Genomic DNA, 72,089 nt, shown 5'->3' with positions numbered 1-72,089 from the left:
GCAGCCCTCTGCCAACATTAGCTGAGAATATCCAGGCCTTCTCTTTCAAAGCAAAATGTCAAAGTTTAATTTCAAATGAAGGAAAGCATTTCGCTATATGCATACCCCATGAATAAGGACCATTCTAGAACATTTTATTCCAAAAAGCTCATCTATAAACATGTGTTTATAAACATACACATCTATATTATTTATAATATAAATAATATTACTGAAATATATTGTAATATATAATATAATACATTATTATAATATAATATAAACAATATATTATTTATAAACTTCTATATTATATAACATGGGATGCAGGTGGCGCTGTAGGTTAAACCACAGAGCCTAGGAAATGCCAATCAGAAGGTCGGCGGTTCGAATCCCCACGACGGGGTGACCTCCCGTTGCTCAGTCCCTGCTCCTGCCCACCTAGCAGTTTGAAAGCACGTCAAAGTGCAAGTAGATAAATAGGTACCGCTCTGGCGGAAGGTAAACGGTGTTTCCGTGCGCAGCTCTGGTTCGCCAGAAGTGGCTTAGCCATGCTGGCCACATGACCCGGAAGCTGTATACTGGCTCCCTCGGCCAATAAAACGAGATGAGCGCTGTAACCCCAGAGTCGGTCACGACGGGACCTAATGGTCAGCGGTCCCTTTACCTTTATATTATATAACATGTGGTGGTTATAAATACATACACATCACATATGCATGTATATTCTCTCTCTCTCTTTCTCTCTAACACAAACACTTCTAAAATCTTGTGCCCTCCTTTCCCACTAGTCTTGCCCACTCCAAATGTTAGCTAGGAGGCAACAATCTATTGCACTGAGCCATATATCAATGCAGCCACCAAAAGAGCATGGTTTAGAGACAAATTCTCCCATTTGTTTGGGCAACATCTGCTCATGAAAGGGTCGCCATATGGAAACATCTGCGATAAGGAATAATTTAAAAGCAGCCTTCACTTCACAGCCATTTCATGTGTGCCAATAAGAGAAGCGCAGCTGGATTTCTCTTGTACGCCTTCAGCTTTCTTTTCTATCAACAGGACTGATAATTGTCTTGATTGATCTTTTCGAAACTGAAAGAAATTAGGAACCACATATTTCTAGCCAGGGCTCTCTTTCTGTTTGCTTGTACCTAGCTGCTTCATAGTGCACACAGGGAAGACAGGGCACTGCCTTCAAAGGACCTACTATCTAAGAATTTATGTTACGCTAAATTAAAGCCACATAGTGGCACACTTCTTTTGCTGGCAAAATGTTCTGCACCAGCAGAATGTTGCTGTGCAAGAGAATGCGTAGGCAGCTTGCTGGCAACTTTGTTGCACAATAGATTGCACAAAGTGTTGTGCAATGAGTTTTCACCAGTACAACTCCTGCCATTGTGCTAGTGGACAGAGAATGCTAGCTACAGCCTTCAATGTGTTACAGGGGACACAACAGAGGGAGGAGAAAGAAAGAAAGAAAGAAAGAAAGAAAGAAAGAAAGAAAGAAAGGAAGGAAGGAAGGAAGGAAGGAAGGAAGGAGTATCAGAGGGGAGGAAAGGAACAAAAGAACAGTGGTACCTCGGGTTAAGTACTTAATTCGTTCTGAAGGTCCGTTCTTAATCTGAAACTGTTCTTAACCTGAAGCACCACTTTAGCTAATGGGGCCTCCTGCTGCCGCCGCACCGCCGGAGCACGATTTCTGTTCTCATCCTGAAGCAAAGTTCCTAACCTGAGGTACTATTTCTGGGTTAACGGAGTCTGTAATCTGAAGCGCATGTAACCTGAACATATGTAACCCAAGGTACCACTGTAATAAGGGATTAGGTAAAGGTAAAGGTACCCCTGCCCGAGCGGGCCAGTCTTGACAGACTCTGGGGTTTGTGCGCCCATCTCACATCTATTGGCCGGGGGCCAGCGCTGTCCGGGGACACTTCCGGGTCACGTGGCCAGCGTGACAATGCTGCTCTGGCGAGCCAGAGCCGCACACGGAACGCCGTTTACCTTCCCGCTGGTAAGCGGTACCTATTTATCTACTTGCCCCCGGGGGTGCTTTCGAACTGCTAGGTGGGCAGGCGCTGGGACCGAGCAGCGGGAGCGCACCCCGCCGCGGGGATTCGAACCGCCGACCTTTCGATCGGCAAGCCCTAGGCGTTGAGGCTTTAGCCCACAGCGCCACCCGCGTCCCAATAAGGGATTACATGTGAGCAAATGAAAGTTACACATACTTAGATATCATACTTCATTCGCACTAGGTTAAATTTTGATGAATGCTACTTAAATCCTAGGTGGATAGCCGTATTAATCTTTTCGAGCAAATAAACAGCAGTGCCTCATGACACCTTAAAGCAGTGCTCGGAATCAACTACTTCAGTTGAACAAAGTTCACTGAACTAGTTCAAAATTCTCCAAACTACGCCTTAAAGTACAGTGGTACCTCGGTTAAAGAACAGCCCTGTTTACGAACAGTTCAGTTTAAGAACTCTGCAAAACCGGAAGTAGTGTCCCTGTTTGCAAAATTTACCTCGGTCTAAGAACATAAGCTGAACGGTAGAAGGGCACCGGCAACGGGAGACCTCATTAGGGAAAGCGCACCTTGGTTTAAGAACAGTTTCAGTTTAAGAACAGACTTCCGGAATGGATTAAGTTTGTAAACCAAGCTACCACTGTAGTTCCATTATTGCCAAATAACCTAAAGGTGAATTAATTTCATTTTGGAGTAAAACTAGTAAATCTTTCTGTTCATTCCCACCATTACCATTACACTTAGCTTTCATTAAACCGATTTTATGGTAAAAACAGCAACATACAGTCTGTCTAGGCATGCATGTTTAGAACTCAAACCTGAAGCCACAAACAATGTGAGCTTGGGAATCTGGGGCCATTGCTGCTCTTTGGATCCTCACAAGATTCCCTAAGATCAATAACCTAGGATACTGTAGCTGCTGTAGAGAAGGATGGTGAATAATAGCTACCTTCTCTCTTAAGTCTCCAAGCCCAGTGATGTACTGAGAGGCTGATGCACACTCTGTGCAGCAATCAGGCAAATGCCTCTCTGGTCAGCTGTAAAGCCTCGTTATTGGTGCCAAAAAACCTTCACCATGCAGAGCGCCACTATTCCGTGGCTCGCTATGGCAGAATCTGTGAGTGGGCGGTCCTTAAACCTTCCCCAGCAGAGTAGTTTCTTGACGCCCAGTCTGCACTTCCCCTCTCTGCGCGGAAGCCTATTGCGCAGGGAGGGCGTGGGTAATGGAGGACCTCTCTCCTCCCTGCTTTGCCCAGGCAAGGTGTCCTGGCACCGCCTTGCCCCCTCCAAGCCCCAAAGCTCCTCTCCGCTGGAGGCGTGGTTACTCTCCTCTGCTGAGGAGGTGCTGCTTCCCACGATCTTTGGGGGCTCTCTGTAATCCATCCGGCTTTTCCCCTCTCGCCCCTGAGCCGATGGCATTTCCCTGACAGAGGTTTTCCTGCTGTGCATCAGGATCAGAGGAGACGAATATGAACCTACCTCCAGAGCTTTTTTCCGCCCCTAAAATCATATGGCCTCTGCAGCATGGGAGCACTGATTCTATGTATGCTCCCACTAATGTATGAAGGTGGCAAGTCACCTGGGTAAGGTGGTTAATATGGTTATTTCCATAGCAGCAGGATCCTGTCTTCGATCAAGCATCTGTCACAGGATTTGTAGTTGAGAGATATTTTACCAGCAAGCACTTTCTGATACAATAAGCCATTTTCTTTCAGCATAAGAATATAAAGTATTGATTGTACTTCAAACTAGCATCATTGCTGCCAAGAATATACAAATAATGACCTCTGTGGTGTCCAGGGAAGGAAAAGAAAAGACAGGCCTAGAATTGGTTGTGGACCAACCTTAATTGTTTAGAACTAGCAACTTTTGAAATCATATTAGGCAATCCTCCAGCAATGATCATAAGAGCAACAACACCAAAATGAAATTATTTGCCTGAGGTTTTTTATTTCCTCCTCACAATGTTACTTGAAGTCATTAACGTTTTTCTCTGGACAAAATTAACCACATTTAGAGTTTAGTCAGCTGAACCCAACAGAGATGGTTTGTGTTTAAAGTCTTGTGTGAGGCAATCCTAAGAATGTTCAGTTGAAACAAGTCCCAGTGCATCCTGGAAATTGCACATAGGGTCACATTCAGAGTGATATAAGCACAATAACATAAGAACTTAAGAAGAGCTCTGGTGCTAAGGCTATCTGATCCAGCATCCCAATTTCATAGTAGCCAAGCCCCTTTGGTCACTTCGGAAACCAGGATCTTCTCAGATCTTTGGCTTCTTCAGGAGCTTCCAGCAATGTCCTTCTTCACAGGAGACCAAACTCCGACTGAGAGCAGTGCCCAGGTGCAGCTTATATCCCAGAGAGTGGACCAGAGGGAAGCCAGCCAGGCAAAGTCTTCTCTCCAGTCTGCTTCTCAGGTCGCAGCCCAAGCTTGCCCATGATTGGCTAGAATTGCAGGTGAGCCCCAGAAACCAGTGCAGCTGGCAGAGAAGTAAATGACGTCCTCCCCCAGCCACCCAGTGGGTGCCCACGACTGTGGCTTGTGTAGAGCCACAACCACCACCCACATCCATACATAAGCGGCCATTTTCACTGCCGCTGCACACTGAGCACACATCTTCACTGAGCTATCCACTATTGCCCCAAGGTCTCATTCCTCTTCAGTCACTGCCAGTGCAGACTCCAGCAGCATATATTGGAAGTTAGGGTTGTTATTATTTTGCTCCAATATGCACACCTTAACTCTTGCTTATACTTAATCGTTTGCACCTCTAAGTGACAGATCTATGTGGAAATCTGCCTTACCATTCAGGAAATGTCTGGGGCTGGAGGCTTCCTTTCAGACCAACAGGATTTCTGACTTCTCCTGAGAAGTGCACTTGGAATCTGTAAAGTTTAATTGCAGTAAGTCTGCTCCATTTTAGTGTTCCAAAATATGACACTGTTTCCCTGGGAAAAGATCATTAATGCCAAGGTAGCAAAACTTTATTTAAACATGCAGTAATAATAATAATAATAATAATAATAATAATAATAATCAGTAGAATCTGACTGCCTGAGCAACAGCCCATTACTTGGTGTCTGCAGGCGTCGGAGAATCTGAATAGCCTCTGCATTTCTGCACACCAGAACCCAAAAGATTTATTCATTTCAATATGACATTATGAAAGATAGTATCTCTCTTTGCAAATTCTAAGTGAATATAGATAGTTAGATACAGACATATATCCCTCCTGTTTTTACCAACAGGCTTCTTCTTAAGTCGTGAAGGCCCACCTGAGGCATCCATGTTTTTCAGATTACAAAAAAAATATGATGATGATTGGATAATTTATATCCTGTCCTTCCTCCCAAAGAAGCCCAAGGGGGCAAATACACTCACATATTTATTTATTTTTTTAAAGGCTTCTAAAACAGTTAAAACTTAATGGCAGATAAGGCATTGGGTTGGATCCTTATTCAAGGTGGATATGGGGCAGGGGTGGGAGCCCCACACCCCAGTCCATGGAATCAGATTAAAGGGATCCAGGGGGAGGAGCTTCTTTCTGGACACCGATATGGAGGCTGATGAGCCACAGTATTCCCAAAATCGTGGAAGCGTCACCCTGATTTGATGCATGTCATAGGGAGATTTTTAACCTTGGTAACCCTGACAAATCATCAACCAGCAGCAGGTTGGTTGATAGAGGGTATACTCCCAGTGTCTTCCCCAAAACCTGCTGGCATCTGTAATCAATAAATTTTGTGGCCTGTGTAATCCCAAAATATTAAGTTTATTGCAACATCACCATGTATTGCCCTGCCTCCCCCTACGGGTTCACTGTGCCTGGACCCACAAGCAGGGAAAGTCTTACAAGGCTCTATATTTTTTTATAAAACCTGCTGCTTCTGTGCTTTGAAAACAACAACAGCCTGGTGGTGACGCTGTTATATTTAACGCATGCTTTGCCCTTGGAACGTATTGGATTCTGAAGTCCAACCAACAACTGTGTCATTGGCCTGCATTAGCTGGCTGCGTGAGCTGAAATCCACCAAGTCAGTACTATTTTCATTCCATTTCCCCAGCATCAAGCATGCACGCCAAGAGCTGAACCCAAGAGCTGCATGAAATTCACCGTAATCCTTTTTTGCCTTACACATTTTGAGCACATGTCCCCACCAGCTACATATACAAGCCATGCTGATTTGATAGGTGCATTGAGCAGAAACATCTAAGCATGTAAAAGGAAATGAAGTATCCGGTAAATATCACATACATTTGTCAACGCCAGACAAATAAATGAGTAGCCAGTTTCCCTAGGCTATACACTCACCTGGCAATATCAACTTTGACTCAGGTTTACACTCCAATGAATGGACAGTCCGAATCATGCTATACACGTGGTGCATTATCAGAAGAATATGTTAGGCAAGGGGTCTAACTAAGTAGGGCACAGTTTAGAATTGTGTGTTTTGAGCAAATCCCAAAATCCTTCTCCGAGGAAATAAATACTGGTGAATGTAGGTTGTCAAGTTTATGGTGAATTTCAAAGCTCTTCTGGGACAACTCAAATAAAGCATTAGAAATATAATGACTTTGGTCTCTATTTCAGTCACCAGCCTCTGTTTATTCAGTGTCCTTAACATAGTTGGGACAGGGCAAATAAAGTGATCATTACTACATCCCCCCCCCCCCGAAAGAGAAGGAGCATACCCTCAACGTATAATGTCAAAGACATAAATGTGATCCACCTCATCTGAAAATGACTTCTCTCTTGGAGTTACGAAAGAAGAAACTGGCTATGCTCCACAGATAGCAATGTGAGGCAGTTTCAGAGTATACATTTTATGGTGGTGCATAAAAAGGGCAAAGAAGATACCGGAAACTACCATTGCAGTTCACTTGCCACCATCAACTTTACATGGGGCTGCAATTTGTTCATTTATTTCCTGTGTTAAGTCATGGCTTCCTTTACTTTACAGTAGACTAAAATAGTGGCAAAGTCATTGGGAGCAAGATTGTCCAATCAAATTTTGTTCTTCCCGTATATGTCCACTATCTTTCCCCACTCCATCTTATCACCTTTTCCCTAAACTAAATTTATAAATCCCCACATGTTCTTACTGTAGGGAAGGACAGAGAGCCTGTTTTGCAACCCAATCTGCCAGTTGCTGTTGACGACCCAGAGCTAAATGGACCATTGGTCTGACTCAGTATGGCAGCTTCGTGAGTTCCTAACTGGGTGTTATTTAAATGTCCTTTTCTGTGCTGTTTCCAGCTGTATTATAAACTTCTCAATATAAAATTGCTGAAATGATAGACAGTAGGGAGCGGGTGGCGCTGTGGTCTAAACCACTGAGCCTCTTGGGCTTGCTGATTGGAAGGTCAGCGGTTCGAATCACCTGTCTGTGCACAAACGCTGGCTCCCTCAGCCTGAAAGCAAGATGAACGCTGGAACCACATAGTCACCTTTGACTGGACTTAACCATGCAAGGGTCCTTTAACTTGTACCATACAGTTTCAAAATTGTCTTTCATCCTTTAAGAAGAGTAGCCCATAAGGCTTCAGAAGGTGGTTGTTACAGAAAACCAAGTGGGGGGAAATAAAATAAAATAAAATAAAATAAAATAAAATAAAATAAAATAAAATAAAATAAAATAAAATAAAATAAAATAAAATAAAATAAAATAAAATAAAATAAAATAAAATAAAATAAAATAAAATAAAATAAAATAAAATAAAATAAAATAAAATTTTATTATAAAATAAAAATAAAATAAAAACCAGTATAAAACACAGCAATATAGCCCTAACCCTTGACCTGAAGCAAGATGAGCGCCACACCTCATAGTCTCCTTTGACTGGACTTAACTGTCCAGGGGTCTTTTACCTTTACCTTTTTATTCTAAGGATGTTGCTCCTTAGAATTAGCTTAATATAATGACATTAAAGTATTTGCAGCAGTTTTATTTTCAATCTTTTCCATTTAACACACAACATTCAATTTGTCTTTTTCACTGCTACGACATACACAATTGATATGCTAAGGGAGCTTTACGACCTTAAGTCTGTGATCCCACAAATGCTGGCATGTGAGTAAGTCTCACTGAACTCGATGGGGCTTACTTTTAAGTAGACATGCAAAGGATTGCACAGTTAGATCATTATGTCTTGGGTAGTCCTAACCTGTTGGTGCATGTGTGAAGTTAATTTCTTGCTTTTAATGATTTTATCCTGTTAACTTGCACTTGTCATGTTGTGGTTCAGTGTGTAAGACCCCCAGTAACCCCCCTGCCCTTCAATTAGGGTTCCATATGCAAGCTTAAAACCATAAACATAAGGACCTGTCTTTTATTAAGTGAGACGACTGGCCCATCTGGCTGAATATTGCAACCCGGGAAGGAGCCCTTTGGCGTTTCATACAGGAGTATCCAGCCCTAACTAGAGATGCAGTGGGTTGAACCTGAGACTTTCTGCAGGATGGTTCAGTTGGTAGATCACAAGATTCTTAATTTCAGAGTTATAAGTAACTCTGGGCAAAGTGGGCAAAAATATTCCTGCATCAGGCAGGGGACTACACTTCCCATCGTCCCTGACCACTGGTCCTGTTAGCTAGGGATCATGGGAGTTGTAGTCCCAAAACATCTGGAGGGCCGAGTTTGCCTATGCCTGGACTAGATGATCCTTGTGGTCCCTTCCAACTCTACAATTCTATGATTTTATGCGTTCTACCACTAACAGAACTATCCCAGTCCCTGAGAGCAATTATGGGGATATAATTGCAGCAGCAAAAAAATATGGCAGGTGGAGAATTAAGCACATCCTCCTCTCTCCACTTAGAAGGGTCTGGCAGGGTACTAGGCTAGGGTGTTGGCACTAGTGGGAGCATAGTCTTAGTTCTGCCAGGGTGCCCAAGCTACTCCCACCTCCTCACCACCCTGTCCCATCCTGCAGTGTCCCATTAAGTGGCAGCAACATGCCAGCTCTGCTGTGCTGCCCTAACCTAGCAACCATTCCTGCCTCCACTACTTCTCCATTGTTTTCACTCAAAGAAGCAGCTATTTGGGTCTAAGGGCTGATTTTGCATGTAATGTGTAGTTTTGCCCTAGGAAGTCTATGTGGCTCAAGTGGTTCCTGGTAGAGAGAAAGCATAGCTGCTTTCCTGGTAGAGAAGCATAGCTGCAGAAGACTTGAGTTGGTTAGCTGATGGATAAGTGCATCAACTATCTATCTTTCTCTGGGTGTAGAAAGGGATATTGCTGTTCTGACCCATGAGCTCAATTATGCTTGGGCATTGCCAGTTCTTATTGGTGGGGAAACCCCTCTCCAGTCACTTGAATAGATTGAAATGGTCTACAAAACAGATTGATTATCCTTTCCTTAAATAGCCTGTCATATGGTGACAGCGACAAGGGAGACATTGCAGTGCTTGCAGATAAATATTTAGAGGTTGGTTTCAAAATGCTCTGCAAGGGCATCGTGCTGATATTCCAGAAGGGTTCTCCTTTCCTCAGCTAGCATTGCTCATTTGCTGCCTTTTGCAGACAGACATAATCAATAACACTTCCCAGTATGGTGCTATGGACTAAGGCAGTGAACTCTCCCTGCGTTGGAAATGGCTTGAAAAGATTGCACTGGCTTACATGCCATAATAATCAGGTTAGGAGCCAAATCCCATATTTCAGTGAAGTAATAGAGCCATAGGAAAGGGGGTGGGGAGACAGAAAGAAAGGGAGGGGCAGGAGAGAGCAAGAGAGACACTCTTCCGACAAAATAAAAATCAATTTTGCTGAAAAGTCATACTCTAAGGCCTCATCTGGCAATGCTTCGGCACACAGAAAGTGATTATTAATTCCACAGTGCAGAGAATAAGAAGCACTGGCTCCAGATCCTGCAAAGCTATCAAATGCATCTAAAAACCAGAATGCAAATCCATCAATCCGGCTTGTATTCTGTTAAAGAGCATCTAAACATTGTACCTGAGTATCAGTGAGACCCAGTCACTTGAGCATAACCCTTACATCATCATCATATTATTATTATTATTATTATTATTATTATTATTATTATTATTATTATTATTATTATTATTATTATTTTCAGCTCAAAGGCCCCCAAAATGGTAAATATCATATTAAAACAACATGTATGGTAACTCTGTGGCTGTGGCATGCAGTGAAACCTTTGTAGGGGAACAGTTAGGGTCAGAGGCGCCAGAGTAATTGGGAGGGATGGTCTCAAGTATATGATGTCACGATGTCACGCAAGTGGGCATCACGTCTCTCTCCCTAAGCTGAGCAGAAGTTTCCTGGGCTTTGGGAAGGAGGAGCCAAGGGAACATTTAGGGGACTAGCCTAGTCGCCTAGTCCACTTACCGCATGCCACTGCTCTGCGGTGATGGTCCATTGAATGCATTTGTGTTGCCTTGAAATGGAACTGGAAGAAGTAATGGATGCTCTCCCTGTGAAACTATAAAAGACGTCACTTATTTTTGTTACTAGGATCTGAACTGGAGTTTCAGTTCTACCGAAAGCTCTATGAAAGCTTATTACCTAAAGAAAGTCCTGCGGTTGGAGAGACTGATTTCCTGTGAACAAGAATTTTTATAGCATAGATAAATTATATCTAGCGGCTGTTATTCATACAGAATGTTTAGACTTTTAACAAAGAAGTTGCTTGGGCATCATAAGAGAAGACCCCGGAGGGAAGCATTTGTAGTTTAAAAAAGAGGGGAGGAAAACAGCTGAACAAATTGCTCTCTTGCTGGTATTCTCCAATGAAAGATTCTGCTGGGAATTTCCCTGGCCTCTAACCTCCATCTGTATAGGAAATCATTAAAAGGAGAAGCCCCATAATTGTCCCAACCTTTTTTTTTCTTTATGGAGTCTGTCAAGTGAATTTTGCAGCATTCTCAGAGGAACAAATAAAAACATCTATATGGAAGGAAGATCTCAAAGGCCTGGCACTTATCTGAATTGGACTCATGCCATTTGAACATTTTTCCTTTCTCGCTTTGACACTGTGATGTGGCAAAAGTAGTGCTCCAGGCAGCTAATTATTAGAATGTGTCCCATATTGCAGCTGCGTTTTTATGTTAGCAATTTCACGTTGCTAACATTAAACTTTTGAAAGTGATAAGGTGCTGACATGCCTTGGTGAAATTGTTCTCTCTTCTCTTGACTGTCAGCTAGAGAGTCAAATATGGCACTATTTTCTTTAACTTATTGCTCCTTCACTGATCTCTATAACAATCTGAACTAGCAGGACTTTTACAACAATAACAGCTATGTCCCCAGCAGTGTTCCCACTTAGTGCCAAGCAAAACCTACAACCCCAGCCAGATTGCTGGAGTTACTTTCTAAAAAAATAATGATGCACCAGTTTTTCCTAGCCAAGGCCACTTTATCAATTTCTCATATTTATGTTCAAAACCACTCACTGAAGGGTGTTTTAGATTCTCTGAAAGATTCTCTGAAGAATTCTCTTTACATGCAATATTTTTTTTCAAATATAAATTTATAATTTGTTGTGGGAACTCTAGAAGTTTCTTCTCAAAGCTCCCCCCCCCTTTTGAGAATATTACGTTTGGCCAGGGCATTTTGTTACAAAGAAAAATAGAAGTCAATTTGCCCATTTTGTGCTGGCGGTTTTGTGGGCAGGCTCTGGGCCTCCTCTGGAAAACAGCCTATTGCAGGCCAGATCGTCCTCCTGCCATCAAATTGGCCAATGACAGCAGGAATAGGAACACATGACCCACGGCAAGGTTAAATGACTGGCCTGCTGAACTTTTTGGCCTCTCACATACTGTGCTGATTTGACGTAGCTCATAGGGCACCTCCCGCCCCCATTGCTGGTTTTACTCTTATAAACACTTCCAGCAGACAGGTGGGAGTGACATATGTAGTTGCTTACTTCAATGCCTATGGCCAAACCTTCACATCTGTAACCAATAAAGCTGTGGCCTTATTTGATCCCAAACCAATATACCGTGTATTGTCTAGTTATTTGCTCCTTGGGGTACAGGGTGGTCATGGGGCCTCACCACACAAATCTCATCTCCCAGTATGAACATAGCATATGATGCAAAACCCGTGACAAAAAAGTAGCCACCCAGGCAGGCTATCATTTATCCTAATCATTTTTTTCCTCAAATTAATTTTGCCACTCAAGCGTCTTCATGCTTTCCTGTTTCCCTTTCAGAATGATCTATTTTTATTTTAGTCCAGCTATGGTCATTATGGTTATTTCCATAATATTCCATAAATCAACTCATTTCTATAGAGGTGTAAAGTTATTGGCTTGCTTGCACCTTGATCAACTCATTTCTATAGAGGTGTAAAGTTATTGGCTTGCTTGCACCTTGATATAGCTTTATTAACCAACTGTGGCTTGCACTTACTCTTACCAAATGAGTCTAAAGTTGGCCAGCCTAGAAGAGAAGAACTGAAGTGGAAATAGATGTGGACCATGAATGGGAATAGGGCATGAAAAAAGGCATGATGCCCCATGTTATCCTCACAACAAGCTTGTGAAGTAGCTTAGGCTGAGAATTGCTGTCTGACTTGAGGTCACACAGTGAGCTTTATAGGCCAACAGCCTAAGCACTATACTAAGGCCATATAACATCGGTCCTGAAAGACCTACACTGGCTCCCAGTACATTTCTGAGCACAATTCAAAGTGCTGGTGCTGACCTTAAAAGCCCTAAAGGGCCTCGGTCCTGTATACCTGAAGGAGCATCTCCTGGACACTGAGGTCCAGCCTGGACACTGAGGTCTAGCACCGAGGGCCTTCTGGCAGTTCCCTGTAACCTCGCTTCTTGCAGTGACTCCAGCTGCAGATAAGGGATGGGATGAACTGTGTTCTAAGCCACTGCAATAGAACTTTAATAGCATCTAAAACCTATGCATGCATTTTATTGTTTTTGCAAAATATGTTACTTCTTGGGTTGCGCTTAAGAGACTCTATTTGTCCTTGGGAAAATGGAGAGGGGAAAGTATTCAAGTCTCTCAATATGACTTTCAAGGCACATTAAGTCTGCTCATGTGCATCACTTGGGACAGTTTCAGTAAAAAAGAAAGAAAGAAAGCAAACCAGCACAACTTTCAAAATTATATCAATCTTTCTGTTGACACCCAGATATCTCTAGACAGCAGTAAATGACATGCTGATGGACATAGTATGACTGAAGGACATTCACCAGAATGAGAAATGGGAAATAAAACCTCTGAAAACTGACATAAAATGTATTTGTAAATATTTTAACTACTGGCATGCTTAGAGCATTAGCCATGGGTGTTTGGTACCCATGTGTAAACACAGCATGAAGGGGTTCCCATTAATGTCCTGCCTTGTCCCATTGCATAGATCATTGGGGAGACTTGATGAATGTCCAGGAGAGACCTGGAGGCCGTCCTTTCATTAACTTGCAATCCATATATTTCCCACATTCTCTCTCTGTGTGTGTGCTGGGCCCAGGGGTTAACCCGAGCAACACGGTCCAGGTCCAGTCCCGAATCCAAGGAGTCAGTCCAATAGGGCCAAGGCAGGACACAAGGCAAGAAACCAGGCTAGGTCAGGCACAGGGTCTCAGGCAGGTTTTAGCAAACAGCAATGCTGCTCCCGCAACCTGGGGCTGGGTCCAACAGCCTTTTATCTTTGTTGGGGTAACAACCGGTCCTGATTCCCCAGTGACTCACCTCCCTGTCTCGCCTGAAGGTGAGCACTCCTCCTGCAAATACTCAGGTCTCTCCTTCTCTCAGACCTTAGTCTCTGCAGCTCGGGAGATATTGGTGGGTTACTAGACCCAGAGACCGCCTCAGCCTCTCCTGACCCAACTGGCAGTAGAGCAACTGTAAGTGATGGCCCAGCTGGAGGCAATGAGGTAATCCCCACATCTGGAGCCAGGGCAGGCTCAGGCCCCTGACTGGTGCTTGTTGCAGGGGAACCTGTGCAGACTAGGGCTCTTCAGAATCAGGCCCTAGACTTGGTTCAGCTGCCGCCTGAGGCAAAGGATCTGGTGCGGACTGAGACTCCTCTGGTTCCAACTCCAAGCCCGAGTCCCAGGCCATCTCTCTCTCTCTATCTATCTATCTATCTATCTATCATCTATCTCTATCTCTCTCGAACATTCAGGGGAGCTGGTGGCTTTAACTTACAGCCCATTACCTCCCTGTATACCTTTCTCTCTCTCCTCCCGCCCCCCTGGCCATACTTCCTTGAGCCCACCCCAAAAAGAGGCAGGTTGGAATGGGATGGCAGCAGAACAGAGTGGGGACAGGAAGAAATGGGGGAATCCCCACTCATGCATGTCCTGTAATGGAACTCCAGTGTAAGCAGCTCCCACAGGGAGGTGCAGGATGTTAGGATATTTCCGTTCCACCTTAAAAAGGAGCAGGCTTTGTGAGTCACAGAGTCTGCGTATTTCCTGTTCACAGGATGTTTATGTTTTCTATTGCTTTCGTTTCTCTCTCTCGGTGCCTGAACGCTGAAGCAGGCGGTCATGTTTTTTCTCTGTTCTGACTAATGCAGAATAAACTTATAAATAATGCTCTCCTGCGTGCATCTTTCGCTGTGCATTATCTGCTAATAAGAGCGTGCATCAGCTCTGGAATGTGGCAAGCTATTTCTGGAGCTCGTGTCGCTAATTGCTGATACTGCGTGTCTACGGGAGATCGATGGACGTCCGGAGGCAACGTGGGGCCATGATGGACTTTGTCTCCCTGGCAGTATCCCAACACAGAAACCATGTGGTTGGTCAAGGTAGCCGTGGCTTCAAAAAGGTTGAGAAAACCACTGTCATAGATTGCATAGGCATGACTCCCAAGCAATGCACAATCAGCTTCAATTCCATCCCAGGGACAGGAATACCTGCACAAAATGTAAAGATCCCTTCAGACTGATGCTAATCACATATAGCTCAAGGACATGGCCTGTAGTGCTCATGTCCTCATGTCCTGCTTGTGAACTTCCCATAGAAGTCTGCATAGTAACTGTAGATTTGTACACTGGACTGGGTAGCACACGTTCTGCTTCGGAAGGGCTCTTCTTTTGTGCTTCTATTCACTTCATAGAGGAAGGATGGTGAACCTGTGACCCTCCAGATCTTCCTGGGCTGCAACTCCCATAATTTGTGGAGCCACTTGCAACCCTGGAAAGCCTCCCCAAAGGGTCAGGGGCCCCTCCTGAACAATGCGGAATGGGGCACAGAAGACCACTGGAGAAGGGCAAAATGGTCCTTGTTGTTGAGCAGAGTGCCCTTTACTTCAGAGTAAACATGATTAAGATGGTGCTTTTAGAGGATGATATTCAAATGACTCCAGAGATTGATTCTTTGAATAAACAAGGAAAACTAAATTAAGTCCATCATCAGTTTTTTTGTTTTGTTTGCTAATTGGCTCCTCTTTGAAGATCAATAAAAGGAGAGAACAGTCCCTTGATTACTATTAACTATCCTTGAAATGTAACTCCTTTACTATTTAATGAATATTGCACTGAAAATGCTGTTTAAGAATCCATAGATAAATGAGCAAGCTGAAAATTTGACTTTTTTGATAGAAATATATTTAAAAGAAACAATTATGTCGCCTTTTACCTTGATAAATAGAAACTGAACATCCATATTAAAAGCAAAAAATAATAATATGTATGTTATGAATACTTACAAAACACAATAGCTGAAGCAGTGTCTCCCCCCCCCCCGGTATGTTTGCTCCTTCAATTGTTATCCTGCAGCTAGAGCTGAGCAAATACTGGAACACACTTTTGTTAATATTACTTCTAATTCAAAATCAAATTTAAGCCCAACCTTCCTGATAACCCTTTGATGTTGCCTTCCAGCACAAACAAAAGAGATTCAGCTTCAAAAATGCCTTGTGAAAGCTGAAGCTTGAGCTTGAATGTTTGCCAAAAGGAGTTTTAAGTACATGCTAAAATTTATTACCTTACATAACATCAGTTAATTCATAAAACAACTCAAGGGGCGAAATGCAATACCCAAAGGTTAATATAGCCTGTTTACCATATATATATGCATATATATATATATATATACATATATATATATATATATATATATATATATATATATATATGCCTATGCAAGTATATGCAGATTTTTTTGCAGCAGTATATAATTGTAACAAAGGTCTCTTATAAACTATAAACTGGTGATGTCAAATGGTAACTATAAATTCCATGTAATCTGGCAGCCTTGCAATACAAACCTCTGCAGATTTACTCAGAAGTAAGTCCCAATGAGTTAAATGGTACTTGCTCATAGACAGATGTGTATATGATTTCTTTGGTGATCATTCATAGCTGAGTAAGACTGTCTTCCATAAACAGAGTTTTAACAATGAGTCCGTAAGTGACCGTGGAGGCCAATTCTGGACCCTAGCACATTTATCCCTTGCATCCTGAGTTCAAGCGTCTTTAAGGCCCATGACACCTTTGGTAAAGGCTGTTCTCCAATTGGAGCACTCGCAGGCCAGTGTTTCCCAGTTGTCAGTGTTTATACTACATTTTTTTAGATTTGCCTTTAGACAGTCCTCAAACCTCTTTTGTTGACTACCAGCATTATGCTTTCCATTTTTAAGTTTGGAATAGAGTAGTTGCTTTGAAAGACGATCATCAGGGCATCCGCACAACATGACCAGTCCAGCAAAGTTGATGTTGACGAATCATTGCTTCAACAGCCCCTGTGCTTGGTCTACTCAGAAGCCTCAGTGAGTTAAATGAGACTTATTCCCATGTTATGGTGCATTGTATTGGAGCCTTAACCTTCTGTTAATTAAGACTATGCTCTAAGTTTTGCTTTTGAAGATTGATAGCATTATGCTCCTGCCCCCTTAAAATAAATTAAAATGAGGTCTGGGAAACTGCAGAACCCAGGGCAGTAGTGTTAAGAGTTCTGAATTATCTTTAATAGATTATTAAATTTGGTTCTCACCCACCCTAAAAGGAGGTGGTGACAGATGATGGAAGGAGAAGGCTGATAGAGCTGGTCTTTCAGCAGCACTGGTAGAACGGCCCTTTCTCCCATACCCCATGCAGCCATGCCCTGGAGCAATTTGTCCTTTTGTTGCAGCTTAGTGGAATGGCTTCTGCCAGGTGACAAGGGAAAGAGGAGCCGAAGAGAGCTGGTTTTTCGGTGGTGGCAGCAACCTTGAAATGGACCTCCCTTCCCACGCTGCTGCAGTGGAACCACTGTCACTCTCTGGACTGGAGCCTCTTGGCTTTGCTACTCACGCTCCTTGCTCTCTGCCCACCTGCCTTCTCTCAGAATGTGTACAATGGCAAGAGTGAGTCAATGCACCAATTCCATCCATTAACCATCCCCCCTCAATTTGGGCTGTTGTGCTCGCAGGGCCTAGGAGGAGATGAGGATCGGGCCAGGTGGTTTTCCACTCAAAGTACCTTGCACAAGACAACGGACCCCACCCAAAACAAAACACTGAAACCTTCAGCTGGGATTGTACATATGCACATGGGTGTGAGTTCAAATTCTTTTCTGTAGAGAACTCAAAGAGAAGAGGCCCGGTCCCTAAATATAGCAACTGACCCAACCTGTATCCTTATCAGGTGTATAAAAGAGTTGCTTGTTGACATGTAGACTGTTCCAAATGTTACCTTGGTTGCTCTTTCCCCAGATACTTGATTAGTACTATAATTAGGCACTGGAGAATGTGACAAAGAAATTAATGTCAAGATGTCCCCCTTTCTGGAGATTAGGACTCTTATAAATGCCAGGAATACTGAAGAGTTTGCCCTCAGCACTGCTGACCTCAGCAATGCTAGGCATGCTTAACAGGAACATGGCAGTAAATTGGCTGGGAGGGTTAGGATAAATGACAAGAAATGAATGTATTTGAATGGCTTGATGAGATGATGCTTTAAGTGCCCCTCCCCATCATGGTTCACTTGCTGTTTTCAGGTGTGCTCTCGTTGTGGGCTGGGGGTTGAAGAATCCACAAGGAGGCATTAGCAAGTCCCAGCTGAGAGGAGCCAGAGAAATAACTGTAAAATAAAAATAACAGTGACCGAAATCTCACTGGAATGGGGTCAGAGACATACGTAATTGTATTTGTCTGCCACCTTTCCACAGTTCAAACCATGCTCAAAGCAGCTTACAACATGGAAAAAATGCATAACTACAGCATAGCAAAAGCAATCATAAACAAATAAATAAAACTTTAAAGAACACACAACCAAATCGAACAATTTCCACATAAATCACAACAAGACCTTAAATAAAGATTACAAAAAAACTTACAGCAGCAACAGCAACAACCTTGGTCCAACAAAACACCCAAAACAATACCTCAGCTCAAGAGTATGTTTGGCAACCTCAGCTTCTTGTAGCTGGAATCAGTCAGGTCCCCACCCTCCCAGGTGAAGTGCAAAAAGGCCAGCGAGGCAGGGAGCAGGTCTTCCAGGGCTCAAACAACCACAGTGGGCAAAGTTATAGAGAAATGAGAATTAAATGACAATCAACTTTGAAAACTAGGCTACCTTTGGTTGACTGTTCCCTTTCATGTCCCAGTGCTTGGGAATTGAATTGTATTTGGACTTTTCTTGCAGATGCTCTTATGTTCTTCTGTTCAAAGTCATCCTCTTCCTTGGGTATGAAGAAGCGTTGGCCCTCCATGTTTGTTACTGAACTACAACTCCCAGCACTCCTAGCCATTGGTCATGCTGGCCAATTGGAGCCCCAGCCAGCATAACCAATGGCCAGGGATGATGAATGTTGTAGTTTTATTGTGTTTTTAATATTCTGTTGGGAGCCACCCAGAGTGGCTGGGGCAACCCAGTCAGATGGGCGGCATACAAATAAATTGTTGTTGTTGTTGTTGTTTCAGCAACAGCTGAAGGGTGAAAGGTTTCCAACACCTGTTCTACCTGAAGGGTTTTCTGGTCAAAATCCAGTTTAAAGATCAAGTATACAAAGAAGGGAGAGCAGAGACCTTGAAGTAACGGCAGACTGAGCAATCACACAGTAAGAATCACGCAGGTCACCGAGTTAGAGTCTTCCCCATGGTGGTGAGATGCTTTCTATTTATATTATGGTAATTGTTTCTGAACTTGCGTCAATACTTATAAAACAGAATGCACACATTTTAAGCAAATGCATCTTCCTTTGTCCTGGGGGGAAGCAATCAACAAATGTCCACCAGAACCATGAATGTTTATAATATGGAATTGTGGATTTTGCTGGATGCTAGCAGAGAGAGAGAGAGAGAGAGAGAGAGAGAGAGAGAGAGAATGAACCAGACTTCTTCTCCCATTCCCACCTTTAGCATCTGAGAGATGTTCCTTAGAAGAGTAAGAATCCCCATTCACCATAATGCAACACCAACACATAGCTGTTTACAGTGCTATTTTTCTATAAAATGAGGAACTCAGTGTGAACACCTCCCTCGTTCTCTTAGAATGGAATGGCGCCCATGTGAGATATGCCGGAACTGAGTTCCAGTGAGTTCCGGCTGAAAAGAAAAAGCCCAGGCTGTTTATAGGCTTCATTGCCAGCTGCTATTGACTGAAGTCAGACATCTTTTTGATTCATCGAATGAGCCATCTTACATATGTCATTCCTTCCTACATTCTCGATCAAACCATCTGGCCCAGAAAACCAGGCCAAAACCATACTTAAGAGACTGGAAATTGTGGAGGAAACGAAAGGCTCTGAGAGCCACGAGAAATAAACACAACAAAAAGCACACCATGGCAATAGAAGAGGAGTGTGGGTGGTGGAAAACGACTGGAGTATACACAATACACTTGCCATCATTTCAATTGCAGCTTTCTTATGCTGCGTAAATGCTTGTGTAGGACAGTAGTTTCTAAAGAGAGTGTTATTGCTGGTTGGATAAAATCCCTTCCAAGCAAATAAGGCAGCTAAGTCCAACAGTTCCTGGCAGGTGCTGTTTTGAAACTTAGCAGTATCCCTGGAAGGATCATGGTAACATATTCCCAGAGGTGAATGCCAGGGAAGAAGGGTGATGTTTCTCGAGACTGGAAGCTATTGGGAAGGTCAGTTAGCATCTGCGCAGCATACTGCAAGGCTGGATGAGTGCTGAATGGTGCCCAGCCTTATCAACACTGGTGTAAACATTTAATTATGGTTTAGACATATTGAATGGGTCCAGTTTCACTGTCTCATTGGTAGCAGTAGCTCTAGTCTGAACTTCATAACATATGAAAGCATTTCTCCCTTGAAAGCAATAGTAAGAGAGCTAATCAATAAAAGCATGCTGTGCAACTCTGTAAGTAAAACCTTTTTTGTTTTCTATGGTTACATAATGGGAGTCATGTAAGGTGGGAGACAGGATATAAAGCATCTGCATGCAGCTTTGGCATCATGCAAGATCTTGTCCTTCCAACAATTGAAACTGGACATATTGGTGTTTTGTACAATTGATGCTGCCTTAACCCAGCTGTTACATTCTGAGCTCAGGCAACGCAATGCCTTGTGAGGGAGATTTTGTAACTTCTGAACCTTCTCACAAGGTTCTAGCCAAATCCTAGCCAAACTAATATAATTCATTATTCATGCTGTCTACTCAACGAAGGCCTTTTTCGCTATTATAACAAGTACTTCTTAGTATTTTTGTATCTTAATAAAGTAATCAGTTTTTTCCCTTCTATACAGAAAAAGATGTGTTGCCTTTAAAAATGAAGGGGAAATGTGTGAGTCTTTCAGGCTCTGCATGCCAAATTTCCTGTGCAGGTACCTGAGCAGAATGCAGCAAATGTCCTTGAAGGCCAGTCATTGTCACATTTTACAGTCAGCAGCCTGCATTTAGCAAAGAATTGTTTATTATTTCCTTAGGACACATTATGACACCAAAGAAGCCAGCATGAACTCTGAATAAAAATGACATTTTCCCCCCCAGTGCCTCATGCAGAAAGAGAGAACTATTTACCATAAGAAAGATACCAAATGCATCTTCATATTGTAATACTGAAAGGCCTCTGAATTTATTTTACCTCACGGTTTTCCCTACTGTTGTGGACTGATGCCATCAAAAATAAATTTCAGAGTAAACAAAATTATATGGCCATTCAACAAATTTTCATTGCAAGGGATACCCTCATTAGTGCAGAAGAAGCAAAACAAATTTCCCTGTCTCCATTACCGTGTGCTCTCTCTCCTGTATGACTGAAGCAATGTCGAGAAAGTTAGAGATGCAAGTTGGATGAGGAGGACATCATGTAGATAACACCAGAAAAACTGAGAGACAAGCAGCTTCAAATCCACGTTAAACTCTCCAGTGGATAAGCCCTCAGACAGGATAGGAAAGCAGCCTGGACACACAGGGGGGCATTCAGCTAAGTTTTACTCACAGGAAACCACTTAAATGAATGAACATGATTGTTAGATCCATTAATTTCAGCAGATGTTTTCTGAGGAAAATTTGAATTCCACCCCAATGACTAATCTGTCCGCTCTGAATTTGTGAGCGGGGTGGCCATGTTGGAAAATGATGTGGTTTGCTATCTAAGATAAGGTCCACAATTCACACTGTGAAGGACTGATATTATTTCAATCATTCTGAGTTCTGTTTCTAGTTATAAAATGGCTGCTTTTAGTTTTAAAGGGTGTTCTGTCCAAAAGGATCAGAAGCCTACAGCAGGGCCAAACATTCGGCCCAAGAAAAAGAAACTTAAGAGGAGGAAAGAAACTTAATGACTTCTGGAATGAAAAAGAAACTTAATACCGTATTTTTCGCTCTATTGGACACAGTTTTTCCCCTCCAAAAATTGAGGGGAGATGTGTGTGTGTCCTATGGAGCGAATGCAGGCTTGTGTCATAGCCGCGCGCAACCCCTCCGGCAGGGAGAGGCTGCACGGGGCTATGGCTTCTTTAGCCCTGCGCAGACTCTCCCGGCAGGGAGAGATTGTGCAGGGCTAAAGAGGAAGCCAAAGCAGTGAGCGGGATCCATCCCGCTGGCTGCCTTGGCTTGTACCATAGCTGCGCGCAACCCCTCCGGCAGGAAGAGGTTGTGCGCAGCCTGTACACTGCTCTTTGGGGCTGGGGGGGGGAGATTTTTTTTATTGATTTCCCCGTCTAAAAACTAGGTGCGCCCTATGGTCCAGTGCCCCCTATGGTGCAAAAAAATACGGTAATTTTGTGGAAATAAAAAGTTACCCAGAGCTCTACTCTCCTTCTGATTGGCTGAGAGGTTGGGGGAAAGAGTTTGAATAATGTATACACTAGGACCAGTTGAATGTACTGAGGATCCAAACCTATCACAAAATACAGTGAGCCAGCTGCCTTGGCTGAAAATTTTGAATACTTATTAATGTTGGTTGCTATTTTCTATAGACAGAACTAGGAGCCAGTGCAGGGATTCACACACCCAGAGCCAGCTAGAATCCAAATACTAAAGTGAAAAGCTGTTGCCACAAACAGCCCCTCAGTGATCGTACACCAGGATCTAGAAACCAGTGTTGCAGCATAAAGTAAGTTTTGGGAAAATCCATTTCATTCTCAGTAAAACCCCACTTCTCTTAAAGCTGGAAAAGAGAAGAAAGTCGGCTGCTCGTTTCAGAAGCAATTTACATTTGACATTTAATTCTCACCATTAGTCATTTAGCTTTCTCCAGACAGATTTGGCACTGTGGAGCTAAAACTGCAAATGAAATCAATTTCTCCCATTCTATAACAGGATATGTTTGTGTGTTTCAAAGCAAAATTCAGGGAGAGCGAATGGGAGGGTAGCAAGGACTTAAAATTGCCAACTGCCTCTTACATACAGAAGCATTTCATCCAGTTTCAATGCTGCTAGGTTAGCCACCTTATTAGCACTACTGTTATTAGGAGCATGGTCCACTACATTAAAAAAATAAACCCTAAAAAAATACGTATTCGGCATGCCATCAACATACACATTCAAAATTTCACACATGCAACAACCAAAGCCAAAACTGAATATTGCACAAATTGTGCAAAGCACATAAACTACCGTATTTTTCACCCCGTAGGACGCACTTTTTCCCCTCCAAAAATGAAGGGGAAATGTGTGTGCATCCTATGGGGCGAATGCAGGCTTTCGCTGAAGCCTGGAGAGCGAGACGGGTCGGTGCGCACCGACCCCTCTCACTCTCCAGGCTTCAGGAAGCTATCCACAAGCCTTGTGAGCCCATGCTTCAGGCGGGTGTCTGCAAGCCTTGCGCACCCGGCGGGAGGTCCTGCCGGGCGCGCAAGGCTTGGGGAAGCAGCCTGCAGCCCGAAGCACAGGCGCCCTCCGGAGGGCACCCCGTGCTTCGGGCAGGTGTGCGCAAGGCTTGGGGCGGCAGCCGCGGCTGGGGGGGGAATATTTTTTTTATTCATTCCCCCCCCCCAAAAAAAATGAGGTGCGTCCCATAGGCCAGTGCGCCCTATAGGACGAAAAATACAGTATGTGTTTCGGGGAAATTTTGCCACTACATCTGCTTGCAGAGTGGGGTGCGAACACTGAAGACCAAAGGATTAATTTCAGACCCAGTGTGAACTTTTGTACTACATAGAGGGCCTCTGGCACAATACTCACTTAAAGCCTAGTGTTATTTCATTTGGAAGCTGCAAGTGCGTAACTTGATGGTTTCTTCAAACGTCTTCCAAGGAGATGAAAAAACAATGCTGTGTTGTGCCTCTTTTGGCTCCTATTTATCGAATTGCTCATATCAGGGGAAAGAGGGGAATTTAGCACCACCTGTGAAGATGAAGGGTTATCCGGTTTCCTAATGTGCCAGTCAGAACAGGGAGGTGGCAGATTGGAAAGAACATAGGGTGGCTGTCATATGGCAGAATCACAGTTGCTCATCTGCCTGGAGAGAAAACACTATACTACAAAGAGCTGACAGTGGTGAAAAATAACAGTGGGCAAGAATCAAAGCAAGATGGGTACCTCCTACCCAGTCCTATAAAAAAGAAGATATGCTGGCTAAAGTCTCATTTAAAATCTCACTCTAAAGAGTGTGGTAGACACACAGAATGCATACAAATTCTAGATAAATAGGAATCCTATTTGTGTGAGACTGTACTGTCACTATATGGAAAACATACAGTGAATCTCAACAGAAGGGATTTTCTAAAAGTGTGAAGAATAAACTTTATTATAGAATGAATAGCACTCTGCCCATGTAGACAACAGAAACCTTGCTTCCACATGGGATCAGTGCTCCTCCTGCATGCAGGGATGTTGTTGTTGTTTGTACCAGCCACACAACATTGGCATCAAAATGCCAGCCTGTAAATTTCCCCATTTAACCCAGATTAACCCTTTCCATGGAAAATCATTCCTGTTTAGCCTACCCATATGCTTAGAAAGTTGAAGTAATCTTGTTGTTGTTTAGTTGTTTAGTCGTGTCCGACTCTTCGTGACCCCATGGACCAGAGCATGCCAGGCACTCCTGTCTTCCACTGCCTCCCGCAGTTTGGTCAGACCCCCTTCATGGATCACTGCCTTGCCATGGCGAAGGGGCTTGAATAACTCAGAGAAGCTATGAGCTATGCTGTGCAGGGCCACCCAAGATGGACAGGTCATAGTGGAGAGTTTTGAACAAACCTGGAGCAGGAACCGGCAAGCCACTCCAGTATCCCTGCCAAGAAAACTCCATGGAGGTAATCTTAATTTGCTTTAATAATTTAACTTTTGCATGCTTAAGAGTAGGGTTGTACTTTTTTTCTTGATTTTACTGTTGTTTTACAATCAAGAAGTATATAAATTTCATGAAATAAATGAATAATAAAAAAAGAAAAATCAAATGAGTTGTGTTGTTGTTTTTTTTTAAAAAAGATAAACCCTGTAATCAGTGACCTGTCTAAATGTCATGTCTAAATGTCCTATTTGCAATATTAAGCCCCTGTGTGGAAGAGAAAGGATGTGGTTGAGGCTCAGTGAGAAACATGGGCTCAGGTGGAGCATAATGTACCTTCTACCTCCTGTGGCAAGAATGGGGGACCTTTGGCCATTCAAATTTTGTTGCACTCCAATTCCCATCAACCCCAGGCAGCATAGCCCATGGTCAGGGACGATGGGAGGTGTAGTCCAACAACACCTGGAGGGCCATGGGTTCCCTATCCCTGCTCTCTGGCAGCGCTTGACCACTAAACTGAACCTACAGGAAGCAGTAATGCCTTCCTTACAAATATGTTGCATGTCCTTTTACCATCTGTATTTTTCCAATTCACCATATCTACTGTGCAGGCTAGCAGATCAATGCGAACAACATGTCTGTGCCAGTAGAAGACGGTCCACAGAGCAAACAGGGCCCTGCTCACCAGCCTCAGCCTGCCCTCACCTCTCCTTACTTAAAACCAGCCTAAGGAGTGGCACTGGCTGACAGCTTCCTCTTCCTTAGCCTCAGTGTTGCCTTTGTAGAACTCAGCAGGGAAGACGACGGAGACAAACCAGAGTTACCTGGCTCTATTTGCATTGGCTGTGGCTCCCTGCCTTCTGGCCTTCTAGTTCCAATGGGCACCAGTTCCCAATGCTTTGTATGATATTGTTGTGAGCATGGGTAAGCGTGAAGGTTGATGGAGCTAATGAAGGACTGCTTAGGTTGGCCAAACCTGCTAGCTGTCTGTTAGTACTTTCCTTTTTTAAGAGAAATTGCTGGGTTATGACTCTTAATAGCTGGGTCTTCCTGAATGCAGCAAATGCATCCCTCTTCCCCGACCCAAGGATATTGTAATGTAGGTGTGTGTCTATCTTTCCTTGAAAGAGTACATAGGATGCAGACTGCATTTTTGAGAAAGACACAGGTAAAGAAGCAGAGGTCTAGTTTTTAGGTTCTGAAAAGTGCCTTTTGGGAGACTGGTTGTCTGATGGAAGACAGTGGGGTTTTCTATTAGAATGTTTAGCCTGTGCACACTTACCTATGTTCAGCCTGTATACATGAATCCACATATTACCAAACACCATAATGCTCCAGTGACCGCCTACTAAAGGAAACAAGAGCTGCACCCCTGAAACTTCGCACAGCTCAGGAAAGTGTGGCAGGCATGACAGCAACAAGATTGTTTTGTCTTTCTAATAATTGATATTGATCCATTTAAAGACTTGTGCAGAATGTTTCAAAAACAGAACGTAAGTATGTGTTGCTAGGGTCAACTGGCAGATGTTGAGGCCTCACCTAATTTAGGGCATGGTTTTGAGGCAACCTTCGGTAATAATTCAAATGTCAGTTTTATACATAGAGAATTATAAAAGAACAAAAATAAAGAAAAAAGGGGGAGCGATAGGAAGAAAATATTCCGGGAGGCATTTCAAAAAAGCATTAGAATGAGGAGAACATATTTTCAACTGCCTTTGTGCTACTGAAATATAGTTAACATTCTGATATTATAGAGGTGGACATAATATTCATCCCTGGATAGAAAGTAGTGGATCAAAAACTCATTTTAGCCTATATTGTACAAAGCTGTCTGGTGTAGTGGAAGGAATTTATCATCTTATGGAAGTAAACCTAACAAAACAGGTTTCTATTTCTTGCCAATCTGTCATTTAGACCGCCTTCGCCTAAAAGGAAGCCTGCCGTTCGCTGTCTCAGAACTGTGGTGAGATATAATGCAAGCGAAAGAGGTGTATTTAAACAAGGCATACGAACCACCAAGTCTGCTAGCTGAAAGACCAGGTCATAAGGATAAAGATAGTGATGCTATTCCTATTGGATGGATGCAACAGCCATCCTCCCACACAATGGAGCATACATAAGAAGGGACCCCCATAAATTTGAAGTGAATAGTGGTGCTCCAGGTAAGGGGAGATTGATTGATTGGTCTTGGACCCCACCCTGTTCCCACAAGGGGAGATTCAATACATGGGCATGCAAAGGACCCCTGTTTTCACACATGTGGTTAGCATGTGGGAGGGCATGACTGCTAGACATATCACTACAGCACACCCAAACACACCCAACACAATATCATCTGAACGTCCCTTATGTGCTGTATATAGCACTTTCCCCATCCTGTGAGTGAGGCTCCACTCTGCATGTCCTTGTATTATAAGGCAAGACCTGGACTAGTTTGCAGTAGCATCCCAATTGCAGGTTGTCCTCCCCAAGGATACATTTTGAGGCAATCATGTTGGGTATTAGCAGTATCCATAACACTGGAGAATTTGGCATGCACAAATCCGGGGCAGCCCTGGGTACATAGCTGGATTATGGTACAAAATTCCCAACCAGTTTCCAAGGAATCCAAGTATAGGGAACAAAACACAGTCTGTGTTCGCTACAACATCACCCCTGCTTCTAATATGATAAGGTATGAAATAATGCCTGGTAGCTTGCTTCAGCTTTATTGAATGCAATTTCTTTCCTGCGGTTATGTTTCCAGAGCTTTTATCTTCAAATCATTTGGAAAACTTAAAAGGTATGCATTAAACCTGACTATTACTTAGTGCAACATGACAGGCTTGGGGAAAATAGCTGTTTAGTATTCAAATGTAAGAACGAAACCAAATTATTTTCTGTCCTAGGCACAAGCACATTTACACAGCAGCCATTCCACCTATACTCCTTTGGTTGGCTTGGAATGAATCAAAAGCTATTAAGCGAAGTAACAGAGCAATGTTTTCTTGATCCAAGCCAATTTCCATGACTCTCTAATGTTTCCACACCTGGATCACTCCTGTCACACATGCAGAAGGGTGCTGTGGGGAAGGATGACAAATCCACAGTAGTATGAAAGTTACCAACCCATTTCTGAGATCCTCAAAAAGACTGATATCTTTTCAGAAAGAATTTTCTTTCCTGTACAGACACAATGGGTTAGATCCAGACAAAGTGATGTGTGCAATGTAGCAGAAAGTTAAAGTCACTCAGTGATTTCTTTGCTCTGCTGGTGGAACAAAGCATGCAGAACACTGGATACAACCAGTTTCTTGGGTTTCTCATTTCTTTCCTGCAAAATTATGATAGGCTCCACTTTTGAATGTATAATACACACAAGAGGACTGTTGCCACCAGAGCTGGGGTGCTTTATTAAAATCAAAAGGGCCTTATTAAATGGATGCCCATGTAGCTTGCCAGTTTATAATTACAGCGGTACCTCGGGTTACAAACGCTTCAGATTACAGACGCTTCAGGTTACAGACTCCGCTAACCCAGGAATATTACCTCGGGTTAAGAACTTTGCTTCAGGATGAGAACAGAAATCGCAAAGTGGCGCAACGGCAGCAGGAGGCCCCATTAGCTAAAGTGGTGCTTCAGGTTAAGAACAGTTTCAGGTTAAGAACGGACCTCCAGAACGAATTAAGTTCTTAACCTGAGGTACCACTGTATTGTAGTCTCTCAACAGTGTTGACCAGAAAAGGAAGAAAGTCTCTTTGTAAAAAAAGAGAGAGAAAACAAATTTGCCAGCTGAAAATATCCCTGGTTCTGGCCCAAAACATCCTGCGGGTGCTTAGTATTCACAGATCTTTGCCATGCTATGCATTCTTCTTCATTATGAAGTGTCTGCTTTTTAGAAAGCAACCAGTATTGATTTTCTTTAGATCCTTGCTGTCACAAGAGCACCTAACTTAACACGTTTGCAATAATATTAATTAGAACGTAACGTGTGATGTGTGTTGCCTGATGAAGAAACGACGGTCACCTCGTATGGGTGATTTCCAAAGTTTTATAAAGAAGATCCGCCATTTCCCGCTGCCCCTCCCCCCAAAACAGCCCTGAATTCACACATACAGCCTACAAAAAGAAGGTTTGCTGTGGCAGGACTGAAGTCACCTGAATGAGACCTTTGAGCTGGATGCCCCCCTCCCCTGGCCAGATAAAACGGGGAGAGGGGGATATCAGCAGAACCTGGGGCTCTCCTGATGTTGTGGAACTCTAGCTCCCATCAGCCCTTGCCAGCTTGGTCTAGGGTCGGGGATTATGGGAGCTGTAATCCAGCAGGACGCGGGTGGCGTTGTGGGACGTGGGTGGCGCTGTGGGTTAAACCACAGAGCCTAGGGCTTGCCGATCAGAAGGTCAGCAGTTCGAATCCCTGTGATGGGGTGAGCTCCCGTTGCTCAGTCCCTGCTCCTGCCCACCTAGCAGTTTGAAAGCACGTCAAAGTGCAAGTAGATAAATAGGTACCGCTCCGGCAGGAAGGTAAACGGCGTTTCTGTGCACTGCTCTGGTTCGCCAGAAGCAGCTTAGTTATGCTGGCCACATGACCTGGAAGCTGTATGCCGGTTCCCTCGGCAATAAAGCGAGATGAGCCCCCCCCCCAGATGAGCCAGCCCCAGAGTCTGTCACGACTGGACCTAATGGTCAGGGGTCCCTTTACCTTTACCTAATCCAGCAATGCCTGGAAGGCCCCAGGTGACCCCCCTCCCCCACTCAAGACTTTGCCTCCAGTGTAAGGATGGGGGAGAAAATCAATTCAATTTGCATTTAAATATGAACCTAACAAACTCGCACTTTCCAAAACAACCATCCTTTAGCATCTGCACTTCTTTGAATTTTTCAATGCAGTTCTCTAGCCAAGCAATGTGTACAAACAGAGTCAGATTTAGGTTTGATGAGGCCCTAAGCTACTGAAGGTAATGGGTCCCTTTGTATGTCCAGCTGTCCTTTGTCAACAACAAATTGTCGCTGTTTTTTGTGTTGAATATATGTTATATGGTCATTTATGGACCTAACAGGTATCTAAAGCCATTTACTTACATAATAGGAGCCTACACAGCACAAAACACTGTTGCTGTATATAGATTTTATTTTATTTGTTTTTTATCTTATATTTTGGAAATGTACATCCAGGTTTTTCCCCTTTAATTTTTTTGGGGGCCCCCAAGAGCGTGGGGTCCTAAGCTGTAGCTTGTTTAGCTTATACATAAATCTGACACTGCGTACAAATATGCATATACTGGTGCATTTTTGAAAATGCATACATTAGTGAAAACAGCATACAGAAGTGCATTGTACTGGATAAAACTGCTTTGCAAAAAAAAAACAAAAAACCCTCAGGTTTATTGGATAAAATTGCATACAAAATGAGTATAAGGAGAAATTCACACTAAAATGCTGGTGCATTTTCAGAAGACTTTTTTAAAAAATCACAAACCCATCATTATTTCTATGCCATCTTTCCACAGTTAAAACCATGCTCAAGGTGGCTTTCAACATCTGGAACAGATGAGGAAATGTGGAGAACTCAACTTAATGTTGGAGGAAGGAGAAACTGAGACAAACCAAAATTGGCAGAGTCAGTTAAGGTTCCTGTACAAGCCCCCCTCATTGGAATCCAACAACAAAACAACAACAACAACAACAACAACAACAACAACAACAACAACAACAACAACAACAATAATAATAATAATAATAATAATAATAATAATAATAATAATAATAATAATAATAATTTATTATTTATACCCCGCCCATCTGGCTGAGTTTCCCCAGCCGCTCTGGGCAGCTTCCAATCAAGTGTTAAAAACAATACAGCATTAAATATTAAAAACTTCCCTGAACAGGGCTGCCTTCAGATGTCTTTTAAAGAGAAGATAGCTGCTTATTTCTTTCACATCTGAAGGGAGGGCGTCCCACAGGGCGGGCACCACTACCGAGAAGGCCCTCTGTCTAGTTCCCTGTAACCTCACTTCTCGCAATGAGGGAACCACCAGAAGGCCCTTGGCGCTGGACCTCAGTGTCCGGGCTGAACGATGGGGGTGGAGACGCTCCTTCAGGTATACAGGGCCGAGGCCGTTTAGGGCTTTAAAGGTCAGCACCAACACTTTGAATTGTGCTCGGAAACGTACTGGGAGCCAATGCAGATCTCTCAGGACCAGTGTTATACGGTCCTGGTGGCCACTCCCAGTCACCAGTCTAGCTGCTGCATTCTGGATTAATTGCAGTTTCCGGGTCACCTTCAAAGGTAGCCCCATGTAGAGCGCAGTGCAGTAGTCCAAGCGGGAGATAACCAGAGCATGCACCACTCTGGCGAGGCAGTCCGCGGGCAGGTAGGGTCTCAGCCTGCATACCAGGTGGAGCTGGTAGACAGCTGCCCTGGACACAGAATTGGCCTGCGCCTCCATGGACAGCTGTGAGTCCAAAATGACTCCCAGGCTGCGCACCTGGTCCTTCAGGGGCACAGTTACCCCATTCAGGACCAGGGAGTCCCCTACACCCGCCCACCCTGCCCTCAAAAACAGTACTGTCTTGTCAGGATTCATCCTCAATCTGTTAGCTGCCATCCATCCTCCAACCGCCTCCAGGCACTCACACAGGAACTTCACTGCCTTCACTGTTTCTGATTTCAAAGAGAGGTAGAGCTGGGTGTCATCTGCGTACTGATGAACACCCAGCCCAAACCCCCTGATGATCTCTCCCAGCAGCTTCATATAGATATTTAAAAGCATGGGGGAGAGGACGGAACCCTGAGGTTCTGAACACTCACCCCCCAACACTACTTTCTGGACACGGCCCAGGAGAAAGGAGCAGAACCACTGTATAACAGTGCCCCCAGCTCCCAGCCCTCTAGACGGTCCAGAAGGATGTCATGTACAGAACTGCAACGTTCTCCCCCACATTGCCTTATCTCCTGGCAACAAGCACCCTCACCTCCATCTATTGGATGCAGACTACAAAGTAGGCTTAGGTTTGTTTGGCACAAATGGTACATTTCAAGATATAATCCTCATTTTAAATAAACATTCTGTATTGCTGGATATAGCAGGTCTCATAACATTAAAGGTTTTTAAAGAAGGATGTTTTAAAGCATTGCTTTGGAAAGCCGCTTATGTATATCCCTGTTTTTACATTTCCCCAAATATAATTTCTGTAACAACAAAGAATATCAATCCAGGCAGAAATAGCTTAACCCCCATGAAGATACAAGGGCCCTGCCTTTTCTAAGCATCCTTATATTTTTAGTCTAATGGCTCCTATTTCTTCCCAGGTGCCGGTAGAAAAACTGAAGTGGCAACTCAGTAAACTCCCTGTACATCTTCATGGTTGCAGATTTGTTGGGAAATATTTAACTACACAGCTATGTTTGTGCTGCCACTCAGTGGTCAAACGGTGTAGGGGACGTTGGAGAATAAAAGCTAATGTAAGCATGTTCATATACGGCAAACAATACAAGTTTCAAATACATGGGAATGCTGCCTGAACGCAGACCATCCAAGCATCCCTATTTTCCAGTGACAGTCCCGGATTTACAGAAGCTGTCCCGGTTTCTGATTTGATCCCAGAATGTCCCACTTTTCCTTAGGATGTCCCTATTTTTATCGAAGAAATGTTGGAGGGTATGCTGAACTTTGTTTCATATATATGAAGACACTTGTAGGAAATCATTAAAAATCAAGGCAGAGTCAAAATGCATATTTCATGTGCATATTTCACAGAGAAATATCCACAAAAGTTTAAGATTTTGATGTCCTTCCAAAATTTGGCCCACTGTACTGGTGTCTGTTCAGTCTCTGCAAATCTGAAGGGGTCATATTTGACATTAGATATGGAAATGCTGATAATTTCCAAATCCCAAAGTGGCCAATTTCTGATCTCACGGCCACTAAACTTAATCAAAAGATGCTTAGAAGCACAAAGGTTATGAGGCTATGAAACTAGTGTTCACTGATAAATCTGACGGATTTTCATTTGGTTGGGCAAGTCTCGCATGTGGGCCTTCTTGGTAGTGGCACCCGCTGTGTGGAACGCCCTCAAAGAGAACAACAACTACCAGACTTTTAGAAGACATCTGAAGGCAGCCCTGTTTAGGGAAGCTTTTAATGTTTGACGGACTACTGTATTTTAATATTTTGTTGGAAGACGTCCAGAGTGGCTGGGGGAACCCAGCCGCGTATAAATATATTATTATTATTATTATTATTATTATTATTATTATTATTAGATACTAGACTGCAACCATTAGGTGTGTTTAGACTTAATCTATGAGTATGCTCTCTCCTAGCGATTGAATTATATTTCAGTTTAATCAACTGATTCATGTACAATACCTCTGCCTTCAAAATGTGTTTACCTTCACAGTGCCCTTCACGCCAGTTATGAAATACTCTTGCCTGTACAAGCTTGTGGCACAATAAATGTGGCAGTCATAGAAGCCGTTGCTTATTTTGCCCCTTGGACCCATTCAGAGTTGAGTGCAATCTTCCTGCATAATATAGGTGCAAAAGACTGCAAAAGATTTATAGATCTGACATGGACAGCTAGCTACCAGTACCTCTAGATTTCAGATTCACTTAATTGTGTCGGTCCCTCAGAGTCATTTCGGAATATGCTTCAGAAGCTCCTCCACCGTAACATTAGGTTCTGAAAGCAAAAGAGATGCAAACCACCATTGACTGAAAATCAAGATGCAGGCTGGAAGGCACAAATAATTACATTCCTGACTAGCTTTGTATATGTGTTTATAATTTTCCCTTGGTCAGCAGACATTGAAGAGTGCAGCCTCTCTACTGTGAATTTTCTTTCCACTCTTTCCATTTAAAACGCCGTTGCACATTTTGCAGGTCACTGCTCACTCAACCTCTGAGGATTTGCAAATGGAAATAAGGTGGACAGCTCATCAGGGTTGTAAATGGTGCACTTCCACAGACAGAGGCACACCCCTGCATGTTACAGGGACACTGCGTCTTTGCTTTGTTTTGTTTTTTTAAAAAACAAGCATCCAAATCTCCACTGTGTCAACACTTTCTTTGCATACTGCTTCCCCCCCCCGCCCCCTGTGCACGAAATAACAGGCAGGCAAGAATGAAACAAGCAGGTCAACTACAGCTTTCTGGATGAAAGCATGTCATTTTATCTCATTTTGATTCTCAAGTAAGATGTCCTCTGTGTCCTTCTGCTGTCGGATCTCCAGCATGCCCAGTAAAAGCTGCCCAGAGTTGCTGGCGCAATCCAGTCACATGAGCAGGACATTATTATTATTATTATCAGGCAGAAATGGGGATTGATACATCAAAAGTGAAACAAAGGTGTTGAAATGAAGTGAAATATATTTGTACAGACAAGGACCTGAGCTCAGGTGGTAGATGCAATCAGGTGAGAAAACCCAGAATCCACTTCTGAAAGCTGCAGGTCATGTCATGCACTGTTGGTTCTGATGCATTTTACCTCATAGCAGTGGCGTAGCATGGGGTGCAGGGGGGGGCCGGCCGCACCGGGCGCAACATCTGGGGGTTAGGGTTAGGGGGCACAAATCCACGGGTTAGGGGGCGCAAATTACTTGCCTTGCCCCGGGTGCTGACAACCCACGCTACGCCACTGCCTCATAGGTTTACCACTGAATGTCCACTCAGCTAAGAGCTGCAGCCAATCATGGCTTGCCAACAGGTTTCTAGCAAAAGCAGCTGGGGAAGTTTTGGGGCGCTGGCAGGTTACTCAGAACTTTGTTCTGGCTTGCTTCAGCTCCCGTGTAAAAACACAACAACAGCAACTCTGCTAAGTTGTGGATATGTAAACAAACCAAAATGTTATAAGTCACCATGCAGTTCACAACCAGAATTACTTTTGTATTTTCATTGCCTCAGGAGTGCCATTTAACTGCAGAAAAGCACTTTAAGCACATCCTCACCTCGGTAGCCCTTTCGATTCGTTCTCTCCACGTGCTCGGGTGAAATTTCATTACTCTGTGCATATCCAGTGATGCATTTTGGGTCCTTTTCATTTCAGACCACAAGGGCAATCGGAGCACCTAAGGCAAAACCGTCCTGATTACATGCGGCAGGCTCCAGAACCCAGCAGTTCCTTTGGCAAGGCAACTTGTGCCAGATGCACATTTTATTCAGCAGAACATGCCTCCCCATATTATTAATCATCCTATATAACTTCAATTAATCTCTCTCCAACTATACGAACTGCCACAGGAATATAAGCTCAAAGGAACCAATAATAAAGTGTGGGTCAATTGGGAGGAAACAAATCCAGCAAATGTAACTCATCCGTGTTAACCGTTTAATATCTCTAATATCCGCTGGGTAAAGAAAAGCACCTTAACTTGTATTACACAGTTCCACGGGGTTTCATTTTAGGCACAAAGGTCCCCCAAGTCTGGAACAAGATTCAACTAACAAACGTCCTGTGCTAGTTTCCTTAGACAGCTGCCCTGAGTACTGTGCTTATGAAAAATAAGTAAGTTTTAGTCAAGACAGCATAGAAGCTTTGGAAATGGTGAAACTTTGCTGATATTTCTAGTTTCCCAGTTGCAAATGCTTCAGTTATGTGCATGGTGCAATATTGGCCAGATGTGCCTAAGACTTGCTCCACAGGCTCCTAAGATGAATGACAGTTATGAATGAGCCTGCAGAATGCTTTTGTGGTTAATCACAACTCCGATAGGCCTCCACGGGCAGATTGTCAAAACTAGCAATTTTGCCATCGCAGCATCTTTTTAAAGCGGGATGTCAGCTTTCATATATCTGAGGCTCAAGGCTTATCATGCAAAGAAGAAATCGCACGCGCAGTTTCAAAAGGTACTTAGGAGAACTGACAGACCTCAGATGTTCAGAGCTGCTATACTGACCCTTTTACAGCGCACCCTCCATAATTCTTTAGCTGAAAAGGGTGACATTTCTCACTCCCCCTCAACTGATCCTCCTCGACCCCTGATTTTTTGCCCCCCCCATCAGAAGAAGGGTGTGTTAAGATTCTTCAGACAGCTCTTGTTTATTCACAGGCCAGAACAGAACTGAACTGAAGGGTTCAGCCAACCTGCTTATATAGAGCTCAACCACAAAGCAACAGTAACAACTTTCTGTAACTATCCAATCACTGAACGTCACTTTCAATTCCTTTTTTGCATATGCGGACCTGAGTGAAAACTATCTACAGTATCCCCCTGCTGGCCCAGGGTAAGAACTTCAGTACATAACAGGGCAAGTGCCACCAACATGAGACACAGCCCACATGCCCTCCACTGTCCTGAGAAAACGCCTCAATCCAGATTTTATTTTAGTCTTTGGTAGATTTACAAAAAGAAAACCGCACACCAACAAATAAATTTTAGAAAGGGGCCAACATTAGACACGGATGCACAAAGCATTTTTTTAAAAAAAGAAAAATCAAGATTCCTTGCACTCCGCCCAACTTTCACCCTGGCAAAGGGCAGCCCTGCCCTCTGCCTGCTCCTCAGAGCCAGAGCATCACCTGGGGCTGGGCCTCTGAGGCAGCAGCTTCTCCTTGTCGCTCACTCTCCAGCAGCCACTACCAGCTGCCCAAAGAAGGAGATTGGCAGCAGCAACCATGCAGATGCTCCCACCACTGCCACTTGGGATATGTGGCAGCTCATCTTGCTCCCTGAGCTCGGCAGCAGCGGCATTGGTGGGAGAAATAGGGACAGTCCGGGATCAAATCAGAAGCCAAGATGGCTTTTCTAATTCCAGGGCTGCCCCTGGAAAGTAAGGACACTTGGAGGGTACGTTACAGTGTTGCGACCACTAGGTAAAGGTAAAGGGACCCCTGACCATTAGGTCCAGTTGTGACCGATTCTGGGGTTGTGGTGCTCATCTCGCTTTATTGGCCATGGAAGCCGTCGTACAGCTTCCGGGTCATGTGGCCAGCATGACAAAGCCGCTTCTGGAGAACCAGAGCAGCACACGGAAACACCATTTGCCTTCCCGCCGGAGCGGTACCTATTCATCTACTTGCACTTTGACATGCTTTTGAACTACTAGGTTGGCAGGAACTGCTAGGTTGGCAGGACCACTACTGGTTACGACCACTACTGATAAGTAAATGCCTGGTACAATTATAGATGGGCTGGTTAACTCATGAAAGGCACAATGGCTGAGAAAGGGGCTTCTCACTCAGGACTGAACTCAGTCCTGCACTGGAAGTCCTAGGTTCTGTGATTCCTACGGTCACATTTAAATCCCCAAGGTGCATAAGTACTGATCAAATATCATCACCACTAACAGCAAGCTCAGATGACTGAGTGCCTGTCGCTCTGGAAGCACAACAGGGCAACCCAAAAAAAAGGTAGTGGCTTCTACATATGGTGAGGAAGCCCCAGGTACACAGTAGTCAAGATAACAGTAGGGAATAAGTTGGTGAATTCAAAGAAAGTTTAAAAATTATACACGATAGGAACCAGTAAATTTACGGCATAATATATTTGAGTGATCAAAGTGGCACTAAACCCTCTTTTTATGTCATTTGAGAAATTAAATACTTGACATCTGAAGTCAAGATGATAAATAAATGTGGGTACTTGCGTACATTAAATCCATACCGAAACTGACAAGATTCAACAGAAGAAATGCAGAGTCTTTAAAGTTCCATTGAAATCAATGGACCTAACTTGGTCATTTCCATTAACTTCAGTGAGACAACTATGAATATGACTAATATTGAATACAACCCTAGCCCAATGCTTTCATGGACCAGAGTCCATTTTGTCACACGTGTTGCGTATACTCCTATGTTGGCAGGTGGGGATGCAAAGGAGGAAATGCAGAGATTGGAGTTAAATGGCAATGAAATGCAAAAAGAAGACCCCTGTTGTGTTGCAGCAAAAGGCCTACTGGGCAGTGGCGTAGCATGGGGGTGCAGGGGGGGCCGGCCGCACCAGGCGCAACATCGGGGGGGCGCTCGCACTCGCAGCTCTCTGCCCCTGCTAAAATCTACGGGTTAGGGGGCGCAAATTACTTGCCTTGCCCTGGGTGCTGACAACCCACGCTACGCCACTGCTACTGGGTCACACAGTACAAGGCAGTTCTAAAGATTGCAGAGCCAGTGTGGTGTAGTGGTTAAGAGCAGTAGACTCGTTATCTGGTGAACCGGATTCGCTTCCCTGCTCCTCCACATGCAGCTGCTGGGCGACCTTGGGCCAGTCACACTTCTCTGAAGTCTCTCAGCCCCACTCACCTCACAGAGTGTTTGTTGTGGGGGAGGAAGGGAAAGGAGAATGTTAACCGCTTTGAGACTCCTTCGGGTAGTGATAAAGCAGGATATCAAATCCAACCTCTTCTTCTTCTTATGAGCTCCCCAGGACTGTCAAGACTTTGCTCCAAGCCTTGCAGCCACACAGCAAACGATTACATGTTATCTATAAAATATTACGCAGTTCATCATAAATGTATAAGAAGCAAAAAAAATAATTGAGTTTCATACTGAAACGAATAGCATAAGGAAAGCTATGCCAGTGACATTCATCATTTTGATGTTAATTAAGAACTAGGATAATGATTGAATTAAACACCACCACCACTTCCCCCTCCTCCCAAAAATGCTTTCTGTAGCGTTTAGCACCAAAATGCTACAGAATCTGGGGAGCTTCCTTGAGAATTTCAGCTTCAGTGTTCCTAATTGTGCCTCCCAGGTCTGGATCTAGGGTTGAAGGGACCTTTGGCGAAGGAGTGCATGGCCAATCCCCATTTGCAATGGTGGATTGCTCCCCTTCCCAGGGTTGGAGTGGAGGTCTGTGGGATTACTCCCAGCATGCTGGCAGGGCCCACTGCAGACATCTTTGCTTGGGGCTCACTTTAAAATAAATCTTACTGGCTCCTACTGTGTTTTACTCCACAACATTGTGGAAGTCAGCACAATTCATGGCCGCCACTGGAAGAGGGTATGTTTTTCATCATGGAAGCTTACTTTCGTCACTGTCTTGAGCCGATTCTTACTTCCAAATTGCTGAGCAGCTTTAAGAATGACCCTCAGCTTCCCACAGAAATTGCAAGTTACGGTGCCAGATGTGCCAAAGCCTATGAAATCCTCCGATAACATGCCCCGTTAATTTATTTGACATCTTAATTCTGACTCTTCATCATATCAAGTTTCAGGGCACATACGGATATATGTGAGGAGGACCATTAATGAGATGAATCCCATCTTTTACTACAGAGGAAGCGGCATTTTTACAACTTTGATCACGCTCTTTGAAGTGGCAAAAGGAACATTCATTTTATGGCTATGGGCTTAGCCATTTCCTTAGCTGTTGCTTTTGAACTTGGATATCTTTGTCTCTGTCAGTGCTTGTGTGCAGCCATTTCATTAATGATTTCTGCTGCTAAAATATTAATAGATGATTTGAGGACTTAAAAGCTATTGAAGAATCTGCAAAAGTGAGGTAGGAATTCATCCATGCCAAGTCACTTAGGATTTGGTCCAAAGCCCATCAAAATCACTTCTTTGGGAAGATGCCATTCGTATAAATCTGCATGAATCCCAAGTAGTGAAGAACAATTGCAGTGACTCATTTGGGTCCCTTTATTTGTATCCGCAGCACAGGCCATGTCTAGTGCGAAACAGCGCACAGCTAAGAAACCATTAAATATAGAGTGGGTGCTGGAACAATTAATTTTCCTCCCATTCTCCTCAATTGATCTCATGAAAAATGCTGATATGAGTTACTGCTGTCCACTGTATGAGATAGATTGTATAAATGGAGCCACGAGACAATTAAAATGTTAGCAATGATAAGTGGTATAGTCCTCATGAAATTGTGCCATCTCAGAATGTGCAGGGATATATCCTGTGTCCCACAATCTCCCTCTACATCAAATAGAAGGTTTTTAATACCTGAGAGTAAGAGGAGTCATAACATATCTCATAGAGAAGATATTTTTTCCTGTCAGGTTGTGGTGGGGCACCTGTTGGGAAATAAATATATATATAATTGAATCCCTCTGATTTGAATATCACTTGTTGGCAAATCAAACTGATTGGCTAGATCCTTTCGAGTCTGGATTTCACCCTCATTAGGAGACACAAACGCACCAAGAAATTGACAGAAGGAGTGCAACTTTATTGGTTCTCTCTCAGGAGCATTTGATACGCCAGTCCTATGGTGTACCTGCTGTCTGGGATTCTGTTTCAGATTCCCATCTACCATAAGAGACAAACAACAGCTAGAGTTTGTGCACCAGCTAGTTCAGATCCCATTTGATATCTCAGAAAAAGTTGCATGATTAGACTGAAGTGGTTTGTTTTATCTTTACTGGTTGCCATTTTGTTTCTCTGCTCAATTCAAGGTGATGAGTCAAACCTTTTTTTAAAAAAATCCTTAAACAGCTTGAGACCTAGAAATCTTAAGGACTGCCTGCTTCAACATGTTTTTTCTTGCATGTTCCATTCATCATCCAAGACCTTGTTCCAGATCCCTCAGCCATCTGGAATACAGTGAGCAGTAAAAAGTTGGGCCTTTTTAATGATAGCACCCACCTTGTGGAATGCCCTCCCAAGCTGGCGTCTACTGAGCTCTTTAGGTGCCTGCGTAAAACCTGGTGATTTAAAAAAGTGTTCATTTGAGTATTCTTTCTTAGATGGGCATATCAGTGCTATTTATCTCCTTGGTTTATGAACTGCCTCTTTTGCTGCTTGCTCAGATTTTTGCTTCCTATAATAATGGTTGTTTTATTCTGATGGTGGTTAACTGTATGTTTTACTTTTGTTTTTAGATTGATATTTTATAGTTATTGGTAATAAATGGTACACACACACGCATTTCTTCATGGATGAGGGAAATATGTTAATTAATACTTTTGTGATTCCTCACAAGTCTACTCATCTGAATTGTGCCTCTTTTCTCTAAAAATAAGAAGATGTGTTGTGCCTCCCTTAATATGCTACCTCAGCCTGCCACACGCAGAATGGCCTCTTATGTCCATTGCCACATTTCTGTGGAGATGAATTGCCAGACACACAGAATACCTGCTATGAGGGTGAGAAGCTAAACAGTGATTCAGGCATCTGATTTATTCCACCTTGTGTATCAACACATTTTTCCCCCATTACTAAATGATGTGTATGGAACCACAGCATTAAGGTGGGGGGAATTAAAAGGAAAAGGTAATATGTGTCCATCAGCTCATCAGAGTGGCATACCCTCCAACATTTCTCCAATGAAAATAGGGACATCCTAAGGAAAAGTGGAACATTCCAGAATCAAATCAGAAATCAGGACAGCTTCTCAAAATCAGGGACATCCCTGGAAAATAGGGACACTTGGAGGGTCTGGAGTGGCAAAGTGAAAGAGGACAGCTAAGCTGTTTCTTATTTCTGCTTTTAGACTGCCCTTAACATTTGCTATATACAGCCAAGACTGACACTGAACTGCAATAAATAGCAGGTAATATCAACAATGCTTGGAAGACCAAACAGGGGGGAATAAGGTTTTAAATATTACAGAGATTTAGTGAGAACCTTGATTGTTGCAAATGCAAAGAAACTGCATTCCTAACTATATTGGAAGCTAACTTGAACTGGACTCCCAATATGCCATTTTTTTCAAAATATCTCTGCAATCATTCTGTTGCTTGCATGAGAAATTTCCAGTCTCAAGGTAATAGCGCCATAACACTTTAAACAATATTCTCTAATGGAGTGTTTTAGAGCATATTACTATGAGTGGGAGTTACTTTGTTTCTTCATTCTTCATTCTTAACATGCATTTTACTGGATTTTTAATGTTTATTTAAGTTTGGCAATGAGATCATTCCTTCCCTTTCTTCCCTTCTCCTGCATTTCTTTAGAAAGCTATCGATCCCACAGGTTTATGTTAATTTTTGGTCTGCAAAGCATGACAAATCATTCATTTTTAATGCACCAAAATGGCATACCAAGTTTACTTCTGTGTTTAATTACCATGTAAAGTAGCTAATTAGAAATATATATATGAGAAAGCCAATTAAAACTGGAATTCTTAAAATAAACACTATTTACTTTGACCACAGCTTTATAGATAGCACTGGTTGAAAATTAATTAAACGCCACAGATTCAAAAGGGCAAGATGTAGAAACATATTGCTATTTAGAATCTAAATTATTCATTACCATAAAGAAAATGCTAAATCATTATCCCAGGTTACTATATAAGGGAGTGAGATTAAAGATAGCCAGTGTGCTTGCCAATACATAGACTGATAATCTCAACAGATTATCTTCCATCCTGTGCTGCAAATTGCTTTTGAAACTCTACAGCAAGAATTTGAATAATTTACACCAAGGTCCAAACTGCAAACTAACCTTTTAATTGCAGTTAGCCAGCCCCAAATCTCAGAAATTGGACAAGGCTTAGTTGAATGAAGCTGCAATAGAGAGAAATTTGCATCTGGCTCTGAATTTTTAAAATTGGACAGATACAGTTTTGATTCATATTGTCCTTTTACAAGGACAATAAATTGCATGTCCATCCCATTAGGTACTAGCGGGCTACGTTTCATTCTGAGATAAATGTGCAGCTAGGTTTTATAGGCCTAATCCCAATCTATTAAAATCAATTGAAGTGCTGCCCTCCATTTCAGTAGAATGGCTATTGACCCTCTATTCTACAGGACAGAGAAGTCAAGCCTGACATCAAGACTGCAGCCTCTTTTAATTGGATCTCACTATACTCGTTTGCAGTCTTACTATATTTATCCCGTGGTATGTACCTTCCTTTCCATTTTCTCAGGCAACAACAAAAATTCTGTCTGCAATGAGCAGGAACGTTTGTATTGGCAAAGCACAGAATAAACATGATTTGCCAGGGTACTTTTTCCCCCCTCCCAAATATTGGGTTGGTAGGCAAAATCTCAAAGAAAAATCAAAGAGATTGGCTGAGCTTAGAAAAGGTATTTGCTGTGCACAGCAGTTTGCAAGTGGTAGAAACGGTCTCCTTCGGAACGTGTCACAGCTGTCAATAAGAATCAGATCTGAGGGTTTGCTGAAACCTGAAAGGAATAATCAATCCTTTAGAAGGCAGAAGGGGAATCACCCTGCAATGTTACAGGCACTGCCTAACTTGTTACTGCGCTCTCAGGCTCCCCACCCCCCCATTCCTACCTATCATTCTCAAGGGGCTTATTTTTTGCATTTTACATGTCCAGCATTGAAATGCTGCTTCGATAGCCTCTTTCATAACATTTTCATCAAGATAACACCTTCGTGCTTATACCTTTCAGGCATATATGAAACCCCCTAGACTGACAACAGAATTGTTCACCTTCACAAAAGGACTGTTGTGGTGGTGATATTGATTGCACACAGGTAAAAGTTTTGCCACAAAACACCTCCAAGACTTCAGGAAATGGACTGTTTATCTCTCTGCTCAACACATTAAAATCTCTTACGCTTAGGATGTGTATCAAGTAATCATCTTTTCCATCTTAATTTGTTGATTAGGAGTTTTTAGGAAGCAGATAGGAGAGGATTGCCAGGTGTTTAAAAAATACTGATTGGGTCTTATTCATACTGGCATAAATGCCACTGAAAAATACTGTTCTTATGCTGCTCCCATTCATTTAAATGGTGTTTGTGTGGATGCAATTCTTAGAGGACTGTGCATTTGAGCCTCAGGCCATGGAGTGTGATCAGCGACACAAACACCATTCCCTTAAATGCAGCTTGGTTGGTGTGCAAGACCTGATAGCCCAGGAAAGCCCAGGATTAATAAAAGAGCATATAGTCTATTCATAAAGTGAATCCCTAAGTAGATTGTGCATTCTATGAATGTGGGGAACCTGACGCCATCAGAATTTAAAAGATGCCCTGAAGCACAGTCATTCTCCAAACAGAATATTCCCCACTCACACACCATTGCATAGGTGTAATACATACATACATACATACATACATACATACATACAGTGGTACCTCAAGTTAAGAACTTAATTCGTTCTGGAAGTCCATTCTTAACCTGAAACTGTTCTTGATCTGAGGTACCACTTTAGCTAACGGGGCCTCCCACTGCCGCCACACAATTTCTGTTTTCATCCTGAAGCAAAGTTCTTAACCCGAGGTACTATTTCTGGGTTAGCGGAGTCTGTAACCTGAAGTGTCTGTAACCTGAAGCATCTGTAACCCTGTACCACTGTACATACATACATTACTAACATTTGATCCAAGTTGGTTTGGTGCTTTGGAGTGGAAAACTGAGCATGTCACTTTATAAGGCCCCCCAAGTGTTTTAGTAGGAGCATCCCTGTCCCTGGAAAGTGGAACCATCTACATGCCAGGCATGTGCTTTACCACTGACCTTCCTTTAGTATCCACACTATCCAGGGTGTAATGTTGACTCCAAATTCTCCTCTACCTCATTGTTCCTTCTTTTAGGGTTCCAACCTGTTCCACTGGTTCAATAATCTACTCATGCATACACATCGTTCCCATGCCAATGAAGAACATAAGAAGAGCTGCTGGATCAGGCCAGTTGCGCATCTAGTCCAGCATCCTGCGGCCAACCAGACACCTATGGAAATCCCACAAGCAGGATCACAAGCAACAGCATCCTCTCTACCTGCAGTTTTTCCAGCACCTGGTTTTCAGAAGCAGACTGATGCTGGCAGTGGAGGTAGAGGCCTCAAGGTCTCTCTCCTTCACTCAAGTGGAGATCAGAACATTTGTACATAGAACTCCTGGACCACCGCCTTGCCGACGTGGGGATCCAGGGCACAGTCCTTCAATGGCTGCGCTCGTTTCTCTTTGGTCGGGCACAGAGGGTGGCGCTTGGGGAGGAATTGTCATCGCGCCACTCCTTGGTGTGTGGAGTGCCTCAGGGTGCAATTCTCTCCCCGATGCTTTTTAACATCTTTATGCGGCCCCTCGCCCAGCTTGTCCGGAGTTTTGGGCTGGGTTGCCATCAGTATGCCGATGACACCCAACTCTATCTGTTGATGGATGGCCATCCTGACTCGGCCCCAGACACACTGACCAGATGTCTGGAAGCTGTGGCTGGATGGTTACGTGGGAGCCGGTTGAAGTTAAATCCTTCGAAGACAGAGGTCCTCTGGCTGGGGCGGGACGATATGGGATCGAGGGGGCAACTCCCATCTCTTGCGGGGGTGCAATTAGTGCCAGCACCGGCCTTTAAGAGTTTGGGTGTAATCTTCGATACCTCCCTCTCTATGGAGGCGCAGATTACAGCTATAACAAAGGCGGCATTTTTTCATCTCCGCCAAGCTAAGCAGTTGGCTCCTTATCTCTCTCGTCCTGACCTAGCCACTGTGATCCATGCGACGGTCACCTCCAGACTGTATTATTGTAACTCGCTCTACGTGGGGCTGCCCTTGAGACTGACCCAGAAACTCCAGCAGGTGCAGAATGCCGCGGCGAGACTCCTTATGGGGTCTTCGCTGCGAGAGCACATTCATCCGGTACTATACCAGCTGCACTAGGTGGAGTACAGGATCAGGTTTAAGGTGCTGGTTTTAACCTTTAAAGCCCTATACGGCCTAGGACCCTCGTACCTACGGGACCGCCTCTCCTGGTATGCCCCACAGAGAAACCTACGGTCTGCAAATAATAACATCCTCAAGGTCCCAGGCCTCAGAGAGGTTAGGCTGGCCTCAACTAGAGCCAGGGCCTTCTCGGCTGCGGCTCCAAACTGGTGGAATGCTCTGTCACAAGAGACTAGGGCCCTGCGGGACCTCACATCTTTCTGCAGGGCCTGTAAGACAGAGTTGTTCCGCCAGGCCTTTGGTCAGGGCGCAGCCTGACTCCCTCCTCTGGCAACCTGCACAGAATTTTGCTTAATTGGTTGCCATCAATTTGATTTAATTAATTTTTATAATGAAATATTTTTAGATTGTGTGATTATTTGACTGATTATTTGATTGTTGTTAGCCGCCCTGAGCCCGGCTTTGGCTGGGGAGGGCGGGATATAAATAAATTTTATTATTATTATTATTATTAATAACACATCCCAGAGATGCTCTGCTCACGCAGAACACCACTCTGTATGTGGGATACATGTGCAGCTATGGATTGAGACAAAAGCCATGCTTCACCCTTTCTGTGTTATTTTGCACCATTTTCACTGTGCTCACCATTATGTGCAAAACACATCACTCTGGGAGCCAGGAGAAATCACTGTCAGCAGGGTAGAACCAGAGACAGTGAAAAATAATCTGCAGTCATTCCCCCTCACACCATTCCTTCATTAGAATGCAGAGGCTGTCGGAGGTTCCCTCCCGCAGTTGCTGAAGGGTTCTTCCTTCACAGAAGGGTTGTTCCTTTGCAGTTCTATTTATAGATCCACTTTCAGCTGCTGCAGGGAACTCACCATTTGCTGTTCAGCATTTTTATTTTTTCCTGTACTCAGCTGGTCTCCCGAGGTGTTAAACATTTTCATAAATCCTGCAAATGACGAAGAGGGGGAGGGGGGTTGCGGCAGCCATTAGGACTCGTAAAAACTATTTCTTGTAATGCTTGCTCTTTTTTGTTTTCAGTTCAAAAGTAGGAAGCTAACAGCATCATTTCACAGTGCATAAAAATGGGGTCTTCCCAGCTCTTCATTTTGGAAGGTTTCCCTCCACCCCTGCCCCGCAAATGCAATCTGTTTTAGAGCACTATCAGGAAGATGCTTCCCTCATTACCAGGGAAACTATCAGACAGTTGGAAAGGAACATATGCACAGGGTGAGAAATGGGATTTGAAATTCATTTCTCTCGAGAGACGACTGTCATTCAATATCGTTTATCAGCAGGGAGGCGCCGTGTAGTTAATGCAGTCCTTGTCTTTTAACAAACCTGACTTACTTCCAAAAAGAAGTCTCGGCTTTACGCTGCGCTGAGCATGCCGCAGCACTGAAAACAATGGGGGACAGATCCTGGGGTAGCTCATATGAATGGCTCAAGATAGTCTTAGGCCTTAGGGAGTAGAACCACCGTGCGTCGTCCTTCCTAGAAGATGGCCATATGTGTAAAGGGCCATCAAAGGGCAGTTGCCTGCTTGAAGGGCTGCTTGGTTCAAGTCTGGAGAGCAAGGAGGCCAGTATATGGTCTCTAAGGTCACCTTTGCCACAGCTACCACCCAATAGCTATAGGAGCTCAGCAGAATCATAAACTAACACAGCCTCTTCATCTTCTCTCTCTCTGACACTTCAAGAAGTGAAAGTGTTTACATCTAATAGGCAGGCACACAAGAGGTGAAGAAATATCCTTCTTGCCTGTCTGTCACCATCCCAGACAACAGAGATTTTTATCCATTGTGAGTGATACAGCCAGCACAATATTCTGATTCCTTATTTATTTGCTACCTTGATATAACACGTTTCTGCCAAAGCACTCAGGAGAGTTCATAGTTCAAAATAATGTAACAAAATGCTGCAGAAACAAAATGCATGGTACAAAAGGAAGAATGACTGGGGATGGAAGAGAAGAGTAAGCAAACTTTGGGTATCAGCACTTTCAAACTGTTATAGTAAAGTTGCATGATGACCAGGTGTGGTGGTCACTGCAGGAGACACTTCTAGGCATGAGGAACCAAATGACAGGTGGTCCCAGCCAAGATGACAGAGATGACCTCAGGGCCTCGCCTTTTCCTCCAAAGTAGTCAGGAAGGACAGTTACTGACTGAGGCAGCACTTCCCCCACTGTTGCAGAAATAGTGGTTCCCTTCTTGTGTAATTTCATATTCAACGCTGGTAATAGGAAATCAGATATGCTGTTCACAACTTGAAGACATAATTGATTTGGTTCAGGAATTGTGGGTTTTTCTAAATAGAGGCAAACATCTAAAGCTGCAGCAACTAAGTAGTCAAAAATGATTGATAGAGCACGCAGTGGCTCTTTGCAGCAGCATCTTGTTTCAGAGCTGGAAAAAAGCAAACAAACCAGGCTGTGTCAGCAAAAGATAATGCGGTCTGCTCTGTTCAGTGTTCACACTTTGGAACTAACAGGTTGCCACTGTGGCACAGTGCTTATCCCTATTTAGCGTGGAGCAATAGTGTCATTAAAAAAAAATCAGATATACTTACATCATCATTATTTACAAAAGTATATGCTGAAGCACCCCTTTTCAGAGGCACACTCCCTAATGAACTTCTCAGGGCAGCAGACCTATCTAATGATTCTTTGCAATGCAGACTTTGAGCACTTTAATACTCATTGACTTAGGTTGCCCTGTTTGGTTCAGAACCATTTTTAACAACCAGAGAATATGAAAAAGAGAAGCAGGACAGAGAAGAAGGGGGGGGGACCACTTCCAAACTTCTGGCAGCTTCAATTTACCAGTGTATGTGCACTTCTGGTATTAGATGGCAAAAGCATCTTGATCAACAGGTGTAGCTTCTAGGAAGGTTTGGGCCTTAAAATCTATCTGTTTAGAAAGAATGTGCCAGTTCATACTCCTAGCAACCCTCACTTGGTGATCCCTAGGACCATACTGACATTCCACATGGACTGTGCAATCATACTAGCCTGGAAAAGCAATCACACAAATTGCAGGTACTTTCTGTCCATTCATCATCATCGTCATTATCTTTGTTTGTTTCTTTGCTGTCTCTCCATAGTTAAACTGTGTTCAAGGAGGCTTTCAGAATTACATAATTACAAACATACTACAAAACTGAAGTAGTCATGCCATGATCTACAGAGATAAACCATGTCATAAGTTCAGATTCACACACACACCTCTTCACAATGGTTGAGTGGACTAAGAAACGGAAGAAATCCAGCAGGTGAAGAAGCTCTTGTGACCAGAAGGCCACAAAGAAGGGAGTCATCTCTCTTGGACTTGGTTGTCACCAACTGAGAACAACTGATCAATGAAGTGAAAGTACAGGGAACCTTGGAAGGAAGTGATAAGCTGAATGTAGTTGAACATGCAGTCTGGACTTTAATAATGCTGATTTTTTTAAAAAACAAACAAACAAAAAACAACCTTAAGGATCTACTGGAAGAAGTCCCATGGTCAGAAATATTCAAAGAGAAAGGAGTCAAAGATGGATGGGAGTTTCTTAAAGATGAAATATTGAAGACACAAACACAGACAATTCCAACAAGAAAGAAAAGTGGGAGACACCTAAGGAGCTTATAGATGAGCTGAGATGTAAGAAGGGAATGTATAAGAACAGGTGGAAAGGCGATATCACAAAGGAAGAGTATACATGTGTAGCCAACAGTTGCAGGGAGAAGGTCTGGTGGCCAAAGCTCAGAATGAGCTCAGGCTTGCAAGGGAGGTTAAAAATATTTTTCAAAGGGTTCTTTGGCTATGTTCAAAGCAAGAGGAAAGACAAGCAAGTAGCAGGTGCCTTGCATGAAGAAGATGGAGAAATGATATTGGGTAGACAGAGAGAAGACGGAACTGCTCAACACATTATTTGCTTCAGTCTTCATCCCAAACAAAAGCAGTGCCCAACCTGGTGAAAACACAAGAAACAATGCAAGGAGGGAGCTGTAGCCCAATATAGCAAAAAGGTAGTAAGGGAACACCTAGCTACTTTAAATGAATTCAGATCTCCAGGGCCTAAGAAGTGTTCAATCAAGAGAAGTCCCTCTGGATCCAACTCAATATTTATTGTGAATCCAAATCCCTTCACAATAAATGTACTGAGTACATTTCAATGGAAGATACCCTGTTAAAGAATCTGTTTCTGCAGTAGAGATATTCATTTATGATAAATAATTCTGCCACTCTTTCAAGATGACTGGATAGGAACTAAAAGCAAGTAACTAAAAATAGCCATGTTTAGGTCTGACTCAGTCAAATCCCATAAAAAAATGAATTTATCTACAACCTACCCACTGGTTAGGCTTTAAAAGTCTTACAGAGAAGTTTCACCTGCTGAAATAAGTACAATTCTATTTTATGCATGAACTAGCTTGTGTGGCTCTTTATAATCTATCATCTGCCCACGTGGAACAATTTCCAGAGAATGTAAAAGATAATGCAGCTAATATTTGATTTCTGAAAGTCTGGGAATGTAATATTATATCTAATGGTATCACATGTATCTAGCTTTTTAAATTATAGAATCTAGGGGAATTGCAACAGATGCCTTCAGGATTACTTCCATCTACTGCACTGGTTATTTACACAATGGGAAATTGCTTCTTTGGCACAGACATTCATCATGTGCAATGCAGAGATGAATTTAAAGATGGGGAAATATAAAGAAAGGGGGGGAAACTATGCTATTAGTGAGTGCATCTGCAGTATGAACAATTGCAGGTGTTCTGTTGTGCAAATGCAGCTGAAATTATGGTGTCAGGCAGCTTCCACTGTGCACTAAACGCAGGCTCAACCACAGAAGGGCTGCATAGAGAAGGTTGAAATCCCTTTGTGTGAGCACTGGGTTCCATTCAATAACATACTTATTTGAGAAAGAATAAAGCAGGAAAGAGTATTTTAAAGTTTTAACTCTCAGAATGTTGTTGCACTTCACGTTTCACTCAGGGGCACCCTCCATCTTGGGCATGATAACATTCGAATCCCATTTTGCAAGGACTGAAACTATTTTTCAGCATAGCAATTTAATGGTCTGGTAACTTCCTGCCTAGGATACAGTAATGTGTTGTGCATGGGGGCGCCATTGAAATATCATAGAATCATAGAATTGCAGAGCTGGAAGGGGCCATAAGGGTCATCTAGGCCAACCCCCTGCAACACAGGAATCTTTTGCCCAACCAATGTGACACTCAAACCCATGACCATGAGATTAAGAGTCTCATGCTCTACTGACTGAGCTATCCCAGAAGCTTCAGCTAGTGCAGAATTCTGCCACCAGAATTTTGACTGGCGCAAGACAGGCTTTCTTTGAAAGAATTACCGTATTTTTTGCTCTATAAGACTCACTTTTTCCCTCCTAAAAAGTAAGGGGAAATGTGTGTGCGTCTTATGGAGTGAGTGCAGGCTGTGCAGCTATCCCAGAAGCCAGAACAGCAAGAGGGATTGCTGCTTTCACTGCACAGCGATCCCTCTTGCTGTTCTGGCTTCTGAGATTCAGAATTTTTTTTTCTTCTTTTCCTCCTCCGAAAACTAGGTGCATCTTGTGGTCTGGTGCGTCTTATAGAGCGAAAAATACGGTACATGGGCTGCCTATTAGCTTTTGAGACCCATTTAAAGTGCTGGTAGTACCCACCTTTAAGGTCCCAGGCAGTTTTGTACCCTACCACTCTAGCCATGTCCTGAGATATCCTTTACCAAGGGCACATAATATATTTCAAAGGAGAAAGCCTTTGGAATAGCACACCCACTTTACAATTTTTTTGGCAATGACACATTTGGCACCAATAGCACATTATTCTCAATGCCAGGTTAAGATCTTCCTATCAGCCGGAGCATTTTGGCTGGGTGACATTTCAGTTGGAACTGCTCCTTAAATTTTGTATTTTTAGTCTGCCACTTCTTCTGTTTATGTGTTGTGTCTTTAATGCAATATTTATTTGATAGGTGAATACTTTTGTTCACGCTTTTGTACACCACCTTGAAATCTTTTGATAAAGAGACACTAAGAAATATTTCTCAATGAAACCATGATGATGATGATTATAATTTGTTGTACTGAGGTTTAACTTCAGGACCACAATTCTGCCAAAGACTGAAGTGGAAAATATACACAGCTTTAAGTGCATCTTTTAAATAATGCAAAAATAATTGCGAGGAGGCTGATAATTTTTGTGCTGAAAAGTTCATGTGTGTAAATTCTCTGTGTACGTGAAAGGGCATGCCCTTTGAGTTAGTTTGCTCGCTTGTCATTACTCTGACTTACAAGCAAAAAAGCCCCTGAAACTCTAACTACTTTTTGTTGGCTTCCCAGTATAACTTTGTGTCAAGTCAATCGTTTCCCTATTAGGTCAACTGTCTTTGCAACAAGGTAGAAAGTTGAAAATATGATCAATGCATGGAGATCTTTAAAAATTGATGACTTCCAGGTGATAATGACCTCTCTCTTCCCTGCTGGTTTTTGCCCTCATCATAATTTGTTGCATAACCAAGATCAATAAGTATTAACAAAAGCAATGGATGGTAAGGTCAAACGTATTGGAGACCTCTGGGAATATCTGTTCAAACCCTATTAAGCTAGTTGGACTAAATTCATCTCGCAGTTCTTTCTAAGTTTATGATACTATGATAAAGTCTCAGAGGTCTTATGAAAAGAAGTGAGTGGACTAATTGGGAAGTAGCAAATTGTATTATTTACTTGATAAGGAACAAGGCTTGAACTTATTGAAAAGAAGATACAGTCGTGATCTGAAGATCCTCTAGGCCCACACCATGTTGCATATGTCCCAAAAGACAGAGCCAGCTTTGATTTTCATTAAAATTAAATGCACCTTACAGCAGTAATTCTAGTTGCTGCTGCTATTTATTTCTCAAAACCACCAGGATGCCTATATTACGCAAATCCAGTTGTACATACTGGACTTGGTGATCAACTGAAAAGCTACTTTTTAATATATTATGTCACGAAGTTGATTTTGACATTATGAGAAGCTGTATCTAATTTTTGGGAAGTAGTTTCTAGTACTGTAAATAACTTTGCAATTGTTACTATACGGCCTATTACGTTTATGTGTTTTTTCAATTGGATTTGCGTAATATAGGCATTCTGGTGGTTTTGCTATTTATTGCTCACCAAACATTTCTCATGCAAGATGACTCAGGGATGCAAAATCATGAGCTGGTCACATTTTTGCTTATTGACACCTAATCTGCTCTTATAACTTTTAAAAAGTTGGATTCTTTGAAGGAAACAGGACCTTTGAGTAGAATATTGTAGCTTTCTTCTTAGAAAAGCTTTTAAAGAGTCCATTTAAAAACTTGACTGGTACTTTACAATTTGTGTCCTAAACCCAGTGAAATACATTAAGATAGTCCAGGACTAATTTTGAAATCACACAAATCCCAAGGAGAACAATAAGGCTGTAAGATGAGTGTTGCTAGCCTGCCACTACATAACATTTTATTTAGCCAGAGGGCTGTTTCTGAAACTAATCAATAGTTTAGTTTCTTTTCAGGCCTTTTTATTGTTATTTTTCAAGCAATTCCTTATTTTTTGTGTTTTTTAATATATTTTTATTACTTTTTATCCTTCGGCACAAATTGTCAAAGAGGCTGCATAAAAGAGACAGACTACTGGACAAAGCCAAACTCTATTCTCTACAGAAGGTGTCATCACGATCCCTTATTTTTCCAGTGTTCAGGATGAGTGCCACTACTTATGGCTCCAAGACAGAACCACACACACACACACACAGAGAGAGAGAGAGAGAGAGAGAGAGAGAGAGAGAGAGAGAGATGGGAAAAGGGATGGGGGGATTTGTTTCAGTTTGCATTTAAAGGCGAGCTTACATAATTCATATTTTCCAAAACAATACACAAACCAAAATAAAGTCATCTTTTGAAATTCACACTTCTCTGAATTTTGCAAGGCATGTCTCTAGCCACATCATGCGTACAGAAATGCACATATTAGGGGTATGGTTTGCATTAAAATGCATATATAAACAGCATGCCAAAAAAAAAAAAATCAGGGAAATTGCTTGGCCAAAATGTGTATATTGGGCAACCTTGCATACAAAAGTATGTCTATCGGGAGAAATTTGCACTAAAATGCTGCTGGATTTTCATAAGAACGTCTTTCCAAAAATCAGAAGCTGGTGTTGAAATGTGGAGAACTGAACTCAAGATTGGAAAAAGGAGAAACTGGGAGAAATTGAAATTGACAGGTTTGTCCACCCTGGCTCAGGAGAGCCCAAAATTTCAGAAGTCCCCACCCCCCAACAAAAAACATTAAAGGGGAAATCACAACACCAATGAGAACTCAGCATGTTCAGTGGCCATGAAATTGTGACTGACTGTTGTAGGTGAAGGTGGGGAAAATGGGAAGTGGGGGGAAAGCAACAGAGTGGCTGGAGCTGTGAACTCCATGCTGCAGCATTTTGTGAAATAAAGGGTAAAGGGACCCCTGACAGTTAAGTCCAGTCACGAACGACTCTGGGGTTGTGGCGCTCATTTCACTTTTTTGGCCGAGGGAGCCGGCGTTTGTCTGCAGATAGCTTTTCCGGGTCATGTGGCCAGCATGACTAAGCCGCTTCTGGCAAAACCAGAGCAGCGCATGGAAACGCCGTTTACCTTCCCGCTGGAGCGGTACCTATTTATCTACTTGCACTGGCATGCTTTCGAACTGCTAGGTTGGCAGGAGCAGGGACCGAGCAACGGGAGCTCACCCCGTTGCAGGGATTCGAACCGCCGACCTTTTGAGCGGCAAGCCCAAGGCTCAGTGGTTTAGACCACAGCGCCACCCGCATCCCGATTTTGTGAAATAGAATTATCCAAATGCTGTGCACATACTGTGAACATTTTGAACTGGTCTAAAGGGCAGGGCTGTCAGCTGTCTCCTGGATTTGACTCAGTTTCACTGAGCTTTCCCCTTCCAAAGCCAGCTATCATTTTATGCAACCAGTTACTCCCACAGCTTTCTGCAATCTTCCCCGGGGAGGAACTTGGCTCATATTCATATTTTTCTGCAGCAAGGAGTAGAGCACTCAGGTGATGTCAGTGCGCTCCATGGTGCATGTCTTGGTCACCCTGGCAACCAGTCATCAGCATCACTTACAAGGGCAGGGCCTCCCCACACATCCATCACCCTGGACCGCTGGGGGTCCTGCTAGTCTGTCACCATGCTAATATATGCAATGCTCCCCTAAAGAAAACTAAATCTCATTACTAAGAGAGTGCCACTTCACAGCTGCAAGTGAAAATTAAAATATCAAATAAAGATTATGTGTCATGCACTCAGAGACTGGACTTGTTAGATGCATAGGAAGAGATGAAAGTCATGTATAAACAAAAACCTTTTGCGCAGTTATTGAGTGTCCTGCCACCTGGAGTAGTCAGTGAGTGATTATCCCTCAATAAAGGTCTGGAGTTGTTATATGAAATATCAATCAAAGACAATATGATAAATAATAGACAACTACAGTCGGATTAATTGGCATAAATAAAGCCTTAAAAAACGCAATGGCAATCCATTTCACAGAACAATGGGAATCAACTTAAACAAGAAAGCACCAGAAAGCACCATACAGTTTTACTCCAGAAAATATTTTTTTTAAATAAATAAATAAAGGGACACTGCTTTGTAAAATGGCTTTTCACATTCATCTGATAGTTACAACAAAGAGAATAAATTGCTCTGTCAGTAGGAAATATTGATTTCCCCTGCATCCTTTGTGACAAGATCATCCCACCAAGCCTCTGAATTCAAGCATATGACTGCAGCAGAGGAGTTTGACTTGATTCATTTCATCCCTCCCAGTTGTCTTTTCCATTCTTCTTTTGTGCAATGTAGTCAACTAGAAAGACCCTTAGTAATAATAATAATAATAATAATAATTTATTATTTATACCCCGCCCATCTGGCTGGGCCTCCCCAGCCACTCTGGGCGGCTTCCATAAAAACCAAAAATACAATAAAATATCACACGTTAAAAACTTCCCTGAACAGGGCTGCCTTAAGATGTCTTCTGAATGTCAGGTAGTTGTTTATCGCTTTGACATCTGCGGGAAGGGTGTTCCACAGGGTGGGCGCCACTACCGAGAAGGCCCTCTGCCTGGTTCCCTGTAGCTTTGCTTCTCGCAGTGAGGGAACCGCCAGAAGGCCCTCGGCGCTGGACCTCAGCGTCCGGGCAGAATGATGGGGGTGGAGACGCTCCTTCAGGTATACTGGACCGAGGCCGTTTAGGGCTTTAAAGGTCAGCACCAACACTTTGAATTGTGCTCGGAAACGTACTGGGAGCCAATGCAGGTCTTTCAAGACCGGTGTTATATGGTCTCGGCGGCCGCTCCCAGTCACCAGTCTAGCTGCCGCATTCTGGATTAGTTGTAGTTTCCGAGTCACCTTCAAAGGTAGCCCCACGTAGAGCGCATTGCAGTAGTCCAAGCGGGAGATAACCAGAGCATGCACCACTCTGGCGAGACAGTCCGCAGGCAGATAGGGTCTCAGCCTACGTACCAGATGGAGCTGGTAAACAGCTGCCCTGGACACAGATTTGACCTGTGCCTCCATGGACAGCTGTGAGTCCAAAATGACTCCCAGGCTGCGCACCTGGTCCTTCAGGGGCACAGTTACCCCATTCAGGACCAGGGAATCCTCCACACCTGCCCGCCTCCTGTCCCCCAAAAACAGTACTTCTGTCTTGTCAGGATTCAACCTCAATCTGTTAGCCGCCATCCATCCTCCAACCGCCTCCAGACACTCACACAGGACCTTCACCGCCTTCACTGGTTCTGATTTAAACGAGAGGTAGAGCTGGGTATCATCCGCATACTGATGAACACCCAGCCCAAACCTCCTGATGATCTCTCCCAGCGGCCGCATGTAGATGTTGAAAAGCATGGGGGAGAGGACAGAACCCTGAGGCACCCCACAAGTGAGAGCCCAGGGGTCTGAACACTCATCCCCCACCACCACTTTCTGAACACGGCCCAGGAGGAAGGAGCGGAACCACTGTATAACAGTGCCCCCAGCTCCCAGCCCCTCAAGACGGTCCAGAAGGATGCTATGGTCGATGGTATCGAACGCCGCTGAGAGATCCAGCAGAACTAGGAAACAGCTCTCACCTTTGTCCCTAGCCCGCCGGAGATCATCAACCAGTGCGACCAAGGCAGTTTCAGTCCCATGATGAGGCCTGAATCCCGACTGGAAGGGATCCAAATGGTCCGCTTCTTCCAGGCGTGCCTGGAGTTGTTCGGCAACCGCTCGCTCAATCACCTTGCCCAGGAATGGAAGATTTGAGACTGGGCGATAGTTGGCCATCGTGGCCGCATCTAAAGATGGTTTTTTAAGAAGCGGTTTAATAACCGCCTCTTTCAGCGGGTCTGGGAAGGCTCCCTCACGGAGGGAAGCGTTCACCACCCCACGAAGCCCATCGCCCAGCCCTTCCCGGCTTGCTTTTATTAGCCAGGATGGGCAAGGATCCAGGAGACAGGTGGTTGGTTTCACTCGTCCAAGCAGCCTGTCCACATCCTCGGAGGTAACAGATTGGAATTGATCCCACTCAACTTGACCAGACAGAACTCTTGCACTCTCCCGCCCCGGCCCTGCTCCCACGGTGGAGTCTACTTCTTCCCGAATCTGAGCGATTTTATCTGCAAAAAACTTTGCAAAATCATTGCAGGAGAACATGTGGCCCGTACTGGGCCCCGATGTTGCAGGTGGTTCCGCTAAATTGTGAACCACCTGAAAAAGTCTCCTGCTGCTGTTTTCTGCAGATGCAATAGAGGCGGTGAAGAAATTCTTCTTCGCCGTCGCTATCGCCACTTGGTAGGCTCGACGTTGAGCTCTAACCTGTGTCCGGTCAGATTCGGAATGAGTTATCCGCCACCGGCGCTCTAGCCGTCTCAACGATTGTTTCATTGCCCTCAGATCCGTGGAAAACCACGGGGCTGTCCGGGCTCCATGCAATCGGAGAGGGCGCTTCGGAGCCAAACAGTCAATAGCCCTGGTTAACTCCACATTCCAGCGGGCCACCAGGGAATCAGCTGAAAGGCCATCAACATGGGATAAAGCATCCCCTACCACTCTCTGGAAACCATTTGGATCCATTAAGTGGCGGGGGCGGACCATCCGAATTGGTCCCACCTCCCTGCAGAGGGGATGGGTCGCAGAGAAGTCCAGTTGCACCAGGAAGTGATCTGACCATGGCACTTCTTTCGTTTCGCTTTTACTTAGTGTCAGATCACCAACATCCATAGAGGTAAACACCAGGTCCAAGGCATGTCCACAGCTATGGGTTGGGCCAGACTTATTCAGGGACAGCCCCATGGAGGCCATGCTTTCCACGAAGTCTCGAGCGGCCCCTTGTAAGGTCGTGTCGGCATGGATGTTAAAATCCCCTAGGACGACCAAGCTAGGTGTCTCCAGGAGAACATCCGCCACGACCTGAAGCAGCTCGGGCAGGGAATCCTTGGCGCAGCGGGGAGGTCGGTACACCAAAAGGAATCCTGTACTGCCCCTATTGCCCAACTTCCAGAACATGCACTCAGAAAACTGGGTCTTCCCAAAAGGACGCCTGGTGCAAACTAATGACTTCCTAAAAATCACTGCAACCCCCCCTCCCCGCCCACATGACCTGGGTTGCTGTGCGTAAGAGAAACCTGGTGGACAAGCAGCGGCAAGAACAGGCCCATCTGCTTCACCCAACCAAGTCTCTGTTACACAAGCCAGGTCAAATCCTCCATCCATGATCAAGTCATGGATGGCAGTGGTCTTATGAATCATTGACCTGGCATTGCACAGCAGCACCTTCAGGCTATGTGGGTATCCCTTGCTGATTCTAGTATCCGTCTGGACAGGACCAGACCCGGAGGCAGGGATAGTCCTCAGACAACGACTAAACCTGCCTCCTCTGTAATGACATGATCTGGTCTTAGCGTAACTCCTCCTCCTACCTTAGGAGGATCATGGTTTGGGTGAAAGCAATGGTGCAGCATTTATAAGGACCATCACTGCACACCAGCCTTGAGATGGGAAGCAGAGCTCTATTACAAAAGATCTCAGGCGCTGGAGTCTTTCTGTCCTATCCTTGCAAGCCACCCTATTTCTTCAACAACTTGTAAAAGCAGGTTTCAGGCAACAAAGCTTAGTGATTTTTTTCCTATTTCCCACTCTTCTTTCACAAAGATTAGGGTTAGCCCCTCATTCCACATGTCACCCTCACAACAGCCCAGAGATAGGTCCTGGCTTTAGGTCAAACAAAACGTGAATGGGGATTCGAACCAGGATCTCTGTGGCCTCGGTCAGACATCTTAACCCCACCACCACACAGGCTCAGAATACTCCTGGCTGGAACACATGTGGGTATTCCTTAGGAACACCTATATCACTATTTATTGGAAGAAGACATACATACCCCGCTCTTGATGCAAGGCCGAGCTCTGTGAAGTTCCAAATTAGACCCACAGAGAAGAATAAGCACTGGCCTCATAGCTGTCACTGTTCTGCAATCACAAACAGCAATCAGGTGTGCCAAAGGCTGGGTGAAGAAGGGGCTGGGACTTTCTAGTCAGCAAGATAAAATTTCCCTACTCTTTGCAAAGCGTAAGGCAGGGGTCGGTGGGTGGGCCTTCTTTTAAACCCAACTGGGAAAGGCAGGTGCTATACCTGCCAATTTCTTGCCACAGACGGAACCCCACAGGGAACATAAAGCAGCCATATTCTACCAGACGGGGCTGCAGCCTCCTGGAGAATGACAGAATTATAGAGTTGAAAGGGACCGCAAGGATTATCTGTCATGCAGTTGAATCTTCCGTCATGCAGGAATCTTTTGCCTAACATGGGGCTTGAACCCACGAACCTGAGATTAAGAGTATCATGTTCTACTGACAGCTATCTGTATTCCGTAGCAACCAAGAATAAATGTTCTTGAGGGGGAATATTCTGACAGGGGCAGCCTCTTTTCTGCTTTTGCTTGTTATCTTTTCCTGGAAACTCTGACCCCTAGGGACTACTAGCAAATGTGAAGTGTCCAGAGGAGGGCAACCAAAATGGTCAAAGGCCTGGAAACGATGCCTTATGAGGAACGGTTAGGGGAGCTGGGCATGTTTAGCCTGGAGAAGAGGAGGTTAAGGGGTGATATGATAGCCATGTTCAAATATATAAAAAGATGTCACATCGAGGAGGGAGAAAGGTTGTTTTCTGCTGCTCCAGAGAAGCGGACACGGAGCAATGGATCCAAACTACAAGAAAGAAGATTCCACCTAAACATTAGGAAGAACTTCCTGACAGCAAGAGCTGTTCGACAGTGGAATTTGCTGCCAAGGAGTGTGGTGGAGTCTCCTTCTTTGGAGGTCTTTAAGCAGAAGCTTGACAACCATATGTCAGGAGTGCTCTGATGGTGTTTCCTGCTTGGCAGGGGGTTGGACTCGATGGCCCTTGTGGTCTCTTCCAACTCTATGATTCTATGATTCTAAGTGATCCCAGTGTTTTGGGGTTTTTTTTTACTGCTTCCTGCAGAGACCGGCCTCTGTCCAAAGACTGAGCAAAAGCCTAACAACATGTCTTCAAGGTGGGGCTCTGTAGACTTCCCGAAAAATTCCCAGCCTCTCTGTGGCATTCCTTTCCTCCTGGGGTGTGTCTAGTACTTGACTACTGGAAGGTATCACGAAGAAACCACAAGGAGTGCTTTAAAGATACACTTAGTTTGGCACAATTGTAAAAGCAGGCCTTACATTTTGCTGTGGAACTTGGCACCCTGCCACCCCTCTCCCTCACAAACACACCACTACGACTGAAACCTAAAATGTTCCCCCCACCCAAGGCTATACACAGATTTGGATCAGCCCCATTGGCTCCTATGGAATTAATTTAAATTGCTTGTGGGCTTCAGCCTATGTTAACTGTGGACATTTCATATTTTTGATAATGCACAACTTAGAGCTGTGAGAATAAACTAAAGTCCCCCTCATTACACATAGCAAGGTTGTGATTAATGAGCATTCCGCGGCCATCATTACAGAAGCATGGTCTAATTATTTCAAAATTCGTTCAATAAATCATACTCCTTCCAAGTTAATTTTTTACTTGTTTTTATTTTTTGCCTTGCTTGCAGTGACTGCAGTATTTCAGTTAATTACAAGAGGGGCACAGGGCAGAGTTAAAATAGTTATAGGTTGTCAAAGAGGAAAGTGCTGCCGAGTTCTAAAACTAATATACTCTTGCCACTTTATAGTGAAAGAAAGAGAGACCGTGATACGGGCTTCTCTGTCGGCAGGGAGTTGGGCTGAAGGGGCTGAGCCACATTTGCTTTTAGTAGTTCTTGCATTTCATTCTTTATCTGCAGGGCTGACCCAAGACATTTTTCTGCCCGAAGCAGAAGAGTAAACCCTCTCTGCCTATCATAAGTCAAGTTGCATAAAATCCAAGACTGGCATAGTTATTTTGCATAGGCGACAAGTCCCAGGGACCCTGAGTGCCATGACTCCCATAGCATTTTCAATGAGGGGGCGGGCACCCACAAAGTGGGGCACAGTCACGCCAGCATGACCTTCCCGTTGTGCATGTGCTATGTCACCACTCCCCGCTACAGGTGTGCGTGACGTCGGTTTGCCGGGGCTATGATGACATAGTGCACACATGCCAGGGGTGTGATGACGTTTCTGTCAGGAGTTCAGCCTACACATGACACGGAGCACTGCAACATGGCTCCCTCTCTCTCTAGCATTAGACAGCAAAGAGAAAAAGAACAAAGGGTAATAGTCCCACTTCACGGAACACAGTTACATAAACATCCTGTCTCCATCACTTCCCACTCTGTGGAGTCAAAACATATACCGCCATGTGAAAGACAACAATCTTATGACTGCAATCATGGAACAGGAATTCTAACAGTGTTATGGCTCATGCCCTGGTGGTGGCGTGTGGCCCCGGGCACCTGCAGTCACTCTGGGCAGCTTCCAACTTTTTTGAAAACATTATAAAATACCAAACATTAAAAACTTCCTGATCCAAAAAAAAACACAAAACCACAACCCCTCTACTGAGTTGCTCCTAAGTAACAGCCCTTGTTGGAGCAGATGGGACCATAATGCCTGGTGGGTGGCCCCCACTATAATGACCACTTTTATATATATAAGCTGAAAAGCCGAACTATCTATAAAGTTCTCTCTGCCTTGTTTGGGAGCTTTGCTCCCCCTTTCTCAAGCTCCCTAATGGGAATATCAGCTCCCTGAATCTTTTCTTGAAGTAGTCCTGCCAATTTCAAAGGGCCTACTTCAATTTGTACAGAGAATAGGGGCTCTAGTCATTCATTGCATGGAAAATACAGATTCAGGTCATCCTCTGAGTTTTTTCTTCCTTTAGTCAATTTCCACTCAACATTTGTCCTGTAATGGGAACTTCAGCTCTCCTTGGGCACCTCACTTTTAAATACTCCAGATGATTTCAACTGGACTACTGTGAAATGTGCAGAATCATGGCTGTAGTCGTCATTGTCTGGGTAATACAGAGTCAGCTAGATCATCAACCAAATATTCTCTCTCTTGCTTTGGAGTTATTACTTTTCACTCACTTTTGTCCTTGCCCTGCAATGGGAACTCTCAGCTCTCTGAATGAAGTCCTTGAAGCGTGTTACCTTGAAATAGCTCTCATTATTTCAACGCAACAACTTCAAAATATGTAGATTGCACTGGTTATGCAGCCAGATCCTATACATATTTAACTAGAGGCATATCCCATTCTGCTTAGTGGTGTTTGTTTTCCAAGTAAAAGCAGTATAGGATTACCCTTTCATCTTATGGGAAATAGAAAATAAAGGAAGCATATAATGGAAAGCAGAGATGCATAGTGAAGAAGAAGAGAAGGGTAAAAAATAAAGTAAGGCATTCAGGAGAAAGGAAACACAAGGCAGCAATTGGCTGAATGAAAGGATGACAAGAAGCCATGGTTAAGCAAATATTGGAATGAAAAAGAATCGCATGGGTGTATATATTGTCCCAGTATACGCACTGGGTAACTGCTGCATATAATGGCTTCTCCACCTGTGAATTAGGGCCAAAATATATGCCAGTGTGGCCATTCTTATTTATTCTTATTTATGTTACTTTGCAAACTGCAGATAGAAGGAACACCATGGTGCACCTGTAGCAGCAAAACTGGGTGCTTTCATTTGCCCCAGCTGCAATAAAACATGTCTCTCCCATATCAGTTTCTACACAGCCACAGCAACTCTCCAACAGTTTGGCTTTACCCTCGAAGGCACACTCTTCCATTGTCTCCCAAGACAGATGGATGCCAACAAAAGCAAATGGTTGCTTGCACACAAGTTTGAATGTTTATATGCATTGATGGGAACCTTTTTCAGCATGGGGGCCACATTCCCTACTAAGAAACCATCCAGAGGCCACATGCCAGTAGTGGGTGGGGTAAGAGGCAAAAGTCGGCAGATTAATTGGTGTATATTATATATTTGTACAATTGTATAGTTTCTACACACACCTGAACACCCCTCTCTATTCTCCATCCAGGCAAAGATAAATCACCTTCTAAGAAACATACTAGCCGGGCAAAAGCACTCCAGGAGGGTGTGTGAAGCAAAGCCAGTGAGGTGTGTAACTGGGGTAGCTGTGTGGCCTCGGTGGGAGTCCCAGTGGCCAGACAGAAGGCCCAGAGGACCACATTTGGCTCTCCACCCTTGACATGCATACTGTGAACAGGCCTACTTACCATATTCTATACAGTGGTCCCTTGGTTCTCAAACTTAATCCATTCCGGAAGTCTGTCCCAAAACCAAAGCGTTCCAAAACCAAGGTGTGCTTTCTCATAGAAAGTAATGCAAAATGGATTAATCCGTTCCAGAGTTTTAAAAACAACCCTTAAAACAGCAATTTAATATGAGTTTTACTATCTAACGAGACCATTGATCCATAAAATGGAAGCAATAAACAATGTACTGCAGACACACAATCACTCAATCAGGAGCTGAACTGGGTTCCACACAGTCACAAAAACAAAACAAAAAGAGCTGCAAAAACAAAAACGAAAATTAAATAGCGAAAACAGACAGACCTCAGCGTAACACTCAAAACGGGAGTGTGGCACTCAAATCGGAGCACGTTCGGCCTCCAAAAAAGTTCGCAAACCAGAACACTTACTTCCAGGTTTGCAGTTGTCAGGAAACTGACATCAGAGCAACAGGAGAAGGAGAGGCTCTCCGATTCTGCAGGAGAAGGTACCAGCACCAGGGGGGAGACGCAGCTTGATAGAAGGGGAAGGAAATCAGCATAACACCAAGGATCCAGGAGAGCAAATGGGGGAAGAGGGGGAAGGGCTCCGGGATACTTCCTTGGATGTCAGTGAGGAGAGCACTGGTCCTCCACTACCCACGCCCTCCCTGCGCAGAAGACTCCCGCGCAATGAGAGGCGGAGACGATTGGGTGTCAAACAGCTTTTATGCTGGAAAAGGTTTAAGAAACGCCCACAGACAGATTCTGCTAGCGACTGAGGCAGCCACGCGGAGATGGGCTGTGCAGTCAAGACGGTTTAACCCAGGCAGTTAAGCTCCCAAACGGGGACAGTTTATGCACGAGTAACTCCAAACCACTACAGCAGTGCTTGGGTTCCAAATTGTTTGAGTACCAAGGTGTTTGAGAACCAAAGTACCACTGTAGTTGTATCTTGCAGCTACTCTTACCTTTTCGGGGCGAGGAGGGGAGAAGTAATCATGCTGCTTCTCGGGTCTCCATTGGAGTATTTCCAAGGTGCTTTTTCAGACTGCTAGGTGAAGTCCTGGCAGTGACAAAGTGATAATTACCTGGGTGAGTGCCGCCTGAACAAAAGCCAGGCCATTAGCTCTGCAAAATTCACAGGTGCATTGAAATACCAGGAATGAAATTGAATTTGCAATGAAGTGCAGCTTTTGCCTAAAGGCAACAAATATGCTGCTTTTAATTTTCATTAAATCGGATGTATTGATATATCATTAATGTTCTCTAGGATCCAGCTTTCACGTGGACTCTTCATCAATCTTCATGTGCTGATAGAGCTACAGTTCTATTACCAAAATACGACAGCAAAAGTTCAGGGCCACAGAGTCTTAAAGGGATTAAGAAATCTGATTGTGAGCCTTTTCCTACTAGATCAGCAAGCCTTAGCCAGCTTTGGTCAGCACTAGCACGGCATTATCAGCTGATGACTGCTTGGAAATCCACTCCATACAGCAGGGGTCACCAATCTCTTTCTGCCTGTGGGCACATTTGCAAACAAGAAAAACTGCCGTGGGCATTGCTTACTCGAGATGGAGCTGCCAATTTCAGTTTTCTTGGCTTCTCATTTTTCTAATCTTAAATTCTGTTCTCCACATTTCTGCAGCAATTTGTGGAGAGAGAGATATAAATCCTCATAAAAATTCTTCATCATTTCAATCAATTTTTTCCCTAACGAACTCATTCTTGTGTACAGTTTGGACTAACACACACATTTTTGTATGCAATTACCCCTATTATAATGCATGTTGTATTTTATGTTCATGAATGCTTTCATTATTATGCACACTTTTCCTTAATATATGCACATTTGCAAACATTTTTTGTTTGGGAAACTACATTGAAAAACTCGGATAAGCACGAACTTTGCAGGATGGTTGTGTTTCAGTTGTCACATTGCGTTGGGAAGTGTGAATCCGATAAATTTTGCTTTAAATGCAAATAATCAAATTTCTGCTCCATTCCTTTCACTTACACAATGCATAACCTGTACTACTGGCTACAATAGAATGCTTCTTTCAAACCTAATTTCAGGTTGGGGGATCCTGTAGGCACTGGGGAAGGTCTTGGAGGGTACATGTGATAACCCCAAATAATAATAGAGGCCTTCATTCTCACTGATGTAGGAAATTAGAATTTAGTTTGTACCACTTCAAGATACAGGTATAGGCTCACATGATTAAATATTCCTTCATATAAAGAACTATATTATACAGAAAGGCTACAACATAGCCTTTCTCCCTGCCATGCTAGCTTTCCATGTACAGGGGGAAATTATGGAGGAGTATTCGGTAACACATGGGACATGGGTGGTGCTGTGGGTTAAACCACAGAGCCTAGGACTTGCCAATCAGAAGGTCAGCGGTTCAAATCCCAATGGGGTGAGCTCCTGTTGTTCGGTCCCTGCTCCTGCCCAACTAGCAGTTTGAAAGCATGCCAAAGTGCAAGTAGATAAATAGGTACCACTCAGGCGGGAAGGTAAACGGCGTTTCCGTGCGCTGCTCTGGTTTGCCAGAAGCGGCTTAGTCATGCTGGCCACATGACCTGGAAGCTGTAGGGAGTGGCATCAGCATGGGTTATAAAATGTGGGGCGTAATATGGTAAGTGTGTGTCAAAAACTTAATTCCCGTGAAAATGATAGAATGGGCTGAATTGTGCTAAAGAGCTAACTCCGTTTCCTGATGAACGTATATTAGATTGTACAATCCCTCTAAAACTAAACCTTCCATTACTTGGATCGGCTCATTCAACAAGTGGTCTTTGTGGCTGAATTATTCTAACACTCACAGTTCTGAAGGTGCAATTTAGTTTTGCATCTCCTAACAATAGCAACTCCATGGCTAATATTTTCCTCTCTCAATTTTACACAACAGAGAGAGGAAATAAGCATAATGGCAATTAAATATGTCATATGCAAAACTGACTTTTCATGAGGGATCAGCAAATGAAACTGTGATTTAGAATTCATAAGTTATCTCAGTACTTGAGGTTTCTGCAACATGTCTCACTCTGACTTTGAGATGTGTGACTTAACAATGGATGATTTCCACAACATGTTGTCTCATAGCTTCAGTGGCAAGTAGGATTTCATTGGCCCAGGATATGTAATATATTTAACAGAGAAGCAATTTATAATAGTAAACTTTGACAGGGCAAGTCACACCCAATTTTCTTTTACTAACTTATTATATATACCACTCTTCAGTAAAATGTTCTCAAAGTGGCTTACAAGCCATCAAACATAATAGAATAGCAACCCAATAACAAGGTTAAAAGCAGAAATAAAATGCATGAATACTGACCTGGAATTTTGGGGGGCATTTTCACCCTAGAACAAGAGTTGTTTTTAAATCACATAAGCTTGTATAGGGTTGCCATATTTCAAAAAAATTAAAGCCAGGACATCCCAAAAGCTGTTGACATCAATTCCACCTTTGAAATCTTAGTAACGTCTGGGAAGATCTGAATGTATGGCAGCCCAAATAATTAAGAAGGGAGCCATCAGAGAAAAATGAACCTTTTCCATAATGCCCATTGGTTTATGACCAGTTATATCCTTCCTGTGGATTGGCCTTAGATTGGTCTTGTATATGAGTCTGCTGCCCTTTACAGTATTGTTAATTAGCACTGACTTTGCATCCTATATGCAAAATTGACTTCAGCGCAAAGTTGTCACTCCCACTGTTTAGTTAAGTTTACCCTACTTTTCTACAAAAAGTATCAAAAGTAGCTTAAAAAGACATAGTAAAAATTGTCATATCACAAAATAAAAGCAAAAACCAATAGTTACCAATAAAGAATCCAAAATACAAGATAAGGCATTAACAGAGCCTACATGTGGCTACTCAAAAGTAAATGAGTTCAAAGGGCCTTGCTCCCAGGTAAATTGATCTAGGATTGCAGTCTAAAATAATCAAACACTCAGCAAAAAAAGTCAGAATCAGCAGCAGTGCATTAGACTCTTATGCTTTAAAAGCTACTCAGAACAAAAAGTCATCACCAATTGTCTAAAGCCACTTCTTAGAAACAAATCATGCAGAATTCTTGTGAGGTTCATTGCTCCCATAGGTACTTGCCATAAGGCTGCTGGGACTTATCCAAGAAGCTCTGGTTCTATTAGAACAGAATTTAAGTGAAGACTGAAACACAAGTGTTCACAAAATAGTCATTTGTAAAGTCAACTTTTTAAAAATTAAGGTAGCCTATGCCATTTACAATTAACATTTGTGCAGTGATTTTTAGATGAATACATTTAAGAAAGGTGCAGTCTGCTTACAGACTCTCCGTAAACAGAATGCAAAGTTAAAATATGTCTGGTAAATTATTCATTGCAAATTATTCATTCAAGCTGTTAATCTGAAATCTTTCACAGCCTCTCTGCCTCCACTATTAAAACTGAAGAAGGCTACAGATCCCAAAGCATTTCCTTTACTAACAAATTAAAACTATGGCTTATTACATTTCAGTAAAGGGCTGACACAAACACACACACACACAGAGAGAGAGAGAGAGAGAGAGAGTGAGTTTTTTTTTCTCCATTAAGAGACCTCCAAATTCACAGTTATTCTAGTAGCAAGTATAGTATTGCAAAATATGTAGTTGTATCAGAAAACATGGTTGCAGCAACCCATGTGGAACTAATGGATGATTCGGCATTTTCTTGGCTTTCTAGTTACCAGGTTTTAATGTTACATCTGGGCAATCAGAGTCAATTCTTTCTAATGAATCATCCAGATCAGTTTTCAACATGCTGTTTAACAATGCGTACAATTAATTATTGTTTTGAAAAGTAGATTTTGAAATTTCCTTTTAGGGATCCCACATTGTGGCTTTCTTGAAATTTCCTTTTAGGGATCCCACATTGTGGCTTTCTTACACCTTCGTTGCACAGAGAAATAACCAAACATATGACAATACTGAAATGTGGAAATTAAAAGAATAACCACCAAGCAGGTAAAGGTTGAATTGCTGGCCTACATTTTAGCCTCTATACCTCAGTTTAACTTAGCAAAATACTTAAATTTGTAGTAGAAATGTAGATCAACAGAATTTCTTTTCTTTTCTTTTCTTTTCACTCTCTGACTCCCTATGCTTCCAATTTGCCCTTGACTTGTCAAGCTCCCGAGGATCAATCATATATGGTTCATGGGTTGGTACATTTCCAAATTACTTTTGAGAGCCTGCTTTCCATTCAAGCTATGTTTCTGTTTGTGTACATTTTGGTAAAGGGCCACTATTTGGTTTAGATGAGGTGGCACTAATCTGAAGCAATTTATCTTTATCAACCAGCAAGGTTTGAAGACACAGCATCCTATTAATCCTGATCTCAAGATGACAAACAGTATTATAAATATTACCCGCTTCTGAGAACAAGGAATTATTAGTACTCTTTAGCCTCAATTCTTACTCACACACAGCCCAGCATGCAAGTATATTTGTGTGTGTGTGTGTGTGTGTGTGTGTGTGTGTGTGTGTGTAGTTCAGTATAACATTATCATACAAATGGAGGTGGGTCCTGAAGTATGACCCTATATATGTCTTATCAGAAGTCCCACTGAGTCAAATGGAACTTCCCTCAGGTAAGTGTGTATAAAATGTGCACCATTAATGGGTCAAGGGATCTTCCTTTACTTCTCAGTAGATCTCCATAGCTTTAGATGGCATGAATTGCAATTAGTTAAGTCATGACATGGACTACCTGGATGCAGAGGAGTGGTAGGGGGCAGCAGCTGGGGAACCCAGAAGGGAACCCCTGGGGGAAGTGACTCACAGCTAGGAGATAAGTGTTAGGATGACGGTGAGAGAGAAGAGGGAGCAGAGTGAGAGGAGGTGGTGTCAGAAGTTGAAGAGGCAACAGGGTTTTGTGAGCAGGAAGAGGCTGTGGCAGAGAGCAGTCCAGAAGCAGAGGCAGTAGCTGAAGCAGGAGAGGAGGGAGGCCAAGAGGCATAGATGTGCCAGGCTGCTGACAAAACTAGGGGGTCCCCACACCCATCCTGACAATTCATTTTCTTGCTCTTTTCTAAAAAGCATATTTTATTCCATGCATTAGATAATCACTGAACAAGCATAATGACATATATTTTTGAGGAAATGGTACGTACAACTTAGAGGCTGTGTGCTGAGAAGATGATGGTTTAATATCAGCAAATGCCTTGTTTGTTAATACTGGCATCCAAGAAGCTATTTCATTTCTGCCCAAAACCAAAATTATAGACCTAAATACGATTTTGGAAAATTAGCCTATTCAGGATAAAGTAAATTGCTTTCTAAAATGTGTGTTTATGTCTTGTGTGTTTGTAAGCCATGAAAAGAGTGGTCAGAATCCTTGGATTGTAAAATGGAGTAAATATTTGTATTCTTTTATTACGTTACATTTATTACATGAAGAATACGATGCCTGAGGAAGTTTGGCATTTTCTGTTTACCTTTTCTGTTTACCAAAGGTGTAAAGTTTTCTGTATTCCTTGTGATGAAGAAAAAATATTTCAAGATCACATTTGTCTTGTTGATGGAGTTGCAAAATATATAAAGCATGTCAAGGTAAACAGTGATATTGAAGGAAGAAAAACAACACCACCACCAATAGGCTTTCTGTTTAACTCACAGATGTGGGAAACATTATCTGCAGAGCCTCCATCTTAGCCAGATTATTTCCTAGAAGCATTGTGAAATATTGGGTGATATTTTATATCATTTACAATTATATACTTCCGTTCAGTCTCCTGACAGCTAACTTGCCACCATCACTGAAGATGTGACAATGTCACCAGTCCGGTCCAAGAAGTGGGAAGGGTAGGAAAGAGATTTGGTGACTAGGACAGAAAACTGACTAATTGGTTGGAAGATTCTCTGACTCAGATGATAAGCTTCTTCCGTGAGGTAAGCTTTATAAACTCAAACCTGGAAATATGAATTTGGTGGCATCTTGGGAAGTAATCGAGCATCAGTCATGAACCAAAGCCATTAAAATTAAAGCAATCTCAGGGATTACTTGGTTTTATTAACCTACCAAGGTTTATCTCATAATTCTTGGTTTTATTATCCAACCATGATAGATCAAATTCATGAATATTGCCTGCCACCCACCCATCCCGTTACTTCCGCAGAGAAAAGTGCATTTCAATATACCCATGAATAGTTCTGCTCTGCAGAGGTAAATAGCTTACTACCAAAAAAAAAAAAAACACAAAAAAACCTCAAGCAATCCTATCCTCAGAGTAAATTGAAAATTCTTGTCCGTTCTGCTCCAATATGCTGTGAATGGCAGTTATTCAGAAAACTGGTTTCATGTCATAGCTATACCAACACACAGCTAGTCATAGCATATAAAAGTAATTGACAGATAGGCACACAAAATGCAACAGACATGATCTTCAGGTTAAAGTGTTAGTCCTGCTTTGGTGTGCCTCAGGGGAGTTTAATCCTTCTGAAGTTTTGAAGCATTAATTTGCCATGGCAAGAGTAAGAGAGACAAAATAGACTGCAGAGCAGGAGCATCACTATCACATGTAAGATACAACGGGTGTTACGTGAGAGTTGCGATAAAAATGTGCTATCACAGTGCCATCCATATGAAATGGTGCAGATGACCAGGTAAGCGATAAACTCTGGAAAAAGAACAAAATTAGAGGCAGGACAGGAAAATTGGCTGTTTCAAGCAGAAAGAAAAGAAGAAAAAGAGAGAGTGAACAAAGCCCTTGCACAAAATCCATACTGTAAAAATACCAATAGTTTATATCAGGTGATGTCCAACTAAGCCACAGACCCAACAAAATCAATGGCCTGAATACTGTAAGGTAAAGGTAAAGGGACCCTTGACCATTAGGTCCAGTCGTGACCGACTCTGGGGTTGCTGCGCTCATCTCGCTTTATTGGCCAAGGGAGCCAGCATACAGCTTCTGGGTCATGTGGCCAGCATGACTAAGCAGCTTCTGGCAAACCAGAGCAGCGCACAGAAATGCCATTTACCTTCCCGCTGGAGCGGTACCTATTTATCTACTTTCACTTTGATGTGCTTTCGAACTGCTAGGTTGGCAGGAGCAGGGACCAAGCAACGGGAGCTCACCCCGTCACAGGGATTCGAACCGCCAACCTTCTGATCGGCAAGTCCTAGGCTCTGTGGTTTAACCCACAGCGCCACCCGCGTCCCTGAATACTGTAAGACTGACTACCAATTATTCGTATTCTTTCACTGAACTCAAGGCAACATGCAGAAGATTCCTAGGCAGCCTTCTATTCACACACTGAATCAGAGCTGGGCACCCATGAGGTCAGGTGAGTCAGGATCCCCTAGGAAAGCACATCCCCATGTTGATCTTTATTCAGTGCCAGCCCACCATTGAGGCCAAGTGAGGCAACCATAACCAGCAGCAGGATCCCCCAGGGCAGCAGATCACCATGTCAATCTTTCTTACCTGCTTGCTCCTGGCGTAGATCTTTTCCTCACTCCTCCTTTCTTGGTGGGGAGGCAGGGTGCCATTTTAGTGTCTGCCTCAGGGGCCAAAATGTATTGGGCCAGCCTTGCACTGAATGGAGCTGGACCACACAAAAAGAAAACATTGCTGAAAGATTCAAAGACAAAAATTGTAGCCAGAATTAGAAAAGAAGTAACCTCTACAAAATTTACTTATTTTCTTGTCTTTGATACTGTAGCTCATTCAAGTGTGTTTTTGCCACAAATGTCCCTTTCTATAAATAAAAGCACTGTTCTAATTTTGGGTCCTAAAATGTATGTTTCTAGTCTCAAAATGTAACAGAGATTATTTCTCACCATAAAACTGGGAGACCTGCAGGGAAATTTCATATTCCACTTCTACACTGTATTTGGAAGCAAGTTATGGCCAAACTTAATATTATGTAGGAGATCCGTGACTAGATCTCCCAACAACTTTTAATTTCATGAAAAGCAGTTGCAGACACCACAATTTGGATCATGACCCCAGAATGAAATACTGTACAGTCTTCTTCATTTAAATTGAAAGAATTTATGTATTTGCTGGATCGTGCTCCTTGTGTTTTTGCCTTCTAGCTATCATCTCAGCAGCAATCTCGCTTCAGAAGTTGCTCAACAATTTTTTGATAATTTTATGCATGACAAACTCTTCCCTTCCCCTTTTCTTCCAAGTTTGATCCCCATTAATTTCAATCTTCGGCCTCTTGTCCAGTGTAACTAATCCCATTTATATATATTAAAACAGCACTGATGCAACAAGTACCTGGGCCTTCAAGGCCCTTTCCCCCTTCTGATCCTTTTTATAGATTGC

The 72,089-nt window shown here is 43.3% G+C and overlaps 1 long non-coding RNA gene across 1 annotated transcript; it reads left to right on the top strand.

Moving 5' to 3' along the window:
• The first annotated feature begins 18,783 nt into the window (after positions 1-18,783).
• LOC309514520 lies at positions 18,784-42,976 on the top strand. The gene is made up of 2 exons (XR_014212039.1): positions 18,784-19,023; positions 42,804-42,976. It is a non-coding gene; the product is annotated as an uncharacterized lncRNA (long non-coding RNA).
• The last annotated feature ends 29,113 nt before the right edge of the window (positions 42,977-72,089 follow it).

Source organism: Podarcis vaucheri (genome assembly GCF_965113315.1).
Source record: "Podarcis vaucheri genome assembly, chromosome: 11".
NCBI classification, from domain to species: domain Eukaryota; kingdom Metazoa; phylum Chordata; class Lepidosauria; order Squamata; family Lacertidae; genus Podarcis; species Podarcis vaucheri.
This window is presented reverse-complemented; position numbering and strand designations above follow the sequence as displayed.